The 70,962-nt window shown below is 44.1% G+C and overlaps 2 protein-coding genes across 2 annotated transcripts; one reads left to right on the top strand and one right to left on the bottom strand.

Annotated features, from left to right (window-relative positions):
• Positions 1-25,776: 25,776 nt before the first annotated feature.
• Positions 25,777-42,248, bottom strand: SLC4A1AP (solute carrier family 4 member 1 adaptor protein). The gene is made up of 14 exons (XM_056487465.1): positions 41,571-42,248; positions 40,767-40,950; positions 39,975-40,097; positions 39,073-39,133; positions 38,093-38,232; positions 37,807-37,967; positions 37,187-37,256; positions 33,288-33,477; positions 32,315-32,426; positions 31,502-31,742; positions 30,662-30,736; positions 29,581-29,651; positions 27,384-27,456; positions 25,777-26,226 (listed from the first exon to the last, which is right to left on the bottom strand). The coding sequence occupies exons 1-14, from the start codon at positions 42,087-42,089 to the stop codon at positions 26,177-26,179; spliced, it is 2,070 nt and encodes a 689-aa protein (XP_056343440.1). The 5' UTR covers positions 42,090-42,248; the 3' UTR covers positions 25,777-26,176.
• A 40-nt stretch (positions 42,249-42,288) lies between these two features.
• Positions 42,289-59,837, top strand: SUPT7L (SPT7 like, STAGA complex subunit gamma). The gene is made up of 5 exons (XM_056487466.1): positions 42,289-42,371; positions 42,572-43,228; positions 49,868-50,192; positions 51,548-51,785; positions 54,670-59,837. Exons 2-5 carry the CDS (start codon positions 42,816-42,818, stop codon positions 54,930-54,932), a joined length of 1,239 nt encoding a protein of 412 aa, XP_056343441.1. The 5' UTR covers positions 42,289-42,371; positions 42,572-42,815; the 3' UTR covers positions 54,933-59,837.
• The last annotated feature ends 11,125 nt before the right edge of the window (positions 59,838-70,962 follow it).

Here is a 70,962-nt window from a genome sequence, read left to right as displayed (position 1 = left end):
CTGGCAAAGTTTTAGCCCTTTCCTTACAGCAGCCACTCAGAAATTAATCTTATGAAACCTGTACAGGTTGGAAGCCCCCATCAGGCTTTGGAGATGCCAACACTGTCTCTGCCTGATGGCTGAGCACAGGTGGCCTGGCCTTGACAATCCTACATCAACCAGGAGAACCAGGTACTTTTTGTTCTGGTGCTGGCACTGCCCAACAATTCACTTTTGCAAAGGAGCAGTATTTATCTTCCCTCTGAGAAATGAAGTTTCCTGATCTCTGAATCTCTGCTGCTTCCCATTGTATCAGGTAAATAACTTGGGCTTCCTGGGCTTGTGACAGAAAGAGCAGGGATGGAAATAAACAGGGTGTAGCTCAAGTCATCCTTTCATGTCATCATCTTGGCTGGGCCAGGCTGTTGGGGATGTGCAGATTTGGTGGGACTCCCTTCATGGTGAGGAATGAGGGAAATTTCCATTTCTCTTTGATGCTGTGTCCAGGTGTCCCACCACAGCTGGCAGCACAGACTTGCCCCTGTATCTATGAGCAGCAGAAAGACTCTGAGACCAATGTCAGGCAGATGGGGATGTGCCTGAGCTGATGTGACCCTGAACCCAAGATGTCTCTTGAAGATGGGGGAACATGTGGAGCTGCCTTCCTGTCAGCAGATCCCCATGGGACCTGGAGGAAACATGAACCTCCTGATTCTCAGGGACTTACCTGGAGCAGCCACTTTGCTGATTCTGGGGCAAATTAGGGGTGGGCAGAAGGGTGGCACTGGGCAGGCTGACAAACTGCTGTTCCCATTGTGTAATCAGTTCCTGAAGAGGAAAAGCATACAGCAAAGATCTGCTTGATTTATCTTGTCTTTTTTTCCCTTTGTTAAGCCAAGAGAAAGAGTAGCAGCAGAGACCCTTTTGCAGCTCAGGGGCATTGAGCAAAGAAGTGCCTGCCAGCCAAAAGCAGGACTGGTGGTGCCCAAGAGGAAGAAGAGGTCCTTCTCCTGTGGGTTTATACATTCTTGGCTCACAAAACAGGAGGACAAAGTGCATTGCCAAAGCTGCATCATGCTTAATGCCTGGGTCAGAGAAGCTCCAGCTAAGCCCAGGCAGCCCCTTCCACCTCCCCACCCCCTGAGAGCCAGCCAGCAGCCGGGGGCCAGGCTGGCACCTCAGCCCCAGCACTGGCAGGAAGGTGAAGGAGCCGTGGGAAAGCCCAGCTCTGGCTGCTGCTGGCAGCCTGGCAGCAGCTGCAGCATGGAGGATATTTCTGTGCCCTCCCCACCCTGCCACGGTCTGCTCAGCTGTGTGAAGGCAGCAGCAGCAGCCAGCTGTCCCAGCAGACTGGGGACTGATGGATGAAGCAGCCACCCCTACTGCCTGAGTGCTGGATGCGAGGACCAGCTCCAGAGCAGGTGGTGGGAATTGCAGCTGGGTGATCCCATGGAGCATGAGCAGATCCCCATTGCCTGTGCTTGTTCCATGGGCACACAGAGCACAGCTCTGCCTCATCCTCTGCCAAGGCAGCACCTGATAATGCAAAGCCACCCCTCACCTTCTCCCTTGTCTGGGGCACCATGCACCCTGCTATAAAAGCAGCCTTTCCCCGTGTGCCCCTGAGCCTTGCCTTTTATTGTACTGCCGGGGAAAAGGTGGGCCTGGCACTTCCAGGGGTTTTGGGATGTGATGCTGTGTAGTCAGTGGGTGGGCTGAGAGAACAGCAGCCCTAGGGAGACTGCAAATCTCCCATGGTACAGTGCCCTATGTGTAATAAAAACCTAGCAGTCCATTTTGGTGAAAGCAAACAGAGCCCTTTGGAGAAGCCTGCCTTAAGAGGACATGCTGTTCCCAGAGCATCCTCCAGCCCCCTGATGATGCTGCAGTTGGTGTCAGTGCTCACAGTTAACTGCTACAGTATTAGCAGCCCCAGAGATTACAGAATCTCAAAGAAGGCCTCAAATCTCACAGCATTGGCTTTAAAAATGGATTTAAAAACTGTGCAGTTTGAACAGTTATTCTGGGTTTTGAAAACTTTTGTGTTTAGCTGGTCTGCATTTTGAGGTACTCTTTGCATTGCAATGGCAAGGTCATAATAATTACAACAAACAAGGTAGTTTATTTATTGAAGAACACTGAGATTAGCATATCTTTATAATTAGAGGGAAGGGGCTTTAACAGTTCTCTAGGCTCTGAGTCTGTTAAAAATTGCAACAGCCCCTGACAGGATAATAGATTAACCTCAGACCAATTTATCTGTATGGTTACTGATCACTCTAAATGAGCAAGTAGTGGACTTGCCTTTTCAAGGAAATCTACATGTTTGCAGATGTGCTGACAAAGCAGCATTTTCACTGGAAAAATTGGCAAGGAGGAGGGAGAAAGTGAATTGAATCTCAATGCCCAGGAAAGCATAAAAACAGGCTGGTAAATAATCAGGTGATGAAACAGCTACTTGGCAATAAGTGGCAATAACTGGTGAGGCAATTGTAGTGCAGTAAAGGCCAATAAGAAAATATGATGTCATGCATGGCTCTGCTTGGCCAAAGGGTGCCACTCCCTGTAGAAAGTAGCAAAAAACAAAATATGCTCGTGTTTCAGCTGGAAACTGAGGCAATAATCAGTCTGGTGAAGTACCAACCAAGCTTTTGGTGTTCTTCTCCAGAGAGAAGAACACATCAGCTGGGGAGGCTGGAAGCTGGGACACAAAGTGAACATTGGCTGCCTCTTTATGTGCTCCAGCCTCTGGGGCTGGAGCAAACTTAGAGAGAGGCCCTGAGAGTGTGTTCCACAGGAGCCACAGCCTTGTGTGCTATGGTCCTTTCTCCTCTCCTAGCTGCTCCATATCATACTGGAGAGTGACTCATCAGGAGGTGGAAAAATATAAATATACAGGGTTTAAAGCCCAATGTAATGGTTGTGTGCGTGGGGAGGAGCAGTGCAACTGAAGACAGGGAAATCTTCCCAAAATCCTTGCAGGGAGATACATCAGAAGGCCAGAGTTGCCATGAAAGTGAAAACCAGGAGTGAGGCTTGCAAGTGCCTGATTTTTGCTCCTGATTTTGCAGGTACCTATTGCTGCACAGCAATCCCTGTGCCAATGGTGTTTCTTGCTGGGCATCCTGAAGAGCAAAGCCCCTGCAATTGCCAGCCTCTAGCAGTGCTTCCACTTGTCCCAAATTTCTGCTGAGTGACCCATGGAAGCTGCCACGGCTCCACCCCAGAGACAGCCACCCTTCATAGAGAAGATGGGGAACTTGTGGAACAGTTTGGGGTGAATTACAGAAATAGAATGATTCCTTCGATTCTGGAGAAGATCTCCCAAACCTCCTCACTGATCCAGTCCAACTTCAATTCCACTTTTGCCTGTCGATGAGCACCAGGCTGCTGGTGACAGTGGGATGACAGGGCTTGCCCACTTTCACCACTCAGGTTAAACAAGAAGATCAGACCCTTTAAAAAGAAAAATACCCAAAGAAGAAGACAAACAAAGCACCCAGCAGCCCATGTTGGAGATGTTAAGAATTGCTTTTGAAGGTGCTTGTTTGCCTGCATAAGGATAGAAGTACCTTCCTCTAACAATGCTGCAGAAAAAAACCAACGTCCCCCAAGTTTGGGGTGCTCTGGAGGGCAGCCATGCTGGAATTGTGATTAAGTGTTTTGGGCCATGCCTTTCACTGCAGCCTGCCAGATAAATATTTACAGTTGACCACGGAGAATTAGGGGGGGTGGGAAGGAGAGGAGAAACATCTGTAAATTCTTTGGAGCCTTGCTGCGTTTTAATTTTAATTTAGGGTGTTTTTTTTTTTGTTGTTTTTGTTTTGTTTTTTTTTTTTGTTTTTTTGTTTTTTTTTGTTTTTCCATCCACACATCATCGTCTCTTTCTCTCAACCCACAGACAGCTAAAGAAAAGAGTTTTGAGAGAAAGAGGTTATTTCTAAAACCTCAGGGGACAGATCCTGCTTGCAGTGACCGTGGCATAAAATCTGGAGCTGTGATAAACCAGTGCTGCAGAGAATAGACCACAACCTTTGCTTTACTAACTGGCGTAAATCTAATGTAACATTATTGATCTCTGTGGATTTCCTCTCAGCCTCATTGCCTCCTCCCTTGTTTTCCTCACAGCTTGCCTGATCCCTGCGAAGTGTCTGCCTCTGTGGCTGCAATATGCCAGTAAATTGCAGTGTTACACCCACTTCTCAATGGTGCAAACGATTCCCTGGTTTGGTCTCTGTTCTCAGAAGAAAGCAATTCTCTGTGCCCAGTGGGACAGCATCAGCCACAGCATCAGCCAGAGCATCTCCTCCCACTGCCCCCAGCCTGCCAAGGTGCTATAGCTGAGCCCTCCAAAGAGGGGGCAACCTAGAATGGCTTAAATAAATAAATGAGGGACCTCAACCCTGGGGGCTCTGTGCATCTTGATCTGTGAGCATATATGTCCTGCTCAAAAGCAGCTGCAGGAATCTGTAGCTGTAGAAGCCACTGCACCAGCCTGCAATCCAGCCCAGATGTGCCTCTCCTTTCATGGCACACTCAAGGGACCCCTCCAAGTTGAGGCAGGCAGGGATGGAAAGCAGTGGTGAGGTTCCCTCACCCCATTGAAAAGTGACCCTTGCAGAGGTCCAGATCTAGCAGGCTGGTGGGGACAATTGACTTTGGGATGGGATTGGAGCATGATTCAGCTGATGCTGGTCCTGATGCACAGGCTGGGAGGCTGACGAGCTCCAGGCCTCTCTGAGAGTCAAACAGGAACATGTGCAGAGCAAACTCTGCTCTCACTAGAGCTCCCAAAGCCTGGTGCAGACACTGTGCAGGCAGCTGAGCCTCCAGTGATAATGTGCTGGGGCTGCTCACCTCCTTGAGGCTTCATACTTGAGAAACAGAGGCCGAGTAATTAGACTCTGGGGGGGAATTTAATGCTGATTCATTTGGGAGAACAGGGGGAAGAGTTTATGCTTTATTGTAGGTCATATTTGCAAGCTACCAAGATCTCCTCATCTCCATGTGGTAGCAGCTTGGGCTTGAGGCTTATCCCTGCTCTTATCAGTGACCTTCTGAGTAGCCAAAAAAGTAGCATTTCAAAAAAACTTCTGTGATGGCTGCAAAGTCATCTGGGAAGTTACTCTTTCTGTTAGTGTCATAAAGCTGCATGGCCCTAAATAGAAAGTGTGGAGGCAAAGGTCTTGTCCCCAGGGCTCTGCAGTCTCAGCACAAAGAGTGTGGTTATAAAGCAAGTCACGGAGTCCAGGAAGGAAATTTATGGCTCGGAAGATGGATAAATAATACGCCAAGATCAACAGCAGTGGTAATGTTGAGCTGTGCCGAGTGGAGCTGCTCTGCTATTACAGGCCTGGAACCTTGCACTGCAATGAGCCAACTGCTGGAGGGCTGCTGCAGCAGTGATGGGCACCACCAGCTCCTGACAGCCTGCAGAGGCAGTTTGGGTGGGAGGGAGCAGGGATGTGCCCTCCCCAAGACACCTCACTCCTGGGTCAGCTCTGGCTGGTGATGAACACGGCGTTTTTACAGCCACAGTCTCACCCATCACCTCCCAGCAGAGAGGTGACCTCATGGCTGCTGACGTGGCTCTGACTCTCCTTTTGCTGGCCATCTGGAAGCCTTTTGGCCCCCAGATGTGCTGAGAGGAGGACTGGGCTTTGGGCAGCTCTTGGAGGGTGGAAGGAGACAAAATTCCAAATATTGCCAGTCTTTTGTGGCTCTTCTCGGTTTTCTCATCCATCTCCTTACTTCTGTTTAACTATCTTCTCTTCTCTCATCCTGGAAAGTAAAGTCACTCCAGTGTTTACTTTCTCTGTTCCCTGCCTAAGTTGTTAAACATGTCCTAGGTCATCTCTGCTAATGGATAAAAGAGTGGTGGAAATCCATTGGTGGATGTGTCTCAAAGGAGAAATTGGAAAAACATGTCAGAAGCACTGCAGGGATAGCTGATGGACTCTTGGGACTGGTGATGGACTAAACAACCTCCTGTAGTCTTTTCCAGCCCTAATTTCTGAGCTCCTCTGACCCCTAAATTCTGTGCTGTGCAGAGCATGTACCCAGTGTTTTTCCCATACTTTTTCTCCATGTGCACTGTCTGAAAGCAGGATGAATTTCTGGGGGAACATCCCAGGTATTCCCATGCACTCCCAGGCACTGTACAACCAGCCCCTGACAACCTTACCCCCCTCTCCTCAGGGTTTGCTCTTTGAATACTCTGGAAGCTCCAGCTCCTGGAGTGCTGTGCTTGCACGTGGCTCTCATCTCTCACATCCTCAAAGCAATGACAACAGGGCTCCTGGGGGGAGAGGAAAGCTTGTGTGCTGCCTTCACAGCAAGAAAGCAAACCAAAGACCTCAATCCTTTAAAAAGAAATCTTACATTTTAAGAAGGATCTTCCTATTTTGGCTGGGAGAATTGCCTGAAGCTTGGCTTTGACAATCCTCTTGGTTAAAAGACCTAGAGTGAGAGGGACCTGAGAAGCAGCTGGAGAACAAGCCCTTCTAGGATGGCTAAAAGAAGCCTGGAAAATTCTTACGGAGGGATCTGTGGGGGTTCTTTCTGACCCCCTGGTGCTCTAAGGCACCAAACTCTGGAGCTCTATAGGCTTCTACTTTGAGCTCTTGGCTCTTACTTTGTTGGGTTATCTTAAAATAAGCAAAGCAGCTAATAGTTAAAAAGGTTATTTATTACCAAGCACATCAGTGTCAACAGTGCACAGACAAGCAATGGCAAAAAGCAATGGCAAAGCTGCTAACAATAAGCAATAAGTGAATGGCTAGAAGCCCTGGCAAAAGCCAATAGCTGAAAGCAGCAACTCTCCCAATACACAGTCTTATGTAGGACTTTTCCAACAAGCTAAGATGCAAACTCTTTAACCTATTAGAATTCTAGTTTCTTAGCACACCAGGTTACGTTTAACACTATGCATACATTCTATCCTGTTCTATATGAAAAATGTAAGCAATATTCTTACTATAGCTCTATTATGTCTAAGCACTGTCTACAGCTGTGGGCTTGGAGCCTCTACTGAAGATATCAGTATGTTTGCAACCTTCAGTAGAACACACTCTGCTACTGTGGCATTTGAGACCTTTCACTCACTGAAAGCATCAGAACTCACTCTAATACTTATTCAGTCGCTGCACTCTGATTTCTCTCTGAAGAATTCACTCACTGACTCCACGAGGGATCCCCAGTGAGGAGGATGAGGGTTGTGCTCAGCCCTTGTGCCTGACGCAGACGCTGCGCGCACACGGGCTCCGCCGCCGAGGGGCAGCCGGGCTGGCAGCGCGTCCCGCAGGGATGGAGCGTGTCCCGCAGGGATGGAGCGTGTCCCGCAGGGATGGAGAGTCCCGCAGGGATGGAGCGTGTCCCGCAAGGATGGAGAGTCCCGCAGGGATGGAGAGTCCTGCAGGGATGGAGCGTCCCGCAGGGATGGAGCGTGTCCCGCAGGGATGGAGCGTGTCCCGCAGGGATGGAGCGTGTCCCGCAGGGATGGAGAGTCCCGCAGGGATGGAGAGTCCCGCAGGGATGGAGCGTGTCCCGCAGGGATGGAGCGTGTCCCGCAGGGATGGAGCGTCCCGCTTCCCGGCTCCCCTGCCTGAGCGCGGCTGCCAGCCCCCGGCTCTGCGCTTTCAACGCGCTCTCAGGCCTTCGCAGGAAATTCATTTGTGTCCAACGGCTGGGCTTTGTCCTCCCTTTGGTTTCGGGAGGGCAGCGCCTGGAGGATGCTGTTGATTCAAAGTGCTGCAGCTACTGCCCTGCCCTTCTGGCCCCGCAGCTGTGCGTGCCTGGTGCAGCTCTTCCCCAGAATCAATTAAGTGATGGGAGACCTCCTGGTGACAGCTCAACCATTTTGGGCATAGTTGTCAGGAATAAACCCAAAAAGAGCAGTAGAATTTGGTATTCCAGAGTTTGAACTGATGCTTGCACGGTGGCAGGGTAGCAAGTGGCTGGATTATCCAGAAAATGAGTAAGAATGACAGGCAGCAACCTTCTGTCTGTTCCTCAGGTGTAACACCTCCAACATACACATCACACAGCAAGTGCTGTAGCTGGTCTGTTTGCAGTGACGCACCCATGGACCTCCTCACTCCTACCGTGATCCTGTCAGTTCATGTAAGCCAGAGAGGTGTGGTCCAGTTGGCTCTTGGCTGAGAGTCCTTGGAGAAGAGGCCAGGGTGTCTCCAGATGTGACCACCTCTTTTCTGGCTCAGTAGGATTGATCTCTGTAACCTACTGTGACAGAGCTGATGAAACATTCTGTGACCAGGAAATATGAGCCTGGGCCATGCATGCCTCTCACAGCCAGATTTCACCCTCTTTCTTTGTGCTGTGGAATTTTTTTTTTATTTCTTGCCCCAAATTGCTGTGCTTAGAGATCCCTTTTGCTTGCTAATCTACAGCAATTTTGCTGGCCCAGGGGAGCTGTATTTGGGAATTAAGAGGGTGATGCAGTGGTGATTAACGTGCAGTTCATAAATGCTCTGCATCCTTTCAGCTGGATGGCTGTGGGAGGCCATAGTGGACTCAGCTCTACAGCCACTAGAGTGGTGAAGTGATCAGTGCCTCATTATTTTTCCACTGTCAACAATTGTCTGTGAGCCCCACAGGCAAAGTGTCCAGAGCAGAATTACACAAAGGATGACAAATAGCTCTTGCCCTCCCTTACTCTGCTAGCTCAGGGCTGAAGGCTGCACAGCAGATCTCATGGATGTGACCCTGCTGAGGTTCCTGTGGGTACAAGGAAGATATCATGCAATAAAGTTCCTTTCCTCTTCTCTCACTGTGCTTTAAAAATAAACAAACCCTATTGCTTATAACCACTTCCTGCCCCTACCACTGAACAATTAATTCTGCCACTGTGACCTTAAATTCTGCTGTTTACCAGTGTTGGAGTGGCCACATCTCTGACAGTGTCCTTTTACCAGAAGAGCTTTGCTCACATGTGCATCCCTGAGTGGGTGCACGTTGCATGTTACAGCCATCCATGACCTCTCCCATGGCCATCCCAGTGATGGGAACAGCCTCCCATGGCATGGTGGGTTCAGCAGGACATGCAAGTGTGTCAGGGTGCATGCAGTGGGGGTACCATGCTGCAGATCAAAGGGAAAATTAATATCTGAAATGTTTAGTTTATAAAGTGTATTGTTGTTGCACTGCCGCCTAAGGTCTTCAAAGAGCCCCAGATTTATTGTCTCAGCACAGTTCAGAGATATTTGTTGTAGATTAAAAATGGAAGAAGTAGGAAGGGGGGCCAGGCATGTAGATTATGGAGTAAAAATAGAAGCTCTCACATTTGTTTGCTGTATGAATTTGGGTTTTGTTGCTTTCTTTCCCTGCTAATTCTTTTCTCCCCTCCCCCTTGCATTTGTTCCTAAGAGCCAAGGGGTCACGTCTGTGTTTTCTTGTGTGGCCACATGCAGTATGTCCTGACAGCTCTGCTATCTCTTAGGTAGAAACTGAGATTATCCAGGCATGGCTTTTGGAAAGGAAAACTCACTACAGGCAAATCTGCCTTGCTTTCATTCCTGGAGGTACCGTTTAATCTCAGCCCCTGACTGTTTCTCTTCCCACAGCTCCTCTGCTTGGAGGAAAGTCATCAACTCAACACATGACAAACAAATTAACTCTCCTTTGTGGCCATGGGTTTTAAAGAGAAGAGCAGTGATTTGGATCCTGCTCAGCTGGCTGTGTAACACAGCCCAGAGAGCGTGGGCCATGGTGTCCAGCTCACTGGCATGTTCCTGGCAGGGTCTGACCATGCAGGGGCTGTGATGGTGCTGGGGCAGCCATGGAGTGCACTACACTGCCTGGGCCCATGCAGGGCTTCTCCACAGCTTCTGCCCTCACTTACTGCTTATACACTGACCTTCCCCACCAAACCAGTCTCCAGCCACTCCTTTCTGCAGTGTAGTTGTGATGGTGGGAGGTGGCAGGGAAATTCGTGTGCTGTCAAGTGGAGAGATGACAAACATAAAAACACAATTCTTTTCACCTTTACTTGCCTGCATTGAGCTCTTTCTCCCAGTTCCAGTGGGTTGATGGAGGTTTGTTCACACCATCACGATCTGACTTTGCCATGGAATGGGGCAGGGCTGTCCACATTCACAACTGAGAGAAAATACAAGATCTCAAAAGCTTCTCACTATCTCTTACTGATTATCTCCTGGGCTAAATGTGCTGGATATGTCCTCCCTGGGGCACTGGCTATGGCTTGTTAGGCAAAATCTCTAGGTATCAAGCATTTAGTACCAACAGAGCACCTTTCTCCAAAAGCTTACACTGCAGGTTGATCAGACAGCCACAAGGAGGGAAATATAAATCCAGAGAGGAAATGTGCTGAAGGCTTTTGAGCCAGAGATGGTATTGAGTACCTTGTGTTTGATTTCTGGTTCTCCAGAAAGCCTTACTCCAAATGGTGAATTCCCCTGTGCAACTCTGAGCCCTACCTAGGCCTGGGGAAATTTAAAGGGCTAAGATTTGGGATCCTACATCTTATCACTGGAGGGGAGCATAATCTGCATGCTAAATGTGAGCTCCAGCTGTGTGAATCTCACAGCCACAGCTATGAGGAGCAATACTTCTTGTGACCCTGTTGGGAGACAGCATCCCACATAAGTCCCCTGCTAATGCCCATCTCTCAGGGATTCCAGCCAGCCATCCAGCAGCTTTCAGCTGAAGAGCTGGAAGCTGGGGTCATCTTGCTGGATGCCAGGAACCCCACTCAGCTGTGTTTGTGGTGTTGGATAATCTTATGTGTGCTCACCCCCATCCATCTTGTCACCTTTTACCTCTGCATCGTGCTGTCCCTTGCAAAGGCTGCCATACATTAAAAAATCTGTGTCTCCAGTGAGGTTTAGGTATAGATTTTAATATCATAATTACAGCATGTAAACAAAATACCACTTGATTATTGAAACCATATTCAATGAAGCTTAGCTCCCATGCAAGAGATACATATGAATTTAATTGCTGTTAGACCTCTGCAAATGTACTTTCAGTAAGGCACTGGTATTATTTAACACACAGATCAAAACAACTACTGAAATCTAGAGCTGATGCTGGAGATTAATCAGTGGGCTTTGGCCATTTCACTGCACAATTTGTGGGATGCTTCCTGCATTTTGGCAGCTGGCAGGACGGTGTCACACCCATGACATCCAGCTCCAGCCGTGTCTCAGACCCACCCAGGGGTTTCCCTTGAGCTCTCCTCCCCATGGGAGAGCAGCTGAGACATGGCTGCTTTAACAACAGTGGCCAGGCTGTCTTTCACTCCAGCAGGATCAGCCCTGGGGATAGCTGGGATGTCCCCTGGGCAGTGTGTCCATGACATCCCTCTCCCATGGCTGCTCTGCAGCTTGACTGGTCCCTTCTGCTGCTGACATCTGGAGCAGCAACGTGTACAAAAGTCTTTACAAAGCAAAAACATGCACAGAGGAACGAGATTAGGTCCTTGTGAGCCTCTTCCAGGTCCAGCCTCCGTCAGAGCTCTTTGCTATGTTTTGCTGTGTACACTGGGAGGAGAAGGGCTTGGGTATAGAAAAATGGACATTTTGCAGGTTAATGAAGCCTAGATTTGGTCCAGGTGTTGCTTCCCGGGTCTTTTCAAACTCTGGTGCCAAGTGAAGATGTTTTGCAGAGCCCAGAGGGCAGTGGGGAAGCTGGGGACAGCTTACAGATGTGTTCTTTCCCTGGCCTTTCCAGGCTGACATCCCAGAGATGGCTGCCTTTGGCTCCCAGCATCAGGAGCTCTGCAGAAGGAGAGCTGCAGGACCTCTGCAGGGAGCTGTGTGCCTGTGAGCAGTGGCAGGAGGGGCTCTGAGGGCACAGAGTCCTGGCTGGGGAAGGAGAGCAGTGCCCCTCCCTGTCTGCCAGCACTGCCCACCTCACCAGGAAGAGCTTCTGTCAACTGACAAATACCTTCCTTAAAATTTGATGTGCTGTTATTCTCGTTTTACATACAGATCCTCAAAAATGTTTAGATATCCAATTTCCTGTTAAACTGAGAACTCAGTACCTAAATGCCTACTTGGACCCAGGTGATTAGTTGATAACATGCTGTAAATGAAATTTTGACCTTCCAAACTGTTTGCTGGTGGCCTTACCCCAAGGCATCTGTTCCTGCCAGAGCACAGCTCCCTGCTCCCACAGGAGACAGCCAAAGAGCTTGTGGCTTCTTGGGGCTCACCTCTGCCTCCAGCCCTGCTGATGCTCTCCTGTGGTACCAGAAGGGCCTGAGATGCTGTGGGGATGGGCTTGTACTCAGAGGAGACAGGGCATCCTGCTGGTCACACACAGCAGGAGATATCCTACAGCTGCTCCCCCAGCTCCTCTGTGCCCCTCCTCCCCCAGCAATGGGGTGCCACCCTGTTGTTTTTGGCAGTTCCCAGTGGGAATAATTACATTATGCATGCCTTAAATTCCCTCTTTTGCAATGACAACTGGATGCAATTTCCTTTGGAGTCTCACAAATGAAGCTCTCACATTGTTGGAAGCCATTCAGTGAGTGCTGCAATATGTTCAGAGGTGGCTGCTTCTCAGCAGGACCCCAAGTGATTTCTAGAAACATTTCCACAGCCTGTTGTGCACCTTGGGACCCACTGAGTGGGGAGCAGGGGCTTTCAGCTAAGGCAGGCTTGGTATTGCCACGCTGCAGAATACCAGGATAGCCTGGTGGTGTGGTTGGAGGCACACACTCACACGAGACAGAGTGTGAAATGCAGACCTGAAGGTTTAAAGATTTCATATGTTGTTGAGACTTTGCTCAGGAAATGCCAAACCAGAACTGAAACCTGTGCTTGATGTTTGATTCTCATTCATGCTTAACATAAATATTACTCTTGCTAACCAAACATTCCCCGGAACAGCTCACGGAGCTGAGTCTCTGCAGAGGACTTTGTGGACAAGTTTGGGCCTCTGCTGTGACAGCAAAGGACTAGATACAGCCCAGATCTCCTCTGTTCTTGCTGTCCTGTGATGACAGAGGGACACTCACCAGAGCAGGCTGCTCAGGCAAGTGACTGTAGAGACCACATGCATGTGCATTGAGATGGTCTGCTTGGCAGGAGGGGAAATAGTCCTTTTCATCTGGAGATGTTGAGGAAACAAAAACACAAATTTCAAAACAAAAAAATTTCCTCTAGCACAAGGCTGGAGGACATGGAGGAAAATGCTATTCTGACCATGGAAAGTACCACATCCTTCCTTCCTACATGCTGTGCTGAAGATGGCCAGCATCAGGCACAGCACCAGGTCAGGCTCTGAGCAACCTGAGCTGCTGGAGAGGAGAGGAGAGGAGAGGAGAGGAGAGGAGAGGAGAGGAGATGAGAGGAGAGGAGAGGAGAGGAGAGGAGAGGAGAGGAGAGGAGAGGAGAGGAGAGGAGAGGAGAGGAGAGGAGAGGAGAGGAGAGGAGAGGAGAGGAGAGGAGAGGAGAGGAGAGGAGAGGAGAGGAGAGGAGAGGAGAGGAGAGGAGAGGAGAGGAGAGGAGAGGAGAGGAGAGGAGAGGAGAGGAGAGGAGAGGAGAGGAGAGGAAAGATGTCATTAGGACTTGAAAAAACAAGGTCCAAGGGAGGTAAATGAAGTACAAAGAAGAACAATATGTATTGTGGTTGGAAGAAAGGGGTAAAAGAAAGACCATGCTTCTGTCATTTGTAATTTGGGAGGGAGGTCTTGCACAGATAGTTTATTCCAAGTGCCTGATCTTTCCCCTATCTGGGGAACATAGGAATTAAGTCAGATATTCAGCAAATGCTTTGGTCTCACTGGAAAGGAGCTTGCACTTATTTGGAGCAAGTGAGGCCTTGGGCAGAAGCCCATGTCAAACAGCACCTTGGGGAAACTGCACATGGTTCTGGGTAAAGAAATGCCATCTCAGTCCTTGAGCGTGGCAGGAAAGAAGCTGCCTTAATGGCTGAGCATGGAGGAAACCAGCATGGCCCAGCAAAGCAGAGAGGACATTTTGGGAGCTCTGGTGGGCTGTGATCACCTGAGAGGGTCAGCTGTCCCCCAGTGCTTGATGAGCAGAGCTGCCCTTCCAACAGAAGTGCTGGGCAGGTTCTGCTGTGTTTGTGCCACTGTTTCTTTCCCATTTCCTGACAGTGGTAGCCCCTCAGGTGTCCTTAAGGCAGGGCAGCCATCTCTCTGTGCTCTGACACAGCACAGTCCTTGCCAGCCTGCAGCCCCCAGGCATCCAGCAGTGCTCAGCAAATGCACAAAGTGCAGTACAAACCATAACCTTCCTGCATTCACCAGTGCATGCAGTCAGACCTGGGAATGCAAAGGAATAAACAGGCACTCACAGCTGAGGTGCACTTTCACCTGGGCTAAGTACAAATCCCTGTGGTGATTGTGCCATGGGATGCCTTCAGTTTATTCAGGGAAGGCTCAGCAGAGCTTTGAGTAAAGCACAGACAATGTGCTGGTCTAGTGTTTTCAAGGCAGAAACCTGGAGAGCAAGGTGGAGCATGGTAAGCACATGTCCTGAGGTGTTCCAGGTGCTCAAACTCTGCTCTGCCATTCAAGACTCTGTGGGACCTAAGGACTGCTGTTCACCTTTGAGGGTTCATCAAGGGTGCACTCCTTTCTGTGGGCACTGCAGGATTGTGTTCTGCACAGCATTGCAGGCTGATGCTGTGGGACACTGCTGAGTAAGGGCTTATGGAGCACTGCGGACAAGAGAAAAAAGTCCCAACTACAATAGATTCAGTAAAAAAATACCTTTCTGCATACAGGGTGGGATATGATGGTGCTGGCCACACTCCAACCCAAGAGCAGCTACAGGTTACAATGGCTTTGCAATACCTGCCCTAATTTATTTCTGGTTTCACAGCTTTCTTGCTGTAGAGAATTTACTGTAGGGAACCTACTTGATTCCCATTTACTTGTGGGAAGAGGGAATTTGCCCCAAAAGAAGGGAACCATGGCATTCACTTTATTTATACTTCATTTCCCTCAGTGCTTGTTTATTCCTGGGGAACATCACTACCCATCCAGTCATCAAAGCATCAGGTTCTCATAGTCAACATTCTGGCCTTGAACTGAAACCACAAAAAATGGAAGAGTTCCCTTTGCTGTGGACCTTTTGGGGGTTGGCACTATTTGGAGATCCAGTCCCATGCTGGTGGTGCCTGTGTGGTCTAATTTGCCTTTATTGCTACTCGCCTGCCCGCTTGCTTCCACGTTAATTTATGTGTCCCAAGATGTGCCTGAGCATCTGTTCCTTATTTCCTGGGTATGCATTTATTTTCTTGCTGAGTACTGAAAGGGAAGGAGATGAAATGCATTGAAGATCTTGATTTACAGCTTCAGCATTTCCCTAGATCTGTTAGGGACTGTGTTTTCATGTTCCCCTCCTCTCTACACTCCATGATGGCAGGGAGACACCCAGCATGGCAAGCAGGAACATGGGCACCAAAGCAGAGACAGACCTCTGTCACTTCACTGACACAGCTGATAATGGGCACTGTCTGCCCTGCACCCACTCCTGAGTGTGCTTTTGTGATATTTAACCCTCTAATGCAGCACTGCACACTCACCATTTGGTTCTTCCACCAACCCTCCTGTGCCATTTTGATGATGTAACTGGGACTGGTTTGGATGCAGCTTGTCTAAGGCAAGGAGCAAAAGATGGGAGCAGGTCAGAGCAACTTCAGCTCAAGCAGCCACCACCCTGCCTGATCCCACGGCTGCCCAGCTGCCTCTTCCTTGTGGTGCTTTGCTGCAAGGAGGAAACTTGTGTCAGTGGAACAGACCTACCCTGACTCCACAGTGAATGTCATCACATTTCTTCTCCTTCACTTGCCATGCTTTGGCCAGTGATGCCTCACACAGGCACACGTCAGAGCAAGCCTGTGCTGCCACAGGAGAGGGGACAACTCCCAGGCAAGGCTCAGGACAGGATGATTCCCTGAACAGTGGCAGCCAGACTGATCCAGAATGTCATGGCCCAGGCTGGGCTGTCCTATCCACTAATCCTTCCTGTTTGGTGTGCTGTGCCCAGTCAGGATCACAGGGAAAAACAGCTGCTGGTTGATCCAAAATGTTGATGTCAGGTTGATTAGGAAAAATCTTCCAGTGTGCAACAGCCTCTCAATCCCTTGAAAAGGGATTTCTTTGGTGGTGGGTCCTTCCTGGTTCCCCAGCACCACATACTTGCCAATCCATGCAGCTGGGATGAGAGGGCTTTGAGTCAGCTGGGATAGTTCATCCAAGAGAGGTCACTGAGATGGATCATCCCTTCCTGCTTCTTCTGAGGTCCTGTATGATGACTTGCAAGCTTCCCCAAGCAGGAATTATGCCACTCTGGAGTTTTCTGCTGTGCTTCCCCAAGCCTTTCCTCTCCATTACATTAAAACTGCCAAAGTCATGGAGAAGAACATTTCTGGAAAAGCCTTTATTGAGGTTTATGAAGCAGCTTGTTTGAACAGGTTGTGTCCAACCACTCTCCTCACTTCACCCTTCACACCCTTCACCTGGGCATGTACAAAGAAAGGAAAACAGAGATCAGCTTGTGCCCTTGGCTGTTTTGGGGAATCCTGGCACTGCATGGGTGAAACCTGTGTGCTCTGGGGAGCAGCAGAGGTAGAAGAGGCTGGAGGTCCTCTGGAAGACTTCTGGAGGAGGCAGCAGGGCTTGCACTCCTGACCAGGATAATTCCTGTTGGGATACTGCAGAGCAGACATCCATTAGCATTAATTTTGCTGGCAAAGGAAGGTGACAGGCACCTGGGAGAGGCTTCTTCCTCACCTGTAGCACATGACATTTCCCTGCCAGGCTGGCAGCCACACTTGGGCTGGAGCAGGGACCTGATGCATCCCTGGTGGACTCCCTGGCAAAGCTGGCATGAGCCATTCATGGTGGTACAGGAGCTGAGGACCCTTGCTGTGGCTGGCCTGGGGAGGCTGTGCCAGCTGAACCAGCCTGCTGCTTGGAAAACCCCTGGCTGTGCCACAGCACTAAGTGAAATATCATTTCCCAGCCTAATGGACAGATTGTTAAATATACAATGATTTACCAGCTCTTTCTCTGCAATAACTGTTCACACATTGTCTCTTTGCCTCTTTCACTGTTTTTTATGATTCATGCTATTTGGTTGCCCAATTGACATTTCCAAAATGAGGTTTCTAAGCCCCAGCCTTGCCTTCCTCCTCTCTCCCCTTTTTCTTTGACAGTTTATAGGCCTGAGAGAAGTTTTTCCAATCATGATAATATCTTCATGTTTTGTTGACAAAAGGTCAACCTAAGAATAAGCCAAACTGGTTTTAGGAAAAATATTTGCTTATTTAGTAAGGGGATGTGTGTAGAAGATCAAATTTATGAGGGTGAAATTGAATCTGGTTATTTGAAGGATTCTGAAATAAAAGCTTCCCACCCACTCACAAGGGGAAGAACAAGACTTATAAATTGCTTTAGGCTGAAACAGAATGTAGAAATAAACTAAGTTTCTGTGCAAAAGGTAATAGGGTCCAAAGGAAGAATTAAAACCAGAGCTTAAGAGACAGCAGCCTGTTCATGCACAGTGTTCATTTCACACCCTCATTCCATACAGAAGAAAGGTCATCATCAGGTTCCTTCCAACAGCATCCATCCTTATCCATTGCTCAGACATTTGCTCAGTCTCAGAGAAGAAAGATCCAGCTGCTCAATTGGTCACCTTGGCAGGGAATCTCTTCTGCAGCATGATTTCTCTGGTTTGACTTTAAATTATGGTTCTAAAACAGATATCACACCTTTTCATGGGTGCACTTTTCAACAGTGCAACAAGTTAAGTCACACTTTTCCATAAAGAATATGAAAAGGGAATGTGCCATATACATGCATATATGTATCTTCATATATTTTACAACTCTGTATGTGAGTGTGCACGTGTATGTGTATATATATACATGTATTTGAATTAGAATAATTCAGGCCTGAAAACCCCTCTGGAGGTGATGATGTTTAATCCCTGGAAAGAGAGCCCAATCTGATTGTGTATCTGAGAGATAACAAGCAAGTGGAGTCCTGCTCTGGCCCAGTGCAGCTTTTCCTATTTCTAGTAAGCTCCATGTGGCTGTGAGGAGGATCTGGCATTTTCTTCCTTCTCCTGCTGTTGCACAGCTCCAGTTCCTTTGTGTTATTTAGACACATGCCCCCCTCATGGCTTAGGATATGACATTTTTTTCTTTTTTAAGCATGATTATTACAAAACACGAACTGGAGCAAGAACTACAGTAAAACAAGCCCTCTTTAATGAAGTCCCGTTGACACTGGATGCTTGTTAAAAAGCACAACAGAACATTAAGCAGGTCTTTGCAGCTATTAGAAACAAAGATGAGCCATTATTGAGAGAGTTCAACTGGTTTGGGTTAACCCTACTGTCATCCATGACACATTTTGGCAATTTCTAGGTAAAGAAGAGGCAGGATACAAAAATGAAATCCAATTTGCTGGAGATTTTATATAATTTTTAAACAAGAAATGATATTGGTTTTAGATACTCAGTATTGCTTGTAGATATTCTGCCTCCCTTTCTCACTATAGGACTGGAGATGAGCTATCATCAAATCTTGCTGCACACAGGATTGCTTGGGCATGGCTGCATATGTCTTGGGCTTAGAGCCATAAGAAGAATGAAGCCAAACTATGTCCCAGCATAGAGGCAGAAATGATGAAGCTGCTTGATTGTGAAACAATCTTCTTGCTGGGAAAGCTGCTCAGGATTTCAGAGTTGTTCTGTCCCCAAACACACCACAGCTGGTGTGACCTAGCCTGTGAAAGGATGATTAGAGAGAAATACATGGCCAGTGCTCACAGGCACGGAGTCTATTTCTGACAGAGGTAAATGGAGATTAATCTAGCTGCACCTGTGGACCTCCCAGCCAATTTTCTCCCTAATGGATGGTAGAGGTTTTTAGAGCTGTTACCTCTCACTATTACTGTAAGAAGAGCTCATCTTCACATTTGTCTTTGGGGAACAACCAGGGTCTAGTCCAAGAGGATTTTAGTTACTCCAGTGCCACAACAGCTAACCAGCATAATTTTTTGGGCATAATAAAATTGTATCTCCTGCCCATTTGCTCTTAGTGGCCCACCAAAGTATATAGAAAGCTTTTTAATAGTAATTTCAAACATAGCTGAAATTCTGCCCTTTTCTGCACAAGAGAGATCCTGTCATCCTCCCCTCTCTCCCTCCCACTCCAAACACCAACCCCATCTCCAGGGGGAGGAGACACTTGGTTGCACCTGGCTAACAAAGCTCTTCACAAAGGCCCCACAGGTACTGCCAGTGTCTTTCAGAGAGCTGACACTCACTGAGTTCAGTGCATTTCTGTAAAACCAGCCACACTCCACTGCTGGGTGTGTTGGGCAGCAAGAGGTAAATGCCTTAGGGGAGTCAGGAGCTGGGAGTGGGTCAGGGTGCACTCTCAGGGGCTGATTCTGCGTGGGCCAGAGCCTAAAGTGTTTAATACTTGTCTGTGTGCTTTGAGCAGTCGAGGAGAACGTGCAGAGCATCAGTGCTTCACAGCATGTCTCCTTGTCTGGCTACTTTGCAAGGGCAGATGACAGTTCTCAGGCAAATCTGCTAATTTGGAGGGAGAAAACGGTTTCATCTGTCTTGTGGCGAGACACCTGAGAAGCCAAGGGAGCTGTTTCAGGAGAAAGCACAGAGAAGGTCTGTGTACTTACAGCTGTGCTTTCAACACTGCAAAATAAATCATCTTTCCACCACAGAACCCATTATAGTTACCCTCACATGTAAGAGCAATTAGGATGTTACTGCCTTGCTGTCATGGAGCAGCCTGAATTGCTGTCTGAAGAGGTGTAATGGGAGTGGGGTTATTATTTGTGGTTGGGGAATAAGGGCATGAATGAGTGAGTTATGAGATTTCAGATAAATAATCCTCCTGCTTTTTGCAAAGGAGTGCCATCCCACCCCATCACAAGCTGACAACTCTGCCATTTCCTGCCCAAAGAAATTCATAAGAGCAAATCTCAGCTCTTCCCTGACTCCTCTCTGATGAGGGAGAAGAAATTTGGCAGTAGCTGTGTGGTGCTGTGCCACTTTGTGCTGCTGGCTGAGAACCCAGCTCTGCCCAAATGGCAGACACAGCCCCTGCCCAGGACAGCTGCCACGGCAGGGCCAGCCCTTCCTGGCTGAGGCAGGGCACAGCATGGAGCTAAACCTGCTTCAGCCACAGACACACAGATGGACCCCACAAAAAGAAAAATGTAACAGATCCAAAGAAAAGGAGCAGCAGGAGACAGGTATGTGTCCCCCCCAAGTCTACTTTCCTAAAACAAACAAAAAAAAATTGATTCAGGTTCCACTGGGATTGGACGCTTCTCTCAAATCTTTGAAATACAAATTCAGATTTAGTTTCTGCTTGATGGATGGGAAAAAATCATGGTTCAGGCTGGTTTCTGGTTAAATTCAACTCCCAGCAGAACCCCTTGTGCAACTCAGGAGCAGGACAAAAGTATGAAGGGGGCATTTTGCTATATGGGTAAGTAGAGCTGGGCTCAAGAATGAAGATGAATAAAGGAAGAGGCTCAGCACAACCATGTCCTGTCCCATGGGAAACAATGAAGCTTGAACTGACTTCAGTATACAGGAAAAGCAACAGAGGAACAGAGAAGCAGCAGCAGCAAAACAGTCTGGTGTGAAAAAAGATACAAGATCAAATTAAATCAGGAAATCTATTGTCAAGGGATGGCTTCAAGAGGTGTCTGCTAGTCCCTGCCTTCTATGTGAAAAGAAAATGATCACTTGCCAAACTCAAAAAAAACACTGGATAAATCTTTCCCTTTAGGAGCTGCCTTTTTGGAGCAAACTCTGCTCTGCCTGTATTACACATGCCAGCTCTTAAAACCTTCCGTATATATGAAGATTTTTGATTCACAGAAACATCAATTTCTGTCAGAGTCCATTTAAACAAAAGTGCTGCACACACTGCCTATTGGCCATATTGTCAAGGCTTCAGGAAGAATATCTCTGTACACAGGGGTATAAACATGATCCATTCAGCAAGAGAAGCTCTTTGCCCTGGGTCTGGTGGAGCTGCTGAGCCTTCTAATGTGCATTCATTGCTTGGGCCAGCACAGATGAGTTTTGATCTGCTCTTCCACGAGCCTAATCACCATTAGACTTCCCCTGAGCAGTCACCTGCAGGTGGATTCATACCATATGCTATTCTTAGCATACATACCTCATTTCTGGGTGTTACAAGAAACTGGATTAGAAACAGGTACTCAGCATAAACAGGCGAGCTGCTCAAAACGCCCCAAGACTGCAGTTTCAGCAGACTGCATCCAGCCAAAGAATAAACTTGAGTTTCCAGTGGTTTAACAGGTCAAAGCAGAGGAACAAAGTAATATATTCATGGTTGAAAGTGTGCATACACCTGCATATACATCCACACAGCTGCACAATCAACAAAACACTTCCACAATTTAAAAGCATAATTAGGCAAATTAGGCTGATATATAGATCTTTTTTTGACTTAAAAAACATTTTTAAAGTCTTACCTCACATTCACTTCACTGAAAATGAAACTGAGAGCAGCATTTAATTTTCAGAATGTATGAAAATAAACCCAAAAATGTCCCCCCTCATCAAGTCTACAGCTGTGCTGAGTGTATTCTGTACCTCAGAACAGCAGAATGTGATGCTACACAGGTATCAAAAATATATATCTTTATGCATAGAACTGCAACCAGCTGCCCAAACATTAGGTGCTCAAGGGCCGTAGGGCATTGATGCCTCATAAATTTGAGAGTATATATTAGGTGAGTACAGAACTGAAAGTTTTGTAGCAGTGGAAAGTAAGTATGATAATGGGGTAAACACATGTTCCAAAGAAAATACGAGCTACTCATGCCCTCTGTGCAGGAGACAGCAGCTTTAAACAATCACCTGGGGAATGCTGGAGCAAAGCCTGAGAGCTGCTACAGGATGGGCTGCTCATTAATGACAACTCTCTGTGTCCTGCAGCTTTTTAATGCTGTAAACACAAGGTAACCAAATAGGTATTGTGCTCCTTGGAGTGCTTTGAAGAACCTTTTGAATGCTTCTTTCTGTTCCAAAAGGTAGAGTGCAACATGTAGCCTCAGTTTTCCTTAGGTAAATGAGAGGAAGCATCCTTCAGGGACCATAACCACAGGTACAGCCAGGATTCCTCCTCAGGTGTGGTGAGGTCTGTGCATCGTGGGCTCCATCTGGAGGCTGTTTGCTCTAATCTGTGCTTTTGGAAGAAATGGAGAGAAAATGCAGCAGTGCTGGGCCAAAGTCACCAAGTCATCTGGAAAAAAAATGACCTTGCAAACTGATGTGCTGCTGTGGAGGTGTCACACAGAGATTGGTGGGTGGTGGGATGAGCTCCACTGCCCTTGGTAAGGGGAACCTTACAGCTATGCCTGAGGTGAAGCCTTTGCTGGAAGTTTCATTATCCATTGGTCAATGCAGCAAACATGAGGCAGAAAACCCAGCACACAGCCAAGACTCTCCTGTCAGACTGGAAGCAGCTGCCCTCACAAGTCCCCAGGGTGAGTACCTGAAAGTCTGTCCCTACCCCCAGCTTCAAATGTGAAGAGGATGGTAGAGGAGACATCAGCCTGATCTGTGGCTTCCACAGAGCAAACACAGCAGTGGGAATGGTCATTCCAGAGGTTCAGGGTGAGCTAGCATGAGAAAAAGGAGAGGTTTGGTAATTTGAATGAGGTAGTGATGCATGAAGCTCTCAAAGCATTGAGATGGGATAGAGCAAGTTTCTGATGACTTATTCCAAATGTCTGATCCTGGTGGTGTGGCTCAGATCTTTCCCACAGCTTCCACTGCTATCTTAAATAACAGGAATTCTGGAAGAAGTTTCAGACTGAGTCATTATGCTTGTGCAAAGTCAGAGAGAACTGAGGTGTGACCAGGCTTTCTGCCCACTACTTTGGCAGTAAAAGCTGTTGGGAGTGGGGTACACAGGACCCCACAGCCTATTTCTGTTTTGTTAGAGAAAAGTTAGTGCTGCATGGTTAAAACCCACCAGTGATGGTGCTTTGTTTTGCTGGAGGTCTCAGAGCACTTGTAGTAGTGAGGAGGTTGGAGTGATGCAGAACTGTTGAGCAGAGCAAGAGAGCTCCATGAAAAACCAGTGTTCTCTTCATAGGAGAGTCATGCTGAGTGGGATCTCTGTGTTTGAGGACCTGCTGCATGTTAGTGCACTCATGTCCTCCTATCTGAATGGAAAAAATATGCTGGGGGATTCTTAGGCTAAGGAACAGTTCTAGATACCCCAGGAGCCCTTTCCTCCCCTGAGGCAATGAACATCATTGTGGGGCTAGGGAGGTCAGGAAAAGCATTTGGGGTGAGAAATGTCTGTGAGATTTGCCATACACCCTATAGTCACACCCACAGCTGTAAATAATATTGCCAGCTCTGCCAGGCACTTAACGCAGCCACGAGGAGATGCCCAGCTGCAGACTGCTGCATGGGCCTGGGCAACCCAGATTGGCTCTGATTTTATGTGGAAAAGCAGCTCTGAGGTAGAGGCTGGAAGTGCAGTCTGTAACACAGCCAGCAGCAGCACTCCATGTCTGGGATCAAAACCCCACGAGCAGGGCAGGGCTCTCCTCTCGAGATGGGACGTGCAGGAAACCACACATGGCCCAAATTACATTTCTGCCATGGAGTGAGTGCCAGATGCCCCATGGGATGAAGGAGTGCAAAGGAAAATTGAAGGAGAATGGGAGCTTTAGGGGACACGTGGACTTTAGTCAGCTGCTTAATGACACAAGTTTCAGGGCTAGGCTTCTCTACTGCCAGAGGCTACGATGGCTGCTCCATTGTCAGGCAGCTTCTGAAAGAAAAAACATGTCTGCAGTTAATTACCCAGGGTGTTAAACTGATGTGTAAGCAGAGTTTTCATTTTCATAGACTCTTTCACATCTTTTAGTCATGAAACTAAGCAGTCTTCCGTAAGTTGTGGGTATCAAACGTTGCATAAGTTATTTCCTGTTTTTTTCAATGCTGCTTAAAATCAGAGTTACATAGGCCCTCTTCCACAAGAGGATTATTACAGGCTGCACAGTGTGGTGCTTAAGAAAAAAAAAATCTTGACATGTACACAGACCAGTAAGAGATCTATGACTTGCAGGGAAGAGCTGCCAGCAAGATATAAAAATTTGGAGAGAGGCCTGCTGATCATACAGAGATATGATTATGGTGATTATGGTATTGCACAGTGGATGAGAAAGAAATTGATGAAAAGGTGAAATTTTATTGCTGTGTAGATCCCTTTCTGTGTAAAATGGTGACCTCTACTCCCATGTCCACATACTGTTTTAAAGCTCTTTTTGGAGGAAAAAGGTATTTGATGAATGACATAATACCTGGCCCAAAAGGAGAATGTGCAAACCTGTTAGCATTACACAGCTGTTGAGGATCAAGTGAGAAACTGCTTCTGGGCTGGCAAAGTGATCATCAATGGGAGGACCACAACTTTCAAATATAATGGGTGCTTTTTCCATGATTTTATCAAAAGCCACCATGAAAATAACTGGAACCATCCAGCAGGGATGAACTTGGGGTGTTCATGTTACACAATGAAGCAAAAGATGGATGGCCTAATGAAAGCAGGGTTCACCATCAGATTGAGATGGGGAGCTGCTATGGAAAGAACAGATGGGGAGCTCATGGTTTAGCCAGGACCAAACTGTCCAGGCCCTTATCCCCAGAGATGTGTTTTCTGGCAGCAGGGCAATGCCATTTGTCTGTAGTATAAAGCAGCCCCTGATGAAAAGATACCATTCTAAAGTAGTGGTCAGTGTAACAATAAAAGTGTGCTTACATGGGCTCTTTGCCCTAGTGCTTCTCATGAGCATAAATGGCACATTATTATTTTCCCTGTCTGAAACCTGCCAGGCCTGCTGCTGATGAATGGGACTCTCACAGTTGCCTGGTACACCCTGGATCTGAACAAGACTTTGGGGCAGGGATACAGCTGTGAAACTTATGAGGTCTGGCATTTTGAATAGAGAGGCAACAGCCTTTCCTTGGATTACATAAAGATATCCCTCTGCCAGAAGCAGGAAGCTTTAGGCTGCCCAGCCTGGTGTGCAGATGCAGACAAAACCCTGCTGCATATGCTGAAGATTACAGGCAGAAAGATGCTGTTCTGTAGCTTGAGCCTGTTAAGTAAAGGGTTGTATGGTTATCCCTTCACCCCAGCTTCTGATCCTGTGATTGGTCCATGAGGATGCAGCCACTGGCTGGTGGAAGCATCCCAAAGGATGTGTGTCCCTGATTTGCAAGACTGTCATTTCTACAGTTTTCCTTGCCCCTGTAGATTGTGCCTGCAGCTATTTAAACTCTCACACATCCTGCATGACCTTGCCTTTACCACAGGCTCTGGGACAATCCTGAGTCACCCAGGGGACTCCTCCAGACAAAGACTATTTACCAGGCATGTCTGGAACTGCATTAAGATTGCACTTGCTCATGCTGTGACATAAGAATAAGAGGCTCCATTATAGGCTTTTCCAGGATACCTTTCCATCTGTTTATTCTGTTACCCCTGACTCAAACAGTGCCAGCCTCTTTAGTTCTTTGGCATTTCTGGACCTATATAACACTGTATACTCACCAGTTCCTGTCCACTCCATACCAGTTATTCCAACAACTGCACGAGGGAGAAATGAAAACAATTTTCTTCTCAAAATGTAAGTTGTTTCTTTTTTCCACAGGAAAGGAAAAAAAAAAAGAACCCTCAAGTTTTAGGTTGTGTTTACCATGACAGTATTTTCAAACAGCAATCACAGACCAGTGGTGTTTGTTATTTTAATTGCATAAACCAAATATGAATAAATTTTATCAAGCCTGTAAGTAATACAGAGGTATATTCTTTCAATATTTTGGTCTACTTTTATTTACAAAAGGAAAAATGAGTTTATGGTTTCAAGCCAAATAAAAAACCAACCAGCCAAACAAACAAGGCTAAAAGTGAAAGAAGAGGCAAAAGAATGGGCTTTTACTTTTAAAAAAGTATCTGGAAGACAAAACAGGGGACACACAAGGAGAGCTAAGAGCCAGAGCAGCTGCTGATGCTCTTGAATTTAAACAGCATCTGAAAATCCAAGTCTCTTATCTGTCACCTAATGTGTAGTGAAAGAGTCCAAAACAGAGCAGTCCTTCAAGCCTCAGATGTACTCTGGGGCACTGGAAGCTTAGTAGCCATATTTTTCATTGAGATGAGTCTTGCCATCACCACTTTGACCTAATGGACAGAGAGGAAGAGTTGCATTATTCCTTTTACCCCTCACCAAAGAGAAATGTGTATCCCTGTATGAAAGTCTCTAGGTAACACCAGCCATACAAAAAGTCAGACTGCATATTGCAATGTGTCTTTTGAATTACAATTAATTTCAATTCTACTAACAGTGTTAAGTTTACATCAGATATTCCTGTTTTTGTGGCTGTTTTGTTTGGTTTTTTTTTTTTTCTGGAGTCCTAATTATGGCAGCTTAGAAGGGACGTTTGACTATTTATCGTCAAAGAATCAAAAAACAGAGCTCCCTCTTATGGACACAGCTTGCTGAACTATCCCAGATTAGACTTTGTTTTCTGTTCCTATGGATTTGTATGTCAGAGGTGCAGTCTTTTCACTGAAGGTGATTCACCAGATTACAGTTTTCTTCAGTGAAATTTGTTCTTATTTCTATAACCTTGCAACAGCCTTACAAAAATTATAGTAATGAATCTATCAGGTGAAGGCTAAGCTTTGAACTTACTCTGAAAACCTCAATGCTATAGAAAATTAGTTTTCTATTTTAGAGGAACTGAACATTCATTACCCTGTTTCAAAATAACTTCACCTAGCTAAAAACATCCTGGAAGTAAAGATAAAAAATTATTAAAGTTTAACACATGTTGGATGAGTGCATCAATTATTCAGTAACTTCACCAAAGCATTATCAAGACTTCTCCAAAACAGCTGACCCAGTGTTTGTATTCCAATGATTTTTGCAAAAACCTGCAAAGAAGCATTTTTGGATTTCACAGACTTGTGTGAAAACTGAGAATACTAACATTGCTGGAGCATTTATTCCTAGGGAAGAGCTTGTCTTTCAATTAAGTTATCATACCAACCAAGTGTGAATGCAGTTAGATCTCTCAGGTGTTACAAAACTGAAAAACAAACTTCAGGTGTATGTCTCCATTGCCATGAAGCTACAGATATGGTTTGCATCTCACTGCAAGACTTGCATGGCCATGCAACAAACATGGGGCATAACATGCCACAAACCATCAGGTTCTGGGTAAAGTATTCCTGAATTAGCTTTTTCTCAAGGTCTTACAAGGACATCCTCATGACCTATTAGGAAGATTCCTGAGTTATGAGACTAAAACCAGTAAGGAAATGGTTGATAATACCTGCAGGAGGAATCCATATGCAGTAGTCTGGGTCATCATCTGGGTACTGTGAGGAAAAAAAAGGTTGTTGGACCTGCAAAGAGAGGAAAGATTTTTTAAGGTGCTGTACCCCTCCACCAATGTGCCATAGCTACCAAATCCCTCACTAATTCAGAGACAAATAATGAGGGGTGAGGGTTATTCCCACAGGAGTCAGGGATGAAAATGGTAATACAGAAGAAAGATCAAACCCTCAAATAGATTCAGCTCATTTCCATTAGAGTCAGAAGGGACCTCTGGAGGTCATCCAGTCCAATTTGCCCCTCAAACCAGAACCTGTCCACTTCTGGACAGTTTAATCCTAATGTCTGGGGGTGTCATTTGACATAGAGTTTCTTTATGCAGGGAAAAGCTTTAAAGTAGGATTTTCATGCTTTACTGATTTCCATTCACAATACCGCTGACAACTTTGGGTTTAAGGTGACTTTCAAACTGGAGTTTATAAAAGTTCAGGTGTTATACAAGGGTAACTTAGTTTTCAAAAAGAAAAGAATGCTCATTGTTTTCAGGTCTTGCTGGCATCTTCAAACATTACAGCAAAACCAACAGGTCACTTGCAATGCAGTTGTTGACACAGCAGTATCTTTTTGTCCCTAGATTTTTAAGTTTTGCCACATCAGCATCATTTTCTCAACAACAACTGTTTTCAACAACTGCAGGTAAAAAAATCCTACAACTGTAGAGTGCAAGACTTAAGAGCTCAAGATAATGTCAAGTTACTCAGCACTGATTTGCATTACTCTGTAGCTTCATTACAGTCTCAAGTTATGCAGTTGTAACAAATTTTCATTCCCTCAATAATTTTCCTTCCCCAAATTAACATCTAAACCAGCTTTTTTAGAAGACTGATGTCTTCCAAAATATTACACTTCAGAGTTGTACTGCTTTTTAATATGGCTTGAGAACCATCACTTGAAAATTGTTTTTCCAGTTTTACATAATTCAAAGTTATTGAAATATCACAGAAAAAACAAAAGACTTCTGGTTGATAGTTTCCATGCAAGATCTGAGCCCAAAGGCAGAGACTGCATGTGGAAAAAGTGATTTGTGATGGGAGAAAGAATACATCTAAGCCATCTGGCATTTGGAGAATGCTCAGTGTTAGAGCAAACTCTCTGCTGATGAGAGGTGCTGACTTGACTGCCTCAGCATGAAAAACTGCCTTGTCCTCCCATATTCATAAAAGTGGTAAAACTTGGGCTTTACCAGTATAAATAAACTCTCAATTTCTTTAGTATCTTCAGTAAGGCCAGCAACAAAAGACAGTTCTGAGGACTGTGCCTACCCAATCCCTGGCTCCTCTGCCAAGACTAACAAAGCAGCAGTCAGCACACACAGGATGCAGGGATCTGAGGTTCAGAAAGTGCTGCAGGGCTAAAATTAGATTGTCTCCACAAAGAAACTGTCCCAATTGTCAGGACTCGTGGCCCACCAAGTACAGTCCTCTCCTCTGATGGCAATCAGCAGAAGGGGGGGATGCCCTCTAAAGGGAAGAGCCTCACAATAATCATTATTAGGCTGTCAGAGAAGATCCTTCCCAGCTCCAGGAAGGCAACAGCTGACTTGAGTCCCAAAACGTGCAAAGTTCACATACTTTACATTTTAATACAAATCTTGTGCACAGGAAAAATATTATCTGGTACAACCACTGACATTTAGTGATAACTTGGTTGCAAAAGACATTAATCTCTCAAACTCATCTCTTTCACATCTTACAGAGAAGGATAAGGTTTGACACAGAGTACCTGCAGCTTTAGTACAGCATGTTCAGTGTCAGCCAATATGTATTTCCCAGGCTACTCTGCAAGGAAAGCTTTGCATTGACATTCCAAAGCCTGGACAGCACCTATGTTCTGTGGCACTTGTGACACAGGTGAAGCAGCAGTTAGCAACTGCCAAGTGAAAAGGTGAAAAAAGTAACTTTTGTGATTGAACAGAGAGCCTCTAGCATGCCCAAAATGCTGTTCTTTACCTTTTCATTGGAGACTCCAAAATTTTTGTGTTCAATGGCAGTGTATAGTTCTATACCTGGGTCTTAGTCAGCAGAGAAGCACTACTCTCACCAAGTTAGACTTCAGCAACTTGTTACTATTTCACTAAAAAATAGCCTAGAAATGATTTCCTCTTTAGCTGCAGAAGTCATGGTGCTGTAACTGACCTTGCTTGAGCTACTGATTTTCTTAACTTTCTCAGATGTCTCTTCAGGTTCCTTATTTACTGCCTTGGATGCTGGAAAGAAAGCAGAATTGTTTTATGACACAGCACAAATGACCAATTCTACAGATATAAACTTATAGAAAGTTCACATAAAAATTAATACATTCATAAGGAAATCCAAGATATCTCACCACAATTCATACTTGAGAAAAATACTGCTGAACATCATGCTGCCTTCCTGGATTTAACTTATTTTAAACACAGAGTCACTGAATGCAGTTCAATAAGATCCTCTATTAGTGATTCAATAATACTAACTTTAGTTAATGGCAGATGTTTATTTTCTAAAAGACTCTTCCTATCTAAGATCACTGCAGTGATTGATTTAGAAAGGAAGAAGTAGGAAATGTACAGGACCAATTTGCTTTTTAAACAAACAAACAAACAAACAAACAAACATACACCAAACTTTAGAGTTGATGGGTGAAAAGAATTCCTTGGTTTTCTGCCAGTTACAATTTGAAATACTGATACTCTCATGGCTTTCTATGGGTGAGATGATGAGGACAGATTCTAAGGAGTCTGAGTTATGAAAAAATAGAAAGGTCACAAAAATCTCCTCCCTGTACACCTTCATTTTGAAGATCTGATTTTTTTGTGCATACATGCAGAGGCATCATTTAGGTCACCAGCAGATTATTACCTAATTTTATGTACCAATTGTCACTTTATAAAACAAAGTTTTGTTCTTCTGTAGTGTTAAGAGCTAGTGCAATTGAATAATGGAGGAAAAAGCATCATTATGTTCTCCTAAATTAATTCTCCTCATAGTGACTTTTTGAAACAAAAGATCCCTAAACAGTAAATGGCTATGGAAAACAAGGACAGCTGTAATATAGTGGAAGCCCAGTCTTTATCATACACTTATCACTTCCCAAGCAAAACACAATCTTTCATTTCAGTTCTAGATTCATTAGGCTCTAGATTAGGCTGTTTCCTTTGACCCATATAAGATAATAAGTCCTTTGGTCAGTTTCTAAACCCACATGCTATTACAAAATAATCTGTATTGTACTGCTCACCTTGGGATTTCTCTTGTGAGGGTCCCATCTCAGAGTCATTCCTCAGCACCTTTGGCTCAGGCAGAAAATCAACCCCTGTAACACAAAAAAGGAAGAACTTGGTGGGCACTGCAGTAACTCTGGAGAGCAGAGTGCATTTCTGAGATAAAGCACAAAAGGGAACTCTTTGCTACATCTGTCTCAGAAAGAACTCTTCTCTCAAAAGTCTTACAAATTATTCATCCACCAAGTGTCCACTGCAATACAATAAAAACATTCTGTGATCTGCTAAAGCACTTTCCAACAACAACTTGTCCAGCATTAAGCCAAAAAGCTAGAACTAGCTTTCTGTTATCAAACATATTGTTCACTGAGAAACATTCCTTACTGAGTTTTCAAATCCATCAGGCTGATACAGAAAAGGAGGGATTGGAGATACCTCAAAGGTACCTTTCCATTACCACTTTTGAAATTGCTTTTCCTCCTTGCAAATGCATCTGAAGTTTTGCACAGGCATTTGTTTTCCTGTTATGTCACTTTTACTGCCAACAGAACACTACAGTTGTTTTCATTTGGACAATCAATTTAATGAAAACAGGGCTTATCAAAATAGGATTTCCTTACATCCAGAAGATTTATTCACCAAAAAGCATGAAAAACTGACTGCCAAGCAGAGTTTCAACTAGAACCATGTGAAACTCAGCTGCTGCCACATGGACTCTGGACTCATGGCAAAAAAAAAAAAGGAAAATAAACAGGCTGGAGAACCTGTGACTCAAACATTTGATTCACACAGCTCTTAAAAGTTCAGCAGTAATAGACTCATCTTCATTACTGGAAAAATCAGAAACAACAGTTTACCATCTTGAAGGGATTCTAGATTTTTGTTATTGCAAGGAGAGCCATCAGGAACATGAGTTTCTTTCCCTGTTTCTTTCTCTATTATCATTTGCATTTCCAAGTCTGACACACTGCTGTTTACTGCATCTGCTTCTTGCTGCTCTTCCATTTCTTCTTCCTCCTCTTCCTCCTCCTCCTCCGGTCCATCATCTTTTGTTTTGAACAAGTTTTCAGGAATGTCTGGACGCTTAGCAGGCAACTTCTGCAAGACAAAGACTTGGGCATCAGCGCCAAGACAGAGGCAGATGTCCCAGATACTCATCACAGGAGAAAGCACACGCACTACTTCAGAGACAGCTGGTAAGGAAGCACTCTCAGGATGACAAATAGCTAGGGTTTAAGGAAAAGCTATTAGTAGAGATGGAAGATGAAAAAACATGTCCAGTCCATAAATAAGGAGTGCAGTCTTTTCATAAGAGGGACACTGGAAACTGAATCAATCATGGATATGATCTTGGCTATGAAGATAGAGAAAAACAAGAAAAGGACTGGCTGCTGAGACAGAGCACTGGTTCAGCCTCATGTCCCCAGACTGCTTCTTTTGACCCACTGCCTTTTGACCACAGCTGTGCCCCAGGAAAGCAGCTGTACAAGGACATGGAAACGACATCCAACAGCCCCTGCAGCTTCCACTGCTCAGGCTGCACCTCCATGCATGTTCTCAGATGTTTCCATGCATGTGAGAAGACACAGCTGCCACCTACAGCCTTCACAACCTGAGAAGGTGGTCCCACAAACAGCCACTGACTTGCAATACTTACAAGTCTAACTTACCCCTAGGCTTCCAGTTTTCAGTTTGAATTTGCTCCCCCCTTTCATTGCACCAAAGAGAGGCAGGTTCATCTTTTTAGGCTTGTTCTCTGAGTTGAGACTGGAACTCCCACTCCTAATAAAAATCAGACACAGGAAAGGAAGAAAAGGAAGGAAAATAATACACAAAGTATAAAAAAAATCATATATACGAATGCAAAAAAAAAAAAAAAAAAAATCACAAAAAGAATGGTCTGCCTATGAGAAGTGGATATATAAAAATCCTTTTATTTCTCTACCACTTGCAGCATCCAAGGAGGATGCCTCAAGAGATGACTCCTCCATCCTACATATACATATATGTATACATACATAGGATTCAGACACATGCCATAACAGGAAGCAAAAAAAAAAAACAAACAAGGAAAAAACTCTCTGTATCACACAGATTCTCTTAAATTCAACTGCATACATCCACACATATTTATATATAAAAACACACTTAGAGGCCAAACCTTAATTTAAATGAATTAAGTAATTAACCTCTAATCAATCTGCCACTAGTAAATGATGCACACACCCTCTCAGACTGCAGTGGTGCTGCTAGGCAGTAGCTGAACAGCCACTACATTTGACTTCCAAATACATTTCACAGAGTGAAAGTGGGCTTCATGTTTAACATTATATCTGTAAAATTCTTCAGTTCCTTTTGGATGCACATGGGAAAAAACCAAAAGAAGCTAACACTCTGCTTCCAGTCCCTTATCCATGTCATCCTGCCAGCCTGGGCTGGTCTCACTCTAGAGTTGTACATTTCCCTCAGCCATGGATGCTGCAATAGCCCAAGGCACAGCAGCTCCTTAAAGAGACCAGCCAGGTAGTTTGGAAGGCTGTCCTGCTTTTGAGATTGGAAGGCTGCCTATTTACTGGACTTGTACAACTGCCCATGGATAAATAAAGGGAAGAGTAATTGTTTTATGTTTTCACCAAGACTTACTGGGGCTTCAGCTCAGGCAGTTCTGCAGGCTTGACAAGCTTTATTAACCCTTTCAGTCTCTGCTGCTCTTTCTTCAGTTCAAACGACCGCAAGTGAAGCTTCTTTCGTGCCACGCTGTCTAATGTGCATCCTGATTTTATTTCTGTCATGAACTCATCCAAAGAATCTTGAGCTGCTGGATGGGACTGGACTAGGCAAGATAAAGGGAAGATATATAATGTTATGGGGGGGAGATAACTGTAATCATCAGTCCTGCCTTTAGAGAATAAAGTACATAGGAACAACTATCTTCTCTGTGAGTTTCTGTTGAATTGTGAAATAATGGAAGTTGTTAGGCCTGGAAAGATGAAAGCATTTCTCCTAACAAAAGTCTGAAAGTAAACTTAATTCACTTACCTAAAAAAGCCTCTCTTAAAACAGAATGTTTCTTTGTGAGTGCTATTCCTGGCTGTTCATCTCACTTCTAGATCCGCTCTCCCTAAAAAGTGGCTTAGGGATTTTTTTGTAGTCACAAACCAAAATAATCCCAGCCACACAAAAACCTATACCACTGCATAGGAAATCTATGATCTTGACTTTCCTGGAATGTGCATCCCATAACATTTGCAAAGTTCAAAATCAATCAATGCTGCCTTCCACCCCTGAGAGAGTGCATGCAAACCAAATTTCATTCATTAGGCCAATAACACAGAACCTTTGTTTTGCCTAGATTTTCTGCAAGAAAATGCTTTGAACTTGAAAAAGAGCAATGACAGTCTTTCTACTCCACCTAATTTCAAAATATTAACAATATTATGCATACATGAGTAATTCAAATAAAACCCAGGAGGTAAAACGAAATCTCTAATGACTACCAAAAATAAATACAGACTTCTAATATCTGGATTTAAAATAACCAAACATAAAGATCTAGAAAAATGCCTTTCTTTGGCTTGAACAGTGTTTCAGAAGTTGTTACATGGTGTTCAAAAATGACCTGGAGGCAATAAAGAAAAATGTTCTTGCTAGAATTTTTAACAAGTCTTTGACAGATAGATTTCTGTCTTTTAATATTAAATGAAAAGTGACAAATCCAATATGTATTTTCTAGCTTGTGTTTTTGTATATATGCACAAGGGTAATTATTTGATCAATGAGTTATTTTCAGTTCAGCTTGAGCTAGTTAAGTAGCACTTGAAATGTTAAATGCATAAAAATAAAACAGACTAAGTTATTCTAAATTTGAGCATTCTACATTTGAGCAGTTTTACAAGACTTAAATAATTAGAGGGTCTAATAAGACTCATGCTTACAAATGGATTCAACTGGAAAGGATATTTCTGATGTAAAACAAAACAGTGTTTACCATTTGAAAATACATGAAAGCTGTAACAGTAACTATTCCAAGATATACAGCATTAATAGACTTCAAAAGGTAAGAAACAGCTGTAGCATCCACCTCCATGCAAGCATAAATGATAACAAAACATGTCATAAAAGAAATTCTGATAGAAATACTCTCTTTTTTATCACAACTATTCATATGAACCAAGATTACAAACAACAATGAAAAGGCATTGTTAACAATGTCTGAACCTCCTTGCAGGCAGGAGCTGAGCAGAATGATAATTTGATTTAGGCATCAAATTACAAAGATGTGGTTTAGTGAGTTGTCATATTCTCCAGAACAATTAAAGCTCCACAATTAAATCCAGAGCTGCTGTACTGCAGAGCACTGTAAGTGCTTCAGTCAGTGACTGATGCTGAGGGAGTCACATTGCCCCTTCTTGCAAAGTGGATTCTCTGCTCAATTCCACCAGCAGTGCCCTAATACCAGCTAGATCAGCTTGCAGGGTTATAGTTAGCATTCCTTATCTGTTGCAGCAGTTTTCTACACTACTGAAGTAAAATCTGACATTCCTAGGAGGTGAATCAATCATGTCTATTATACTTTATATCCCAGAGACGAAAAGCTACAGGGCTATTTACTGCACCATCAACTTATTGATATTTTTCCTGAACAGGCAACCAAAGATGAGACTGAAGAGCTCCATATATTTGATCTGCATTCAGCAGCATCAGTGAATGAGTGATACCAAGTCAGTCCAACAGTAATTAGTTCTGAAGAACCCCAGGGAACAATTTGTGAACTTCTCCTGAGACTTTTTTAGACAACTACTTAATTTCTCCAAGTGCTTGGTAAGAGGTGTAGCAATTTAGCCTGTCATTCACTCACTGGTGTCTCTATGCTCTTATCTTTAGGCTCCAAGTAATCATTTAGAGCAAACAAAAGTGTGTTAAGGTTTCAGAACTGTATGTAATGCAGCAGTTTTGCTGGACAGCTCATGACACTGGTAAAAATGTTCCATGGCAAATAACCCTGCTCCTGGCTTTCTCAGCATCTGTGATTAACCTAATGCATTCAAATAAGAGAAAACCCAAGGATCTAGAAAACACCCAAACAAACCAGCTGATTAATGCAATATTTGCTATGTTTGTTTCACCCTGGCCTAGTTCTAGGGAATTCCCATCCAATACTGAATGATTCTGTACTTCAGTAAGTGCTGAGAGTGCACTTTTTTCTAAGGCTCTAAGTTAGCTGTCTAAACACCTCCAACTTACAAAAATGTGTATTGGGATTGCATGAGCAGGTTCTGGTGGGGAAGGTGCCTACAGCATTATATGGTGTTAGCAGAAGTACAAAAATGAACTCAGCCTCACTCAGTCTCTACTACAGTATAATTCACCAGTCCTGTTGAGAAACAGTATCAGTAGAAACAAAGGTATCAGAAAGCTTGGAATATGAAAGCTTGGAATTACGCCTTTCAGACAATCTAAACATTAGCTTCTTTTGCTGGTCAATTGCTAATTACTTAACAAAAGTATAAAGCTGAAAACAATTCCTTCAAACACACTGAACATCAGTTCGAATGCTTGGTGAAATGGTACTGCTTTTTGAACAGGGTATAATCTGGTATAATCAAGGTATAATCTGGTATAATCAGTCACCAACAAAAATGTTGCTTTTGGTGTGGAGCTGAATAACTAGAAAAAACACAGCCATGTAATGCATAGAAGATGGCCCAGCTGTCACACTGCTGCTTGGAGAGAAACTTCTAACAAACTACGGTGCAGCATTTATTACCACCAATTTTGTTAAAAAGGTTTTTTTGTGAACAACCAGCCTAAACACATTTCCTTCCCACCTTCCTTTTACTCCATGAGACATAATCAGTAAAAGAAAGCAAAATGCAGCCATTGGTTCAGTTTGCTTTTAAACATAACTCACTAACAGATATCACCACTGGTCTGGCAAGGCTCTGCCTTTGCAGAAACAAAGGCATAATCCTAGAACCTGAATGGCACCCTAGTGTACTGGCATGTTCATTGAACATGCAGGTTAAGTGTCAACTGCTTTGTCTCCACATTTCTCTCTTCTCACCTTTCCCTTGTACAGTGTGCTTACAATAAGAGAAGTGAAAAAAAATTAAATTATTTTTCTGTGAGTTATTTCCTCTTCCCCTTATGTATGTTTTTTAAGGGAGTGGAAAAAAAAGGATCACTTAGGTCATTTTCAGCAATATGGGCAGATAAACAATGATAATACTCACCCTCTCAGAACTCCAGCAGCCTGTACACTTGCCACCTTACTCTAACTTAGATGTTGCTTGCTTTGGAAAAGGCTGCATCCATTAGCAAGTGACTACAAACAGAGCACATAAACTATTGGATGAAGACTGTAAGAATTCTCTCCAGCTAACTCAGAGACCTGCAGACCTTCCTACCTCTTTGTGAAGAGCGGACACTGAAAAAAAAACCCCAAACCCCAAATCTTTGAAAAGAGAAATCCCTAAGATAATTTTCAGCTCTGTATTTTTCTTTATGGAAAGCACTGTGATCAAATAAGCTTCACGCCTTACCTTTCCCTGAAACCTTCAGCTTCTCTGTTATCTCAGAAAGCTCATTTTCTGCTTCTTTTAGCTTTGTGACCTATGAGAGAACAACATGCTTAGAAGCCTTTATCTTGTTAAAATCTCATTTTAACAGTTACTCAAGTATCCTATCAAATTACTTCCACTTTTCTACTTCTGACCATTGACCAGGACTTCCTGGGATAAAAAAAAATTAGAAGTCTAGATTGTTCCTAAACAACTTATCCATTTCTTGACACAGAAAATTATTTAAACCATTTCTGAAACACAGCAGTATGCATAATTCTTCTGCAGTAGTGTTATACACCACTGAACCCTTCAACTCCTCCTATCCCTCACACCCTATTGTTTTTGTAGGGCTTATTGTTGTCATATGCCTGTCAATCCAGGATTCTTATTCTCTGAAGCAGAATGAGATATTTCTTTGGGATGTGTCCTGTGGACTTAAAAGCTTGGAATTATCTTCCAATGATTGGTAACTAATTTAAAAGTATCCTGTTCTGGCATCTCCTTCATCCACTGCCGTAATCCATCAAGATTTCTTCTTAGTCATAATATAACACAGGCATGAGAGAGTAACCTTGAGATATCAAAATAATTATTCTTACCAGGGAGTCATAAGTCTCTGGTTTTTCTTCTATTTTACCAGCCTTCTTCATTCTGTTCAGTCTTTTCTTTTCCACAGCACCAGTTCGATCGAGGAAGGTGTCATCATCACTGTCATAAAAATCCTCATCTTCCCAGTTCTTTGATTTCCTTTTTCGGGATACTGAGAAAGGCACAGGAGAAGGCAAGAAACAACATGATTTTCTTACCACTCAGCAATAAAGCAAATTCAACACAGCAATCTCAATTCCCTAATTTAGGGCATTTAGAATGATCACAGTTATTCACCTGCTTCTTGCCTCAGTACTCCTCGAGCATCAAGCAGCCTGCAAGCTTCCAGTGCACACTGAATCATTGCTTCCTTCTTCTTTCCTGAATGGAGAACCTCTGCCACCAGCTGCTTCCCTGATGCATCATCCACAGGCAACCTGTTCAGTTTGAAGGGTCAGAGAACAGCTCAGATGCAAGCAGCTTTTCAGGGAAGCTACTCAGATATTTTACAACAGCATTGCCATTTCATTTTAATCTTTTTTTTTGTGTTAAATATTTCCACTTTTCATTTCATACAGAACCAATCATCATTTCCTAATCATGCAAGTCAATTTGCATTTCACTGGTCCAAACAAGAATTTTTCCTCTATATATTCCATTAGAAATACAGGAAGTTAAAAGGTTAAATGTCAATCCCTGAATCATTTTAAGTACAGGTATCTTGTATCCATACAATATGAGTAACAAATAGTTCCCATGATGAAGCAAAGGATTTTTAAGCAGTACAATCGTTACCATGTTGAGACTTGTTGACTTAATTTCCACCTCACCTTCTCCTGTCTTATAAAAGAATTACATTAGTGGCTTCTAGCAGGAACTCCTCAAAAACTGTTTTATACTACACAGGAACTTAAATTTGGCACACAGTAGAATTAAGGGATTTTTTTTTTGATCTTTCTCATTAGGAACTAAAAAAATTGTTTCCTAATTTCTTCTCTTGTATTTCAATTTCACATATTGATCAGAACAAGGGGATCTGAAAGAACCTAGACCCTTGCTTTCCTGATTTTCTTTCCCTAGGAAAACCAAATCCTGTCAGAACAAAAAGGAGCACAGACGCTGATCCTTGAACTTCTGTTTCAGTATCAGAACTTAAGTCTAAATCTAGCTGGCTCCCTTGCCAACACAACTTGTGACACAACAAGTATTTCTTTCAGCTTTTGTTTGCAAATGCAACAGTCAGTTTCCATGTACCAAAGGAATGGAGATGTACATACTTGATCCTGCATAGCCAGCTGTTGTGTCCACGATCATCATACTCATATTCTAACTCTTCTCCTAGACGAGAAAACAAAGTTGATGCAGTAACCAAAATTGAAATAAGCAGGAATAATCTTTACAGCAGAAAAGAATGTCATGGGACATTCTAAAAAAAAAGGAATAACAAGCTCTTGTTACATATCATGATTTTGCCTAATTTATTTTTTAAAAGTCATGGGATCTTCCATTGCTGTTATGCTGATTTGTATTTTTTTCAAAATCAAGGCTTTTTCACACCAAAAAAGTGGCCTGTTAAGGAACATGTAGTTCAAAGAAAAAAACTCATCTTGTACGTATTAAAGTAAATTACACTGAAGCAACAACAGTTTGCAGTTTAAATTCACAGATATTGTTTGTCTTGAAGATCGTTTTTTCACTTTACCAAGCAAGTGAATAACCTTTAAATTTCACTAGCAACCACTGAAACTTTAGACTACTTAATTATTTCCTTTTGTCTTTTTTAGATTTTCCCATTTTACAGTTATACACAATTACAGCCATCTCCAAAGCAAACAGTCTGGAAATTGAGGGGTTTTGATTTTTCTGCATGGCTTCAAAGCATGGATGCAGTTTTCAGTGTCACTCCAGAGGAATACAAGCTGCTCACTGCAGTTTGGGAATTAGTAACTAAGTCTCAAATATACAATGGTGAGCCAAGTTTTAATGAAAAAAAAAAACCAAAACAAATCACCTGAAATCCCCACCAAAAAGTGATGAAACAAAAAATGTTATCCACAAGTAACAAAGTTTTGCTCCCACACAACACCTTAAATTCCCCTGCAAAAATATAACAACTAAATAACACCTTGCTGAGTAAAAAAAAAAAATCACATTTTGTAAAAAAAAAAGAAAGAATTACCTTCTCTATCAAAAAAGCCCTGTAAGGCCTTCCTAGGATCTTTCATATAAAAAGCATCTTGAACATCCTGAAAATCAACAGCAATAGGGTTTTCTTCAACCTCATCCTCCTCAGCATCCTCACCTAGAAGACATACAAAGTCAAAAAAAACCCTGTGAAACATCAGAAAGAGAACACCAGTATATTTCAACTTTCATTTGTTTGAAAGAAGTAGCAGCTATATCATAAAATTACTTCCCTTATCTTTATTATTCCTTTACCCAATCCAAAAGAGTAATTTTTTTGCTGTTAGTTATTCCAGCACATGATTCAGTTTTGCAGATCAATGTCAGTTTCAGTACTTTCAAAGGCTTGAAAGTGTGAAAGTTTGAAAGGTTTTCAACTCACTTCATTGCAGAAAGCTCATTAATTATAATTTATCTAGCTCTATATGTGGACTTCCTGTTTAAATGTAATGACAGCTATACTGCACAGAAGCCTCAAGCAGTTAAATTTCACCTCTTGGGCAAAAGTGTGGACATCATCACAGGAGCAAACCAATTAATTAAGCTCTAAGTTTCATGGCCTTTTATAGGCACAGGCAAATTACCCCCTCCTGCTTACAAGGAGCTCATTGGATGTTAGCTTGTCACATGCCCTTCTTTGTAACAGCAAAAGGATTAACTGGTACTCAAAACCTTTGACTGGATCGTGACTCTTGGCAGCCAGTTGGAATATTAACCCTAACATTCAGTGAAAATGGGCTTACAGACCTTCTAATGCATATCAGTCAATCGATGCACCATCACTTACCCATGCCCCACGAGCAGCTCATATCACTATTCTGGCTCCTTTCACTTCTCTCCTCTTTCTCATCTTCCTCATCAGAGTCCTCTCCCAGCATTGTCCTTTCTAACTTTGCTTGCTGCTGCTTGCGTAGTGCCTTCAGCTCAGTCACAGTTAGCTCTGACTCAGACTCCTGGTCCTCTTTGGGTCCCTAAGTCAAAGAGAAGATTAGCAGAAGTGTTTTTAAAAAACCCCAAACAAGTACTTTCAATGCACATGCAGATTACATACAATAACATAAACACATCATTACACTGCTCTTCAAAAAAGTGGAATTATTTGACCATTAATTATGGTTTGCATACTAAAATATATTAGTTTTAAGGGCATTTTCAAAAGCAGGCCAGGGAGAAATAAACATTATTGTGTATTTGCATTTGGATCCATCTCACATATAACTGCAATTAAAAGGCTAAAGGCAAAAATTCCCGTCAGAACTACAAGAAGCAGCTTCTGAAGTGCACAACACACGATGTGCTGTCCAAGTCCCTGCTAATAAACACTCCCCTTGCTCACAAAGAAATATTAGTTGGTTATTAGTGGGGCATCATACTGCCAGAAAGAAACTCCTAATACACCACAGTGCTGGAGAGGAATGCCTTTTGCACTGACTGCACATCAGCAGAAACCCGCAACCCCACAGAGCTGCTTCCAAGCCGCCTCACTCCAAGCTCTGGCAGCCACCCCTACGGAGCCGGGCAAATCCCCGGGCCTGATCCGGGCAGCCTTTGGCCCCGCGCACCCCGAGCCCCGGCCCGGCCCGCGGCCCACCTGCAGGAGGAAGAGGCGGGAGCTGCCGCCGAAGCGCAGCCCGTGGCCCACCCGCACCCGGCAGTAGGTGCGGGGCGGCACCCGCGCCTTGTTGAGGAAGGTGCCGTGCGTGCTGCCCAGGTCGTACACGTAGAACCCGGCGGCATCGGCGCCCTCGGGGGCGCAGCCGGCGCCGCGGTACTGCAGCACGGCGTGGTGCCGCGACACCGACGGGTGCTCCAGGGCCAGCGCGCAGCCGGGCAGCCGCCCCACCAGGAACCAGCTGCTGTCCTCCAGCCGCACCGAGCCCAGCAGCACGCCGCCCTTCAGCACCTCCAGCCCGTAGCCGGCGCCGGCGGGCGGGCGGCTGCCCCAGGGCGGCTCCTCGTAGCGCGGCGCGGCGGCGGCCGTGCGGGGGGCGGCCGGCGGGCTGGGCCCCGCATCGCCGGGCCCGGCAGCGGCGGGCAGCGGGCGGCTCGGCCGCTTGAAGGCGGCGGGCTCGGCGGGCTCGGCCTCCGCTACCTCCGCCACCTCCGCCATCTTCCCGGGTCCGTGCCCAAACGGAGTCCGCCGGGGACGAGCGCCGCGGCGCTGCGGTGCCGGGGGCAGGGCGCAGCTCCCGGGGTCGCTCCGCCGCCGCCCAGCGCGGCCCGGGGCAGCCTGAGGGACGAGTCGGGGAGGGCGGCGGCGGTGGCGGGCGAGGCGGCGGCGGGCGCTTCCCTGCTCCGGGCTGGAGGAGCGCGGGTGGCGGCGGAGCCGCTGTCGGCGGCGGACCGGGACGCAGTTCCGGCTGGGCGGCCGGCAGCCGAGCGGAGCAGAGGGGTAGGAGGGCAGGCGGGGCCGGGCGGCCGCGGGCCGGGGAGGGAAAGGGCGAGTGGCGGGCGAAGCGAGCGCGGCTCCCGGGGTTTCTCCACGCCGCGGGTCCCGCTCGGCGAGGCCCAGGTGGGCCCACGGCAGCCCTTGTTACACACAAACAATTTCCGTCTGACGAGTGCGTTTGTTTCTGTCCCGTGTCCCCTCAGGAAAAGCTGCGATGAGATCTGTAAGCTGTAGGAGTGGCACCCTGATGCTGTCGAGGACACTGCGCTGCTCAGCGAGGCACTGAGCGACGCCTGCTTGGCATCCATCACCTGAGTTGGTTGGAGCGGCATCCCAGCTCCAGTGTCTGTCGCTGCCCAAAGTGTTTTTCCCTGCGACACGGACCTTTGTACCCGCAGCACTTGGTAGCCTTGTTCTGGGCCCTGAGCAGGACACACCTGTGTAAAAATGCTGCGGTACTGGGGCGAGATCCCGGTTTCCTCCAGCCAGGCCAACCGCAGCTCCTTTGACCTGCTGCAGCGCGAGTTCCGTACTGTGGAAGTGCAGGACCCGCCGCTGCACCAGCCGTCCGCCAACAAACCCCGTCCCACCACCATGCTGGACATCCCCTCCGAGCCCTGCAGCCTCACCATCCACACCATCCAGCTCATCCAGCACAACCGCCGCCTGCGCAGCCTCATCGCCGCCGCTCAGGCCCAGAGCCAGCAGCAAGCAGAGGGCATAAAATCCGAGGAGAACGAACCTCTGCCGTCTTGCCCGGCCTCCCCGCCTCTCCCTGACGACCTGCTTCCTCTGGATAGCAAAACCCCCAAAATGCCATTTCAGCTGAGGCACAGTGACCCAGAGAGTGATTTCTACAGGTGTGTTGGTATCTATTTAGGTTGGTTCTTGGCTGAAGGAAAGCTGAGTGCTTTAAAATATATATGTAGTTTCATCAATTCCCTTAGGCTGAAGGGTCAAGCAGTTCTATGTAAAGTACAAAACAGGCTTTAGAAAGGAAATGCTTGGATCTTTCCTGTGTGAATAACATGCACGTGGTTTGCTTTTGCTTCCTGTCTTTAAAATGTGGATGTGTGGTGCTGATTTCTGTCTTATTGGTGCTGCACTGAATGCATGTGCATGGTTTTGTTGGTGGTATTTCGACAGTTTTAGTTACAGGATGTGAAGTCACTTCTATTTGGGTCACTTACAACTGAAGTTGTGTTACTGTAATTGAAAACCCAGAAAACACAGGTTTGGCTGTTCAGGTGTAGGTTCTGAAATGATGGTTTGATAATGTATTTATAAGATTTCAGTGGCCAAGTCACTGTGACACAGTGACTATCCCATTCCACCCAGTTTGGTGGTCTACCAGTCAGAGCTTGAAATGAATACAAGCAAAGGGAATTCTTACCTCTGCTGCTGGCTCCACCAGCTGGAGAAAATGTAAAGATGATTTGTGCTGCTTCTGCCTGTGCTGCCAGCCTTTGATGAATAGTATTGCCACCACTGCCTGTCTATCCCTTTGGCAGGCACTAATTTCACAAGGAGAGGTTGCATTTCTTGGAAGATCTTACAATACTTTGTAGGTTATGTGCATTTAAATTAAGGGATTAATCCTTGCTACTGTGTGCACTAATGAACATTTTGAGGGATAACACATTTTTAATATGGGTAATATACATCAACGAAATTTATCAGTTAAGTGCCACTGAGATCTTTAATGGTCTGAGGTTTTATAAAATGCATTTTATGGAAAGATGTTGCATTTGAATAGAGTCTCTCTGAGCAGTGGAGTGATTCTTTAGTGCTGTTTCTGGAGGAGCACCATCATCCTTCTCAGAAGCTACAAAGTAGTTAGCAGAAAGTGGTGAAGGGAAATACAGTCGTGTGAGAGTAGTCAGGGCCTGTGACTCCTGCACTGTGGCCCTGTGGTTTGTAGAACTGAGGAGTGTTCTGTTCTGTCCTCCACAGTGGCTTCAGCATGGAGTTAAGTTTTCTATGGCTCTGGCCATGTTTTGAGGGCTGCTTTGTCGTTCTGTTTTCCTTCCGAGTTTCTGGGGTCGGGGTAAAGAAATGTTATTTAGTGGTCAGCCACGTGGGGGAGTGTAAGGACTACGTTGTGGAAACTGGAGAGACAGTTTTGAAATTAAATGTTTTGAGGCTGACAGAGTGGATTTATAATGAGCTGCAGTGTATTCTAGAATTTAATTGTGTGCTTGCTAACCCAAACACATTTATGCTTTTCCAGGGGAAAGACTTTGCGTTTTTTGTTGCATGTTTGTTTTTAACAGTTTTGAGACACATGAATTAACAATAGCAGCTGTTCTATAAGTGCTGTTCTAAGAGCAGAAATGAAGTTCTGTGATTTGCTGTTGCTTCTGAGTGTGTAAAATCAAATTAAAGGTAGAACGTTCTTCCCCCTGATAAAACATGGTAGTGCTTAATTCTATGTTGCCATCTGAAGTACAGTTGTCAGAATTACAGTATTTGGGTAAATCCATATTTTAATTCCCAATTTTTTTGGTCAGTAGCCTGCGTCTGAGAAATAGTGTATAGGGTGGTTAGAGTAGCCAGCCTGGATCAGATCACAGGTTTAGTTAATGTAGGCCTGTCCTCTTCTGTTTCCCTGTTACTCATTTTCATTCTTTGACACACTGTCCCCCTGTCTTTTATTTTGTTATCTCCTGAATCTGTTTTGGTTTTCCTCTGCCCTGCCCTGTATGTGTAACCCCTATCTAATTGTATGATGAGGAAGAGACAGAGCTTAATTTATGGCTATTTGTGAGTTGATTTGGTCTTATCAGTCCCCCAAAGTCTATACTAAAAATGATTTTATAATCACTGCATTATTCCTCTGCTACAGTTTTCCAGACTGTTTGTAAATATGTTAAAAAAACATGATAAAAAGTATGTTGATTCTGGCACAGATTCCCCAGGGAAGTCCTGGGCTCCAGAGTGTAGATATGTGATCTATTGCTTGTTGATAGATTTGGAGGGCTCTGGTACATTTGTGAAGCAGGCTTTATAGTTAAAAAAAAGCTCTCTGGGTTCTTTCTGAGCTAACATATTTACTTGTGTGTCCTCTATTCTTTGAATTTCCCTGATGCACCAAAATGTGTACATGCTTCCCAGCCTGCAGTTTTCCACGTCTTCTGAAGGTATTAAAGGAGAATATTTTCACATTTTCTGTCTTCTGGTCCTCTTGGGCCATGGCAGTTTAAACCAAGAGGTGACTCACCACAGCTATTCAGCTATTTCATCCTTGCATTCCTTTAGTATTCTTGGATGAAGTACCATCTGGTTCTGGTGATGTTACAGTTCTTGGAATGCACAATAAGGGATTAACGTTTGGTTTTGCCTGGTGTGGAAATAGAAAAGAAGCTTAAAGTGTAATTGATGAAGAATGAGTAAGGAACTGTAGACTTGAAACTACCATTTTGACAGGAGACTCTTACCATATAACACCTGCTAGCTTTTCCATCTTCCCTGCTCTTCCTCAGATTAGCATGCATCCATCTTCAAAAGAAGCATGACCTACTCTTGTGCCTCTTCTTGTGTGTGCATGGCTGGGTTCTTAACAGATTTCTCAGTCATTTGGTCATTTGCATTCCTGGACACATTGGATTGCACTGAAAGGTAATCTGTAAACAAAATTGGGAGCTTGCAGTGGGAAGACAGCTCTTGGCAGAAGGACTTGTAGTGAAGAAGTGTCTGTACAGAAGTAGAGGAGTACATGTCAGTGGGATAGCAGTTTTAATGTAGGGAAGGATTTAGAGCAGTGATAATTAAAGTGGACAGAAGACACTTTCCCTGATGATCTAAGTGCTTTGGCTTAGCTCGTTTCTAAGCTGACTGGTCTAGGTTATGCCACTGGGACCCAATTTATTTTTGCCATTATCTATTGAGCAACTTCTTTTCGTATGTCTGGAGCCTTCTGTAAGCATAGCAAAGGTATTTAAAAAGAGACCTAGGATGAGGTATAAAAAGGCTCTTTCCTGAAAGAAAACAACTTTCTGGTTTGAGTTAGTGTGCTGTGTTCTTTGGTGCTTTCTCTGACTAGTGTATCTTGTTTTACAATGTTCTCCTTTACTGCTTTGGGAAAATGGCTCTAAAGCAGCCTTGTTGCAGCTCATTTGGTAGAAATTCAACTTCACACCATAATGTTTCATCAAATTGTCCTGTTCATAGGAAAAACAGCCCTCCCTCCATCTGCTGCTGGCTTATGCTCACCTAGGAGGGAGCAGGCCACTTCAATCCATTCGGCTGCTTGAACCTCAGCTGCCAATCCTTGTTCTGATTTAGCCTGTCCCCTGAAGACAGTTACATGAGAAAGGAGCCATGAGCTCCTAAGAAAAGCAGCCCTAGAGGACAGGAGCTTGAAGGAACAGATTTGTGCTGCCTTTGTGGGGTGGCTCATTGTCATTTAACTGACTGACACAGAAAGGGGACCTTTTGTGAGTTCTGAAAACTGACTAAATCAGAAAATAAGTCTGGTTGGTATAAATGGACACTATTTTCATGTCTTCTGTTGTGAAGCTCTGCATGCTTTTGGTAGTGGTAGGAGAAGGCTGGCCTTTGGGTCTAATGAATTTGTAGCCTGACAGGTAGATTTCTGTCTGGACCATCATCTAGTGTTGGTGATCCATATATAAAATATATAGCACTCTGTTAGAAATACAGAATTGAAGAGTGGCAAGTTGGCCAGTGTTTGTGATAAATTCCATACTATACATTCTGTAGAGGAGATTGCCTCCACGTCATAGGCCTAATTCCCTGTCCTGTTAATCTCTGGTGACAGAACTTCAGGGATTAAACCACTCATGTTTGCTTGCACATATATGACTGAGTCTTTCAGGAAAAGAGCTGAGTGCTGCAGAGGGTGGCATTCTGTGTAATTATAATACCTGGATTGGAGCTTTTTTGGTGCTGAGTATCTGGATGAAATCTAAGACAAATGCTCTTTAGCTATGATCATCAGGGAAAAGAAGAAATTTGCTTGTCCTCTTTGGGAAAGCTTGACATTAGATAACTGCTTTCATCATAAATGTGTCTATATGACTATTTTTGTTCATGTGTATTCTTGCCAGAAGGTACCTGGAAGTTAAAGGAGATGAAGAAAAATTATCTTCTTTGTTGGTTTCTATTAACATCTACAACAACATTTCAATTTTTGCTCTCTGCTCTGGCTTTTAATCATATTTCTCTGTTTATTATGAGAAACAGGAAAACAAGAGAAGAAAAACAAAACCAAATTGATTTGCCTTACCAATAGCAAGAGATGGAGATTTGGATTTGAGTAGAGTACCTGAAATGTCTTTCCTCCCTGTCTTTAATTGATTAGATTTCAAGTTGATTATGTGCCTTCCAGCATAGTGACCTAGCTGCATTTTAATGCTCACAATTAGTTTCTTTTCTTCCAGGAGTTTAAAAGAGACACAGTATTGTCTGCTGCTTCTGAGCAGTGATTTGCATTACTGAATGGTTGTTTTACTCTACTTTGCAAGGTGGCTAAGTATCCTGCTTGGGATTGCCAAAACCTGTGTCATTTAAGTTTTTCCACATTGTTTTTAGTGAATGTTTTTGTATTAATAGTTGCCTGACATTCAGTTTTGGTAGCATAAGGTGGTCTCTACTGCTGGCTGCTGGACAGCTGGGTATGTCCTTTATATAAAATAGAGATTATTTTTCATAGGCATGAATTTTAAGGATTGCTTTCTGGTTGATTTTCTTTGATGGTTGTTTATTTCTATTATAAACTCTTGGTCTTGGTGTTGTGAGAGACATATGGCTGTTTGTGAACTTCAGAATTCTGCTGCTGAGGTGGAGGGGGAGTGAGGGAGATGTAAAAATAGAGTGGGTGACACTTGGTTTATAAAGAAACTGAGGATCTTTTAATTCATCTTGTCAAGGTGCCTGCTGTCTTCTTTGCAAAGTAGTTACATAACTGAGTAGCAATTGGGATGCTAGTCATTTTCCATCAGTTAATAACTGGGATGAATCCATGACCTGAGATTCACATACTGTTCTTAATATCTACTTAGGAATGTGATCATATGCCACTCTTGATATACTGTGATTCCCCCTTTATTTGAATAATCAGGGAGTGTTGCATTGGCATTCTTAAAAATGAATAATTTTCATCCTGATAGCTCCAAGTTTCACCTTCCTTTTCACTCCGCTTATTTACAGCTGTGCTTCAGTGGTTTTACTGCTGTGTTTTCTGAGGATCAGGGGAAGCTGAGGCTCTGTGGCCCAGCTCCTGAGTGGGACTGAAGGGTACTTCATAAATTATTGGAGAGACAGAGTAGTGAGGATTTTATCAAGCCATCAATACTGGCTGTGTGCTGTTAAATCAGGTCCTTCTGCTGGAAAGAGTCTGTGGTGATACACAGATAATCTAGGGCAACAGCAAGGAGAATCTCCGGGTGCCATGTGGAAGATGTTGGGAGAAATTGATCAGAAACAAACGAAGAGTGAAATTGTTAGCTCAGTTCTGCCCCTGGTGCTGAATGGAGTGTAAAATACTGTATGAGTGTCATACTTAGCAGTAATGGAATTTGATTCTTTGACATCAGCTTTTGAAGTCCATGTTACTGATATGGGCAAATAGATTACGTGCACTTAATTGTAAGTTGAGAAATCTGGTAGATATATGTTTCCCTATCAGAGGCATTGCCTTAACTCCTCTGGGGAATATCTATTTTTTAACTCATGTAATGAAAAATTTGGTTGGCTGACTATAAGTGAATGATGTTTGGAGTGCTCATGTCAGTTTCTCCATCTCCTCCATCCTGTCTATTCACTCCTTCCTGCTTAGCAACAGAGGACGCAGGTCTTAAACCCAAGACCAGTTAATGGTGCTTTATGGCCAAACTTCTCCAGGCCCCCTCCCAGGGCCTGGTGTTCACATCTTAGATTGCATATGGGGATACTTCTTTCTGTGTTGTGCTTTGTGACTACTGGGGGCAGAGAAACAGTCTTTTTGGCTACAGTGTACCTCTATGAAATGCATGCGTGTCCCATTTCTTGCTTTTTTTATGTATGTCTTTTGCTTTAGAAATTCCAACCTTGTCTATCCCAGAAGCCTTTGTATCTGACTATTAGGCCTGTGACATCAGAGATAATAAGGAAAAGCAATGTAATTAACTGAGAGGGGAAGTTATTTGCATTCATGTTATTTAAAATGCCTTTTTTTTGTTTGTGTCAAGGACCCATTTCATTCACATCTCCAGGAGAAAAGCTCTTGGGTGGGAAGGGAGATACTTAAGGGTTCAGAAAATTTGCATCCCACATTCATGAATCACCCAAAGAATCTTGTGGCATTAGAAGGGAAAAAGAAACTTAGAAGTGGTGGTTTGGAGGGAGAGGAAGAAGGAAAAGCAGATAAACATTTATTAGGTATTGAGCCCCAAACCCCTGCTCTCCCTTTGTACATCATCACCTTATTATTGACATTATCTCTTCAACTGACACAGTCCTTCAGAGTTTTGAAAGCGTGCTGCTTTTCTGTTTTTTAGAGGGAAGGGGGAGCCAGTGACAGAGCTGAGCTGGTCCTCCTGCCGGCAGCTCCTGTACCAGTCCATGGCCACCATCCTGGCGCACACGGGCTTCGAGTGCGCCAACGAGAGCGTGCTGGAGACGCTGACGGACATCGCCCACGAGTACTGCCTCAAGTTCACCAAGCTGCTGCGCTTCGCCGTGGACCGGGAGGCTCGCCTCGGCCACACCCCCTTCCCTGACGTCATGGAGCAGGTCTTCCACGAGGTGGGCATTGGCAGCGTGCTCTCGCTGCAGAAGTTCTGGCAGCACCGCATTAAGGACTATCACAGCTACATGCTTCAGGTGAGAAGGGCTTTAGGGACCTGGTGGCACCGAGAAATGTACCCCCAGTGCAGCTGCTTATTCCTGGGGCACCTCCTGAGTCTTACTGAGGGGAAATCTGACTGGAACACCTCCTGGGTATGGAGAGGAGTCTTCAAGGGGAAGAGAACAGGAACTTTTTGACTGTAAGACAGAGCCCTTTATTTGTCTTCCTAGTGAGACTGAAGATGTTCTGAATTTAAGAAGAGTTCCCCAGCTCTTGAATTACCCAGTAAAAATTATCAAGTAGAGGTAAAATCAGAAGTGACTGATGAACTGAATTTTCTCCTTTAGTGGGATATTTGGCTGGTTAACATTTTGGAAATCATGTAAGCAGACATAAATTTCTAGGCTGTAGAGTGGTTTCTGTTCACTTAAGCAAGGAGTGACTTCCTTAGGCTTTAGGAGTGTAGTGTAGTACTTTGCTGATCTGAGTTGTCACACAGGTGCTGCCGTCTTCTTATATTAAAAAAACATCCTAAAATGTTGTCTTTGTTAGAAACATTTCTGCTCAAAATACCAGTTTTGGTCGTTTTTGTTCAAATGTTTTTGTTCAGATGTTGTGTCCCTTTGGAATCTGGGTTTTCTGCATCATTCTGCTGCTGCAGTTCACTCTCCCCCTGCAGCTGATCATTGTCTTAACATTCATTGTTCTTTATCCAGGACCGAGGTCCACAGTAGCCCCTTTATTTGGAAGTATGTCTAGAAAGGGGAAATAGGCTTTGCTATTCTTTTTCCTCCTTGCTTCTGCTGTTAAAAAGTCTTGCAGTTTTCCTGAGCACATGTCACCAACTGTTGGGCTTTAGTTGTATAAACAAGTGTTTGTTGGAAACAGATTAAATCTGAAATGTTTAAATTTAATTGTTTACTGTTGTTCAGTTTCTAAAAGTACAGGGTCAGGCTTTGCCCAGTGGTGACTACAGGGCTGTTGAAGATCCAAGGTGCTTGGTTTTTAATGCTGGGATGAATTTGTTACTGGAGGATGGGGACAGTCTCATAGGTAAAACAAAAGAGTAAGACTGAGACACTTTTCTGTTGTTTCGTGCTCTGTTTAAATTCTGAGCCTCATCATCTCTGTTTATAAAATAAAGGCGTTCATATTTATCAGTCAGATGTTAGTGGATTAAACCTCTTATTAAAGTCCCTTGTTACAGCACAGAAAGTGCACTTAAAGGGAAAAATGTCTCTTGTGTAGCTGGTAAGCTGTTTACTTGTTCATTCAGGTCAGATGTTAATAATGTTCAGGGAACAGAGTGCACTGCAATGTAATTGCCATCAAAGCCTCTGAAGTCACTCTCACCTTTCTGTCCTCTTTTGCACCTGCTGATCTTTGACAGGTTAGCAAGCAGCTCTCTGAAGAATATGAGAAGATTGTCAACCCTGAAAAGGCAGCAGAAGACACAAAACCTGTGAAGATTAAGGAGGAACCTGTTAGTGATATTACTTTCCCCATAAGTGAAGAGCTGGAAGGAGATCTGGCTTCTGGTGACCAGTCTTTGCCTGTTGGAGTTCTTGGAGCTCAAAGTGAGCGCTTCTCTGCCAACCTGGAAGTAGAAGCTTCCCCACAGACTTCAGGTAAGGGTTCCTTGCTTCTCCTGGAAACAGTTGTTGGGCAGTTCCATGTGATCTTGTTTCCGCTGGGTAGGTTTGGATTTGTGTCCAGAGATTCATATTCCTGCAAACTTGAAAGCTGTGTTCCTTACATAGTTTAGGCACTGAAAGAATTCTGGACATATGGATGGTATTTGGTGCTGTCCTCCATATTCAGAAGTTACCCTGGTAATGACAGTCAGTGTTTTATGAAAGCTTAGCAGTGACTTGTGTGAAATGGGCTCCTGGGAATCCCTCCTAGCATCTCTACCCCAAAGCCTTGGCTGAGGCCATGGAAAGTGAAATGATGACTAAATTAGTGGGGTTATGGAGACTGCACTCTTTTCCTATAGTGCCATCCCTTGATGGCATTGAAGCACACTGGTGGCAGGCATGGGAGAATCTGCTATGGCTATGCCAGCTCTATATCTATATAGAAGTTTCATTCTCTTCACTGGTGAAGCTGAACATCCTGGAATGAAAAAGAGGCAGTTTTTATTTTACATGGAACCATCTGAACTCTGGAAGTCCCTGCAATAATAAGTGTTTCACTTAAAAATCTGGTTAAAAACCAATGAAGCTTGTCCCCCTATTAACCTTAAGTAGCATATATAGTGAGGTTAGAGTATACCTCCGAGTCAGTTAGGTTTTTTGCATTGTGATGAGTTTTAAAAAACATAAATCCATCTAATGTTTTTTTTCTGAAAGCTATACTGTGTTCCTTTCTGATATGTGAAGTGTTTGCAATTTTGTGGGAGAAGGAACAGCAGATTCCTCTGGCCCATCCAGGGTTGTGAGTAATTCATCTGGAAGACTTTGTATTAGCATCCACCACTTGAGACCCAGAGGTTAGCACGCTAGCTGTATATTAAATGCCTCTTGCTTCTCTGATACAGAATTGATGTTTTCTAATTAAGAATACAAGTGCTCTGTTCCTCCCTGAAAATCCCTCTTCACTTCATAAGAGCCTTTGGAAATCTCGTCTGTGAGAAGTTCCAGTCAGACTTGGGCAGGCTGGAGAGTTGTAATATCCTAAGGAGCAAGAAAAAGCTGCTGCAGTTAGAACACTGCCATCTCAAAATGCAGGTGTGAGGCCTGCAGGGAGGGCAGTGGGGCTTCAGTGTCTGAGGGCAAAACTCTCATTACAGCCTTCCATGTTCTTCCTGTGTTTTTGTGGGTGTCTGACATTTCAGTTGTGAGCTGGCTGCTTACTTTCATTGCAGATGGAGAAATGGAGGCAAAATTGTTCCTTGTTCCTCCACCTCTCAGGATAACATGAAGATTAGCTTATTTGTGAAGTACTTTGAAGTTAAAGTGCTTTGAAGATGAAACATCCTGTGTTGATGCTTAAGTGCTTTTAGTCATTAGTGACACTCTTAGTGACAGGTGACAGAGCTGAAAGGAATAAGGCTTAGTGATGAAGAGCAATTGATGAAGGAAAGACACAGTTTAGTTTTGTGAGCACCTTTGATTATTATGTAGACTGGAGCTGTAACTGTGGAACCAATAGCATTTTAATGATGTGTCCATTGTTGTTGAGGGGGATGCATTTACTTATGATTAACATAGGAATGACTTCCATTAAGGCAACTGAGCTAATATAGGCTGTGTTATTAAAAAGGTCTCATAAACCTAAGCTGATCTGGAAAAGATTCCTGACTTCTTCAGAAAGGAGAGTTTTTGGCACAGACACATGTTGGAACATTTGTTCTCTTTGTAATTTCTACTAATAACAGCCTGTTGTTACTAGTGTATTGATTATAGGGAATGGGCATAGCTTTGGCTCAGTACAAGAGCTTTGGTTGGGCTTTCAAGCTGCAGCCATGCTCTTTGAGACATGAAGTTTGGAAAACTTACTAAAAATGGTTTCCTATTTTGTTTGTTTTTTTTAGTGGGTCTTTCTTGTTTTGTTTTATCTTGGTTTATTTTTTTTTTTTTTTTCCGGTTGGTTGAATTGTTGGTTTTTTTTTTTTTTCTTTTTTTCTAATTTTCCACATGAACTTAACCCCACACAAGAGAGAGATTTCACAGTTTATTCAGTTCTGGTCTGTTTATGCCAAGGAGACCAAATTAGTATATTTTTAATGGGATTTTTGTCTCACTTTAAACTTAAACAGAAATAATGCAGTCTGTAATTACTTCTCCTGGGGAGAAAACATTTGCTATTACCAAGAAATATGGTTTGGTAATCTTGTAGAGAAAATCCTCCATCAGTGCTCAGATTGCACACTAGTCCAGAAATGTTTTATACAAAAGTGAGGTGGGGGGAGCTGTTTCCCAGCAGGGCATCTGTGAGGTTGAGCCAAAAGGATTTCTTTCTGTTCTGCAGAAAGATGGGATGGGACCTGTGGGTGTTGAGTAGAAGGAGGGAGGCAGGTGGCTGACTGCAGCTTTGATGTCCCTGCATTTCAGTGCTGAAAGTGGTATTTGGGACTGCTCACCTCACCTCCCCTGCAGAAGGCCAGGATGTCTGACAGTTGCAGGGACCTCATTATGACTTCTGGACTGCCTTGAAGTCCTCCTCATGCTGGGTCTAGTCCATGTGCTGTTGGTGTACTCCTTGCTGCTGGGACACTCCTTCTGGAGAGTGATGTGAAGTTGTTTCTCATGGAGAAAATCACATGGAGGCTAACAGTGAAAGGATACCATCAGATTTTTTTGAGTGGTGATTGCAGGGCTATTAATAAATCAGCAGATATCTTTCACAGATCACAGTGCTTGATGTGTTTTGTTTGTTTTCCCCCAACATAGTTAACCTGTGGCTTTGTTTTTGCTCCATCTTTACCTTCAGTGCTGTCCATTGTATCTGTGTGCTGTTTGTGATTTATCTTTTTACTCGGTTACTACTGTGTGCTTTTTCCTTCTCTAGGGGCTGAGGTGAATGCTTCCCCACTGTGGAACTTGGCACAGGTGAAAATGGAGCCACAGGAAAATGAGGAGGCTAATGTACATGGCCACGGGGTCCTGGGCAGTGATGTCTTTGAGGAGCCAATGTCAGGCATGAGTGAAGCTGGGATGCCACAAAGCCCCAATGGCTCTGAGAGCAGCTACGGTTCTCATTCTGCTGACAGCCTGATGGGATCCTCACCTGTCTTCAACCAGCGCTGCAAGAAAAAGATGAAGAAGATGTGAAAAGGAGCAGTCTTTTTATTTAGTCCTGATAGTGTGAAACAGACACTTGAAAGGAACTAGTAGAGCACTGTGATGATTCCAACACAGGGCCAGCCCTGGTCTGTGAGGAACCTGCATAAAATTACTATGAGAGGTTTGATGTGCAGCTGCCCTCTTTGCTGGCTTCTGTACTCCATCCTGATTCATGAGACTGAAAATCACCTTTTACATTTGATGGTGGCATGGCTTGCTTTGGCAGGTTAAAGAGGAATGTGCCAGTGAAAAGTAGTTGTGAGCAGATTTCCTAAGTTACAGAACCATTGAATAGTTTGGTTTAAAGGGACCTTGTGGCACTTCTACTCCAGCCTCCTGCTCAGATCTCATCCGGGTAGAGCAGGTTGTTAAGGGCTTTGTCCATCTGAGTTTTGAGTATCTACAAGGGTGGTGATGCCAAATCTCTCTGGGCAACATTTTCCTGTATTTGGCAACTCTCACAGTAAGAAAAAGAATATGTTTGCATCTAGTTGGAATTTCCCATGTTTCAGCTTGTGTTCACTGCCTCTTGTTCTGTCATTGTTCTGAGAAGAGTCTGACTGCCTTCTCTGACCCAGTTATTAAGGGATTATATACAATGAGATCTCTTTTTATCCTTTTCTTAAGTGTGGAGAAACTACGCTGCCTGAGTTCTCCTTACTCGTCCTGTGCTCCAGCCCCCAAACCAGCTCTGTGACCTTCCACTGAAATTGCTGCAGTGCTCTTGTAAGGAGGAGCACAAAAATGGATGCCATCCTCCAAAAACTATCTAGCAATTGCTGAATAAAGAGGAATAATAATTTCCCTCAGTGTGTTGGCTACCTTCTTGCTGGCTGTTGTGGGTCCCAAGTCAGGGTATTTAGCAGAGCCATGGCTGCTGCTGCTGCTGATGTAGCAGAGGCACTGTAGTGTGGTCTCACAGTGCCATTAGCCAGCTCCCTCAGTGCCTTCACCTTCAGCCTGCAATGGGCCTAAGTTCTCACTCACTCAGTTGTCCTCTGCTGTAGGCAGTGCTTTATTCCTGCATGCTGCTAGAAGGCTCGAGGACCTGGCAGGTCTTAAAGCAGAATTTCTTTGAAAGCAGCTGAAAAAGGTGGTGTGTGCATGAGCCTGAAAGTGTAGAAGGCATCCTTTGTTACCATATTGCTTGCATTGTTGAACAGTAAACCATATTTTCTTTAATCTTTTTTGGCTTCCAGTGTATTTAAAGAAGCCCTTCCTCTTATTTCTTACCAGTTTCAACCCCAGCTGAGCTTTGGCTTTCCTAATTGTCTCTGCCTACTTGGGCTGTGTCTCTGTATCTCAGCCCATCCTCACTTCCACTTGTGTATCTTTCTGTTTGTGTTTGAGATCAGTCAGGAGTTCCTCAGTCATCTGTGCTGGCCTTCTGTCATGCCTGCTGTAATTTCTCCTTGTCAGAAAGGACTGTTTTTTTACTTTGAGAAGGCTGTCTTTGAAGATAAAGCAGCACACTTGTGTTCCTTTGGGCAGCCAGGACAGGATTTCCCTTGTGAAATTCTGCTGAGACATTCTTTGAATAAACCAAAACATGTTGACCTAAAGGTACAGGACTCTGTCTTGCACACATTTCTCAGGATTTTGAATGTCACAATTCTATGTCAGCCGAGACATTCACATTCTGCACCAATTCTTCCTTGTTAGAAACAAGACCAGCAGAGCTTACTCCCTAGTTGATTACTTGATCATCTGTTCAGGGAAGTTGATGTGGTTTTCTGGAGAGAATGAAACAGCTTTTACTAATGGTGTGAGCCTATACTGGCAATGCAGGCTTTTCCTTTGGTGCCGTTGGATTGAGTGCAGCAACTTCAGGCTGGCTGAGCTTTCATATTCAAGGTTGTTATCTTGACAACTTAGTCTGAAACAGAATCTATTTTGCTGCTTGCTTTTATGGCCCAGATGACTGATGGCATTTTTTTTTGTTCTTCACAATCCTCAGTTGATCAACTCGGTCTTTAACTTGATTCAGTGTGTCTCTCTCTCAAAAGAGCTAGAATGAACATGAATCAAGAATGAACAGCCACTTAAACTGGCTTTATACCTGTAACCCTTTGGGATGGTTGAGGGAAATTTACCAAACCTACCATTTATCTTTACAATTGCAGGTTTATCTTTTGAAAGTATGAGCTTCAGGGATAGTATTTTTGTTTCTGTGTAACATGCCTGGCCTTAATTCTTTTTTCCTAACTGTTTTTCTCTTCCACTTTCTATAAAGTGGAATTCAAACATAAAATTCCTCAATGTCTAATAAGAATGCGTGACCATAGGCTTTTATGGACAATGGAGTTTAAATTGTCCATCAGAGTTATAAAAGTCTCTCCTGGGGGGTAAATTCTCACTGTTTTAAGCCTAGTCAGTAGTAGAAGAGCATACCAGGAAATCTTTATTTTGATTCCCCCTGAGTAACCATTAGCCAGGCTGCAATGTCCCTGTTTTCTGAGCTGTAAAAAAGAATAGTAATATTTGCCTTTTAGAAGTGTGTTTGAGATTTAGTAACTCTGCAAGAAAAAGGCACAGTAATTATTCTGAGAGTTTTGTGAGAGCTGCAAGCTTTTATTTCACTTGGAATAATTCCACTTTTATTCAGATGGACTGTTGCTGACTAGAGAATACTTAGGTCACTATGTGTCCTATATGACACAGATTTTAAGCAAAACTGCTCATCACAAAGGAGTGCAGCACAACACTGCTGTTCAACTGCCCAGGTACAAGGAAGGAATTTGGGGTGGTACCTTCTCACTCAGCTTTAGATGTCTGCATCTTAACTTGTTCCTTTGGGCCACACTTGTAGCTGAAGAGAAATAATCATTCTTGGATCACTGTCTTTTTGGCCTTGAGGTAGAAGTATAAAGCAGGCTGAATGAATGGCATTTTTAGAAATGTCTGTTTTTCCTTTCTGTGCCCACTAAGTGAATTCAACTTGACTACCTCAGCTGAAGACATCCACACTGTCAGTGTATGAGTTAAGTGATGTGACCTAAGCCTTTCCTGGATGGGAATCAGAGACTTCCTCCTGCTGGGCCAGTGCTTTTTCTCTTCTGCACATTTACTAGAGCTTGCTGTTCAAATGGTAGTACAGGGCTAAGAGCAGGCTGCTCATCTCAGCTAAAACAGCAGATCCAGAATGTGCCAGGATGGGGCCTTGAGGCTCAGCCTGATTTGCCCCTTGTGTCTTTGACACTATGTGAGAACACCTGTCATTGGGCCTTTCTCTGTAGGTGCTTTGCAAACTGGTTCTTGTAGTAGTGTTCTTGCAGCCAGGGCACTTAAGCTAAGTCCATTGCACTATTTTTGGGAGCCACCTGACAGAGTGACTGCTGCCAGCATCGCTTGCTCATTTGCAAGATTTCAAGTGGGCTAAAAATGAAAATCTAGTGTTCTCCAGGGCTTTGGTTAAACCTCCTAAGAGTTAATCTTAAGTGCTTTCTCTGTATTATTCATGTGCAGATGTTCTGTCTTAACTTCTGTGATTTTTTTTTTCCACATCCCTTTCCCACACCCATTTCACCCTGTAACACACACTCTGCAACGAGCCAAGCCTGAGTGCTTCAAGTGTATTTGAATACAGTGCATATCCACTGTCTTTTGAGTCAGCTGTGTTGTTGCAGTGTAAGGGAGAAGTGCTATTGATTCTCTTTGGGATGCATATTTATGCAGAGGTGAGGAACCCATCAACATTGCTTATACACTTAAAAAAGATGGCAGAGTAATAGCTGTACATCCTGTTCCCCCACTGTGCTAAGGGTTGCAGCTGACTTTTGTGTGCTGGATGTTTTCCTTTTATGCAGGTGGAAACTTTACCTTCTGGGTGAGCCCTTCACCTCTGAACATTTATGGTTCTTAGATTTACAGTGGTGTTCATCATGCATGAAATAGTGAAATTTAAAAACTAGCTCACAAAGTCAGACACAGAGAATATGATCTTTTGATGAATCAAATAAGATTTTGCTAGGTGTTAATGCAGCCTTGGGCAACTAGTAAGGTGTGTTCATTGAGCATGTAATCCCCAAATTTTAAACCACAGTGAGATTATGCAGTGGGTTGGAATGAAGCTCTGCTCTCATAGTTGCTGTTTCTTGCTGATGGCTGGTGAAGCACTCTGCTGACCCACCTACTTCAACAGTCTGCAGTTTTTACACTTCTTTTCATCTTTCTCCTTTCTCTTTCCAAAAGTAGGTGGATGAAAAATGGCAATATTGAGTATTGACCATGTCCATATCCAGTAGCATTGATGTCCTACAGTGATTTATTTTGCCATGATTGAAATTGGTAGGAACTTTGATATCAATTTGGAGAGCAAGATCTGTAAATTACTTGGCTTTTGAAGTGTTTTGCATAGGAATCATACAGGATTGTAGTTGAGAGAGTGCTGTGTGTCATATTCCTTTTCCCCTCTAGCAATACCTTTTTATTCCTTTTGAAGAGTTTTGCCTGGTATCCAGTGTATAAATGGCAGTGTAGCAACTTATGTGTACAGCTTTATGTCACACTATGCTACCTAGTGATTTAATTCCAAGGCCATCCATGCTAATTTGGATATGCATAATGCTGTGCAGAAAGAGAGATGTTTCCTGCATAGAAATGTACAATTTAAAAAGAAAACAGGAAAATAAGATTAAGTAGGGTAGGTAAGGCCAATCTGATTATTTGCTTAGTTCTGAGACTAATGCACATGTTATGTGTGAAAGATGTTTTACTTAAAATGTTTTTGTACATGCATGTGAAAGAAATATGTAACTTTGCTTTGTGTTTATATGGAACAAAATTACTTGGAAGTATTTCAGGGTTGGGGTTTTTTCCCTTGCTCTCCTGGAGCGAGTTGCTTTGTAATTTCTATGAAAATAAATAAAACTATTCAGAAATAAAAATTCTAAAGGTGGTGTGTGTATTTTTTGGCTTGCTTTGGAGTATGATGCTGTGAACACAAAAGCTGTTCTTGGGGTTCTGTTTACCCTTATATGGGATCTGGAGGAGACCTTTTGCAGGCCTGAATAAGGTACTGGGATGATGTATGTGTTAATGTCACAGCCAGGAAGATAAGAAATGTTATTCAAGGATGTGGCCAGGGAAAATGGAACTCTTATTTTGCACAGGTGCCAGTGCTACTGAGCCCTGAAGTGATATTAGAACCACAGTGCCACTATTGGTATTCATCCAGCATAAGCAAGTGCTGCTTCTGGGGCAACTACTTATATATACTTCTACTACTTATATTAACAGACTACCTAGGAGCCCTGCTCCAAGCCGTGTGCGTTGCTCTTTTATGTGCTGGTCTACTTATATTACATTCTGCATTTATTTATTTATTTCCAAACTGGGGAACTGCTTTGGACTGCAGTGAATGAGCACAGTGTGCTTTCCCCTCTGCTCTGTCGTGGTAGGGCTGAGGTTTGATGCTTGCTAGCTCTGCTAAGCAAATGCAAATAGCACACCTTGAATTAGGATACTTGCCTGTGCCAGGAGAGAGGGAATAGTGCTTGCTGCCCATCGCAGCCCACCCGCACAGGTGGGTGGATGGATGGATGGATGGATGGATGGATGGATGGATGGATGGATGGATGGATGGATGGATGATGGAAGGAGCAGCCCGGCCCCACTGCCCTGGGCTGGCTGTGTCCCTGGTGTGACCAGTGGCCGCGGGGTGGTGCTGGCCGCTCGCCGCGGCGGGGCTGCCGGCCGGGGGCTGCAGCCGCAGCCTCCGCGCTCCGCTGAAACCCCAAATCCAAACAGTGGCGTTTCTCTTAGACTGGAGATTAGGATCGCCTCCTTGTTGCTGTGGAAACGCTGCGTGGGAGAAGTGGAGCTCATGATGGGTTCGATGGAAAGTCCTTAGGGATGGGCTGGGCACCCAGCACCCTCGCACTGGGGAGAACGGGGCTGCCCCTGCTCATCCCAGGTTTGTCTCATCCCTCCCCTGACCTTCGCTGCTCATTCTCCTCTTGAACTCCTGACAGCGTTTCTGTGCCCTCGCCGCCCAGCTTCTTGTGGCAATTATTGCTGCCCATCTTGAGTTACAAACACACTTGGGAAGCAACTATTTTTTTTTTCCCTGAGGGAAAAAAAAACCCCAACAAACTGTTAAGATTATTTATCTGAGTTTTAGGCAAATTTTTTTGGTGGAGGAAAGGAAGTTGGAACTTGCTTTAAATATAACAATTGTAAAAGCTGATGGCTCTTCTCACTTTTGCTTGTTGGACAAACTGCCCAGCATGGAAGATGTGTTGGATTCAAGCTCTGGCATAAACTCCTCCATCCCTGATGCCTTCAGGCTGAGGTGGGGGGACAGGCAGAACTTGTACAGCAGGAGAAGATGAGGCAGGGGGCTGAGCCTGTGGCACATGCTCTGGGCTCTGCCTTACCCTGCTGTGCCAAGGCTGGCATTTGTTAAAAGGTAACCCCACGAAAGATTTTGTGAACTACAGCTTCTTAGCCTTTCTGGGAATCGATTTCAGAGTATTTGGAGAAAAGCTGGAAAAATGATAGTGTTTGCCAATACTGATACAAAACCCAAGAAAAACAGGTCCCTTTTTTTCCTTGTTGGTGGGTTTGGGTCTTCTCCTTCTCTCCTTCTCCTTCTCCTTCTCCTTCTCCTTCTCCTTCTCCTTCTCCTTCTCCTCCTTCTCCTTCTCCATTCACGAAACAGCCACAATGTTGCTTTTGGTGTTCCTGATTTTGCTTAGGAACTTTAGTGTGCTTGGTGAATGTGACATTGCAGCAGCTCCTTTGAAGACAGTGATGCTGAATGTTTAGCAAAACCATTCTTTTACATCTGCAGTGCCCAGAAGTGAATAGACTTACATGAATGTAACCAGACCAGTTTGACACTCTCCATCTTTCCCTTTTGAATGTCTCTTGACTGTTGTAATACCATAATTTTGCTATTATTGGAGTCGATACAAACTCTTCTATTGTACAGCAGTCCTGGATTTCTCTAGTGAAGAAAGGAAACGAGGAAGCCAATTGCTGGTAACTCTGAATGCCTAAAGAAAATTACATGAACCAATTCCAATCTAAAAAGCTGTAGTACATAAAAACCATCTGAGTCTTCCTCTTATAGTCTAAAGAAACGAAACCACATCTCCACTTCCCAGCTGCTTTGATGGTCATGTTGAAAGCAAATTAGTTGGATTTTTATTGTGATATCTGAATTAAATTTGTCTGATATGGCTGAGATGTCACAGCCCTGTTAACTAGAGATGCTCTCTAATACAGTGTCTTTTTAAACAGGCAGGTAGGATAAGATAAAATACAGTTCTTTGTCTACTGAATGGATTTTTTTGTGGGAAACTGTGAGCAAACCAGCTACATCTCAGTATAACCAAATCTTTCACAATGATTTCAAATAAAGCAGAGAAATTAAATAACTAAAGAAACACTGTCCTTCATGTATTCATCTCCTCTAGCCTAAAGTTCAGAGACCTTCCCACACTCATTTCTAGTCTTTAAAAAAAATTTACATTTCACAAAAATCAGCAGAGCTCTACAGCTCTCAGCAGTGATTTCTTCGTGTTTTGTCATTCTGTTTGCATGCTCAGTTTTGATAAATTATGTTCTTCTTGGGTTGGGTGCAAAATGTATTTCTGTAATGAATGAATGAATGTACTTCTCACTATAGAGACCTCTAAGATCCCCTTCTTGAAAGGTGTTCAATTATACAGAATCATCCTAGAAAGGGTACTTACTGATGTCTGGGTCCTGAAGCAAGTGTGGATGGAAGATATCTGATCTTGAAATTGTGGGCTAGAAAGGAGATTGTGGGCCAGCTTGTGGGCTGGCCACCAGCCCTTATACAGAGACACTTTTTTTTCTGTTTTATAAATTCTTCATGAGTCTGACATCTTCCACGGTTGTAAGCAGTTTCAGAAAGTACAGATGCAGACCTCAGTGCTGTTTGTGGGAGTTTCTAGGCTGTTTTAATGAGGCACAGAGGTAATTTTGCAGAGTCATGCTGCAAGTAGATGTACCTGTGAGTGCCAGTGTGGGACTGTGAAAGAACTGGTTTCTTTTTGGAGTGGCAGATAGAAGAGAAAGTGATGGTCTGCCCAGAAAACCTGTGTGCAGCCTCCTCAAGGGGGGAAACCTGAGCTCTTGGAGCATCTACTGAAAATTCATGGAGGGGTGAAGGATTTAAAAGTGAAGGGAAAGGCAGAAAAGAGGGAAAGATGAAACAAATTGTTCTAGGAACTGCAAAAGTTAAAAATTGCAAATCTTGATTCCTCCTTCTCCCTCTGTTTGGAATCCCTCTGCATCCATGAGATGTCAGTGATTCAATTGACATAGGGAAAGCTGAAGGGAGAGAGAGGGCAATATATGCAGGCATGTATTTAGAGTTTACTGAATTAGTTGGTATTTGTGTCTGCATTTATCAAGGCAGAGATACACAGAGCAGTTATATTTGTGGCTGTGCTCTTGCCCCCATATAATTTACAGTTCCCAAGGATTATGAGTAGTTCCTGTGCCACTTCTGTCATCATCTTGTGGGATGTGTGACCAGAGGAGTTTGGGTGCTTGAGATAACCACGTAGGGCTCCTAGTCTTTCATCTAGCAATCCAGATAAGCATGTCTGTGATTTCAAGTTCATGAAGAACAAGGTGTGGATGTGCTTTGAATTATGCCTGTACCTCAATGCTTTGCTGAATAAGGGCAGTACAGCACAGTAATGAGCAAAATAATAATAATAATAAAAACCAACAAAAACAACCCCAAAACTGCTCATCAGGCTATATTTAGGTCAGGATCTGCAGTTCATTTCTCTGGACACCTGATGCCTCTAGCTAACTGGCATGACTGGGCTGCTCCAGGAGTGATATTTTATTCCACTGATCTGATAACACCCATGCTTTTCTTATACACAAATGCCCATATCAGCGGATCACCTCTGCCATCGTTAGTGCTAATTGGCTCCCTGGCTGCTCCCTCAGAGGAGCCTGATAAGCCTGAATGGAAGCTGAAGGGCTGTCTCCCCACAGAATGGCACTGGCACGACCTGTGAATCTATAACAACCTCTGCTTTCACATTCTGCTCCCTGCTCTGCTACAGAGAGGCTTTCAAAAGCCAGGGCTATCACTCTCACCATCTTCTGTCAGGGCTGGGTTTGCCCACACAGAACTTAAAGCATACTAGCCACTGGTAAATGTTTGCTTTCCATCATGTTTCTCTGCTACTGGATGCCTGTGTGTGCAGTGGAGTGTGCTGGGCAGGCTCCAGCTCCTGGTAAACAAGAGGGACAAAATGGGGACGTGAGCAGAGTGGGAATGCAGGTGGGTGTTGGCATGAGGTCAGATGCTTCTACAAAATACCTCCCTTCATTTAAGCTGTATCATGCTTTCTGATGTGTCATGTCTTATGATGGATTAGACAAAGCTAGCAATTTTTTGGCATGCTGAACAAAGCTTATGCAAGAGTAGATCTTTTTACTAAAATTTCCCTTTCAGAACCCTTCTGAGAAATCCTGAATTGTCCTGGAAATTCTTCTCTACATGTAGATGTTCAGTGTGTAATCCTGAACAGATTGTAAGTTTTGAACAGCAATTCTTTGAGGACTAGTACAAGTGTATTCATTGTCTTGCACAAAATTTTCTGTCCTTTTCCAAAAGGAATGATGAGTTTCTTCTATTAATGAGAACACGAGAAAGAGAAAGGGAGTGGCAGAGCTGACATCTGTAGCTCCTGCATCTGAATTGGGTTCCATTATTTATTTTATATAGCCAGAAAATCTTCTTTTGAGAGAGGAGAAATGGAGGAGGCTGTGGAGAATGGAATAATCATGATTTTGTTCCAAGGAAAGTGAAGGAGGAAAGCCAAAATTCTGCCAACAGAAAAACAGTGTTCTTTGTCCTCTGTCACTTTCATTGCCATCCCACCTCCTACAGTGGAATCCCTAAGGGAAACAGAAGCAACCAGAAGGCACTGAAGTATTTTCATATGTTTTCAAAGCATGTTGTCAGTCAAGGCTATTTACATTCTCTCTTTTTCTTGTCAGTTGTAGGCCTTGAAAGTCCTCCTGTCCTTTTGCTTTCAATGTGAGTGGGTGAATTGTGGCATCCTCTCTGCTCCCCTCCATCTTCTTTAGGGCCTCTGCTTGGTTTCTCAGTGAGATGCACACAGATTTTCTATTTGGCATCACTATTCCACACTCCACTCTAAGTCTTATGTGTGAGTCTCCCTCCAGCTTTGCAGGTTTTGTTTGCATAAATGAGCGGATTGCAACAAAAAGAATCTGGATTGGCAGCTCTGAAGACTTTAATCCTCTTTTCACCCACAGAGCAAAAATAATGCAGCAGCAATGTGCCTGGATGGCTGCTATGCTGGCTAACACCAGGGACCGAACTGGGGAGCTGCCAGAGCTGGAAAGCACGACCCCCTTTATAGCCAGAGCTGAGGCAGGAGGGCTGGATGACACCTGCAAGCTCTAGGGACTCGAAGGCAGAGGGAGAGCAAGGCCACAGCTGGCTGCTCACTTACATGAGTTTGCTCTGGAAATGAAATCTTTCCAAGTGTCGTGGCTTTACAGCATTGCAAATGCTGTGCAAGTCACTCCCTAAGTGATAACAGTATCTTACTCAAACTGTGATGCAGTCCTAAGCCTGAGGAAGAATAATCCTTAAATCAAGTTAGTCTTAGATTCCCTGCAGATGTTACTGGCAAATTTGCTGGGGTTGTTCTACATTAAGGATTCTGTCATGGCTACAAGGTTAATGCTGCTCCTGGCTGTTCCTGATGTCAAGCTCTTGGATGAACTGGGTAGTCATTCTCCTGTACCCCATCTGGAATCCCCTGTGCAGAAACAGAGCTGTCCTGCAACAGGTCTGCCTGAGAGTTCATTGGAAATACAGAGGGGAAAGAGGTGGCCCTGCAGTCCATTGTCTCATTCTGGATCACTGGTACAGAAATGATTAATGAATGGCATTTATCCTCATCTCTTCTTGAAGATCTTGAGTGATGGGAGACTCCACAGAGTCTTGGTACATGACCAAGCTGCTTGCCTTACTTTCAAACTGCATTTTCTAATGACCAGCCTGCATGTTCCTTGATGCAGATTAAGGTAGGGTGTGTTGTTGATTTCCTGTAAAACTCCTATCTAATCCATGCCTTTAAATCCTGCTTTTGTGCTGGTAGTTATCCAATTGTGTAAAATCCCACACATACCCCTTCTCTAATGCTTTCCTTCCCCAGATCATTTCTACAGCCTGTTAAGGTCATGCTGAGTCCTGACCTTGTCCTACACTGTATGTGCAGTCCCGTGCAGCTTAGTGCTACAAAAGTAGTAAAGCATAATCTCTCTTCCATCAAGCAGTCTGTAGTGAAAAAAATGGATAGAAGCAAGCCAAGGACAAGAGAACATACAGAACAGTGTTGGAGAAACAGCAGTGGCAAATTCTCAAAGCTAGTACTTTTTATTTTTGCACTCAGTTCCAAGATCTAGGAAGTTCCTATTTGAATTAAAGATATTTAAAAATAATTTTTAACAACGTTTTCACTAGCTGTTGTATCAGTCAGATCTCAGTCTCAAGGTTACATTTCACCATTCTGAAATTATTTCACAGAACAGAGTGGCTCTACTCACAGTCTTGATTAGCCCATGGGTCACTTCCAGACTCATGGCTTATCTCTCACTGGAAGGGCTGCACTGCACTGGCTCCAGGGCTGGCTGTGCCAGCCTGGCATCACTCTGCCTTCACCAGCTGGAACATGGGCAGCTGCTCTCAGAGAGTCAGAGTCCATAGAAAACACAGGATCTTCCCAGTAAGGTGGGAAATGTGCCACTCTCTAAACTTTGGCAGAGTTTAGTTCCAAGACATCAAGCCTGGCTTGGGTAGAGGATTCCTGTGAGGAGTTCTGGCACATAAGGTTCACAGACCCGACTGATACCTGCTCATTTAGAGAATAAATAAAACAGGATTTAAGAATTAGTATTACAAGGCTTTTTTTTTTTTTTTTTTTTTTTTTTTTTTTTTTTTTTTTTTTTTTTTCTTTTGGATGGTGATGTCAGACCTTAAGAAAGGTATCTGATATAATTACTTGTAGAAAACTACAGGCAGATAAACAGCTTCCTGCTTTGTCCATCTCTTCCTACTCCCGACCTGATGTTGAAAAATGCACAGCTGGGGAGCCTTGAGGGAGGTGCCACAAAGCAGGGTTTGACCTGTTGCTACTCTGCCTGGGTCATTAATTCACTCTGTAAGCAAATGTCTTGAAAGTCCTGAGGGGGTAAAGGGGTAAAGGGATAAAGTTCCATCCATTCCTCAGTAAATTCCTCAAGAGACTCAGTGGCCTGACTGATCCCACAGCCTGCTGAGCAGGTCAGGGCCATCCCAACAGCTGGAGGAGTCACAGAGCTTGTCCCAAGCCAGTGGCCAAAGGTTCTGGCAGTGCTAAAAGTGACCCTGGCCACTGTGCCTTCCAGCGGGTGGTGAGCAGGAAAAGATGACGCACATCCCAGCCCAGATACGTGTGAGCTGTCTGCTTATCATTGCCATTGTTCACTGGCTGCAAAGCAGGTGTTAGCTCAGAGAAAAACCCATAAAAGCTGCATTCTGGATTGTTTGCTCCTCGTTAAAATGATCTGGGCCCCCGTGGGCATGTGTTGTCTCGATATTCTGGCGCTGAGAGTGCTGCATTTTCATAATGAAAGCTGTTGCAGGAAAGCAATTCCGACCTCAGATAAAGGGAGAAGATTGCACTTGCCACTCGAGTTATGGTATTAGAACAACTGATTTTATTTGTTTTCATTTTGCCTGTCAGCTGCTGCTGAACCTCTCTGCAATGTTCTTCAGAGATGTTAATTGTATTTTGTGTGTCTGGATCCCCCTAAGAAGTGACAAATATTTTCAGTCACAAATTGGATGTCTCTTTTCATTTAAACATCAGCAAGGAAAACTAATTTAAGAATGGTGGAGCCATTGTTAAAGCAAGGGCCCTAATGTGTGATAGAAACTGACAGTGAGATTTAGGGACATAAAGCAACAAATTCTGTGTTGGGAATGTAAATCTATAAAATATTCATTTAATTTTTCCCTCAGATGATTCATGACTGAAGAAAAAGAGATGCATGTATGAAGTAGGACAAAATAATAAAGTAACTTCATTCAGTTTTCAGGGGTGCAGCCACATAATTAATGTCCAGCATTGAAGTGGACAGAACAGTCTTTGGACAAAATTCCTGGGGATGCCTATGGATGCCTTTGCCTGAAGAAAGACTGGATTGCTTCTTTTAAGTCTTGAGCAAAAAGGAGAAAATAACAGGTAAATAACATGCAAAGAGATGAGGAGAACATTGAGTACATGGATCTGTGCAAAGTGGGATGAAGGAATGAATTGCAGGTCCTCCAAACTGCAGAATGGAAAGGGAAGGTGGCCAGAAGCTACACTTCTGGCAGAGGTGCCCAGGCAAATTCCCCTAACATGACCAAAGTCTTGTGAGGGCTGCACATGAGTACAGTACATTCAGATCTGGGAACTCAGGCCCAAACTTGAGTCTGTCAGCAACACAAACAGGTATTTTGAGAAGAGCTGTCCTCCCCACACTGGATACCAGGACTACACAGTGCTGAGCAAAGAAGAAATGAATGTGCTCAGCAGGTGTTAATGATTCTCACAAACACCCTGGCAGAGCACACATCCCTCTCTCAGGCACCTCTCCCTTCCCACCCTCTGATTCTGCTGGCCAAATTACATGTGGGAAGAGAGCGTGTGAAGGCAGGAAGGCAGTGGAATATCTTCCTTTTGTTTGCAAGTCAGTGTCCAGCAGAGGTTTCAGAGCTGGAGCTCTCTTCCCATGAGTTCAGGGTTGTTGCTCATGGGTCTCAGTTTCAGGCTGGTCTGGGTGTGCTCCAAGCAGAGGGAGCTTTGCAGCATTTAGGCAGCAGACACTTTCTGACAGGTTTTGTGCTTTCCTGTGAAATGTGCAACAATCCTTGACCAGAGTCAGCCACTGTGCTCTTCAGTAAATGCTTGAAGGTGACTCCAAATGCATGTCTGAGTCACATTTCTCTTGTCTAGGTGCTCAAGAGAGAAGGAGCCATCCTGTAGCTGCTGGAGCAAGGCTCTCAGCTGCTGTGCATCCACCAGACCATGGCCTCAGCTTACACACTGTGGAATGGGCTGTCTTAGCTCTAGGCTGGGCAAAGCAAATTCCCAGCCTCATAGTCCTTTATCTTTCCCTGTGGCTCCAATAAATTATCAAACAGGAAGTTTAAAGGAACTTAAAGCAGCCTTGGCCCTCCTTTTTGATTGGTGCCAAGTACAGCATGAACTCTTGTGGAGAAGATGGAAATTGTTGTACCAAGGAGGCTGAGGGCACAGGACTGCCACACTGTAAAGTCCTTCTGGAGCAGCTGCATGCTCAGCCCATGATATCAACCAGTCACTAAGAGCTTCCTTATTTGTTTTGTATTTTCCTATTTCAGGCAATAGGCAGAACTGCTAGAAAGCTAATTCTGAGGGGAGGTGGCTCTGCCTGCCTGCATCCCTCAGGGTGTAACTCATCAGGTACAAAAGCACACAGCATCTCCCAGCACATCCTGCAGACTGTAAGTCAGGCTCTGGAAATTTTACCTGTGCTGAGTAGCATCTTCCTGCACAAGTGGTCCTCCTGCAATCAGTGCAGTAGGTTCCTACCTGAGTGAGGAAGTCAGACAACAGCTGGTCCTCAAGAGCTGTGAGTTAAAAGTGTAGCAAGCAAGCTGATTTCCATAAAAATGGAAATGAGTCAGAGAGGGGAGAACCATATTTGAGCACAAATGCAAGCAATTAGCTCAAAGCCATTACTGTAATGGCTAGAAAGACTTTTTAAAATTATCATTACTGAAATGCATTAGCAATATCTTTTTTTAAAAATGTGAATATACACAGTACAATCCCATCTATCTGCCAGAGCATGAAGTAACCCCATTTCAACGGTATGTACAGAGGAGTCTGTGGAGACTCTTTACTACAAACAGAACTTCAATAGGAATATGAATGAAGGCATTACCAGGGAGAACTTGAGAGAGGTAGCTGTGATTAGTGCCAACAAAAATATTTGCTCAAATGGGAAGCTGGACTTTCAGAACAATTTCTGGGAATTCCTGCCTGGCTCTAGCTGCCCTCCTGACCTTGTCCTGTGCTGATGCCCCTCTTCCCAGAGCACTGCTTTTCTCCCTTCCCTGCAGTGTCTGGAGGATGCCTGGCTCAGTACAGAACTCTCAGGTCCCATCATAGGACCTGCAGCACAGGGGGCTTTCAGGATCCTGGTGCTGTGGGGAATGTGTGGTGAGTGCACTGGAATCTATCATTCCTGAGGTACTCTTGGACAGCCTGGGATTTTTGTTTAAAGAGTCTTAAGTCCTGTCTTGGCCTTTCATCTATTCTCTGTAGTTACATTTGCAACTACACCATTAAAATAGATAGTCAATGAATTAAAAATATTTTCTGTGAAAATGTGATGGAAGTGATGAGCTTTGGTTTCATTCAAGCTGGGAGTATGAGGAGGACTTGTCCCTGACTGTGAGTGGAAGTGGGTTGATTATTAGGTTGCTTTTCTCTCCATCTTCTTTTTGCCTTTGAAACAAGGAAACAAAAAAAAGAGAAAACTCACAATTCCATACTATAACAGATGTTTTGGCCAAATGCAGAGTTCAGCTGCAGAGTTTGGAGCCCTGCTGCCCATCTGCAAGTTGGGCTGTACAGCCCAGTCACCTGCAAACCACTTTCACATCTCCACTGTATTTTTGAGAGGAACTGTACCATCAGACTGAGGTGACAGAATGAAGCATTACTCGAATGAGAGCAACTTTAGACACACAGAGGAGGTTCTCAAGCATAATCCAGAGATGGTCTGAGGGAGACACACCTCAGTGATGTAAAGAAGTTTAACTATCCATGCAACTCAATCCAGGAAGAATTACTGCAGCCATTCCCAGAGTCAAGGACAGCAGGAGAATGGTTCTTCTGGTGAGCTGGGGAAAGTATCTTTGCTTTCTAGGTTTTCAGCAGCATTTATGAATTCAGGACTGAAA

This window comes from Oenanthe melanoleuca, chromosome 3 (assembly GCF_029582105.1).
Source record: "Oenanthe melanoleuca isolate GR-GAL-2019-014 chromosome 3, OMel1.0, whole genome shotgun sequence".
Lineage (NCBI taxonomy): Eukaryota > Metazoa > Chordata > Aves > Passeriformes > Muscicapidae > Oenanthe > Oenanthe melanoleuca.
The sequence above is the reverse complement of the archived record's forward strand: the minus strand, read 5'-3'. Positions and strand labels throughout refer to the sequence as shown.

Bases quoted from the DNA above. Each gene is read 5' to 3' on its own strand.
- SLC4A1AP (XM_056487465.1), bottom strand. From the start codon at position 42,089: ATGGCGGAGGTGGCGGAGGTAGCGGAGGCCGAGCCCGCCGAGCCCGCC. The intron at 39,134-39,974 runs GTAATTCTTTCT...TTTCTCGTCTAG, and splicing joins GGGCTTTTTTGATAGAGAAG to GAGAAGAGTTAGAATATGAG. The intron at 37,968-38,092 runs GTGAATAACTGT...TGCCTTTCTCAG, and splicing joins AGTACTGAGGCAAGAAGCAG to TATCCCGAAAAAGGAAATCA.
- SUPT7L (XM_056487466.1), top strand. From the start codon at position 42,816: ATGCTGCGGTACTGGGGCGAGATCCCGGTTTCCTCCAGCCAGGCCAAC. The intron at 43,229-49,867 runs GTGTGTTGGTAT...TCTGTTTTTTAG, and splicing joins CCAGAGAGTGATTTCTACAG to AGGGAAGGGGGAGCCAGTGA. The intron at 51,786-54,669 runs GTAAGGGTTCCT...TTCCTTCTCTAG, and splicing joins AGCTTCCCCACAGACTTCAG to GGGCTGAGGTGAATGCTTCC.